The 72,089-nt window shown below is 37.9% G+C and overlaps 2 protein-coding genes and 1 pseudogene across 4 annotated transcripts in view; 1 reads left to right on the top strand and 2 right to left on the bottom strand.

The window, feature by feature from the left end:
- Nucleotides 1–3,039: 3,039 nt before the first annotated feature.
- On the bottom strand, nucleotides 3,040–4,862 carry LOC114045139 (annotated as a pseudogene).
- A 10,172-nt stretch (nucleotides 4,863–15,034) lies between these two features.
- PQLC3 (PQ loop repeat containing 3) lies at nucleotides 15,035–45,642 on the top strand. The gene is made up of 7 exons (XM_027865501.1): nucleotides 15,035–15,302; nucleotides 29,177–29,259; nucleotides 29,550–29,619; nucleotides 36,695–36,752; nucleotides 41,306–41,426; nucleotides 43,508–43,549; nucleotides 44,501–45,642. Exons 1-7 carry the CDS (start codon nucleotides 15,148–15,150, stop codon nucleotides 44,590–44,592), a joined length of 621 nt encoding a protein of 206 aa, XP_027721302.1. The 5' UTR covers nucleotides 15,035–15,147; the 3' UTR covers nucleotides 44,593–45,642.
- A 1,318-nt stretch (nucleotides 45,643–46,960) lies between these two features.
- Nucleotides 46,961–72,089, bottom strand: part of ROCK2 (Rho associated coiled-coil containing protein kinase 2) — a 164,575-nt gene continuing 139,446 nt past the window's right edge. For 2 of the 3 annotated variants that reach the window (XM_027865498.1, XM_027865500.1), the window contains exons 18-32: nucleotides 70,593–70,753; nucleotides 69,807–69,991; nucleotides 68,320–68,389; nucleotides 66,773–66,876; nucleotides 66,407–66,593; nucleotides 65,062–65,155; nucleotides 64,874–64,968; nucleotides 63,746–63,925; nucleotides 63,135–63,309; nucleotides 60,555–60,625; nucleotides 59,137–59,225; nucleotides 58,490–58,568; nucleotides 57,413–57,674; nucleotides 56,266–56,479; nucleotides 46,961–50,742 (exon numbers count right to left, since the gene is read on the bottom strand). In XM_027865498.1, coding sequence (XP_027721299.1) covers nucleotides 50,739–50,742; nucleotides 56,266–56,479; nucleotides 57,413–57,674; nucleotides 58,490–58,568; nucleotides 59,137–59,225; nucleotides 60,555–60,625; nucleotides 63,135–63,309; nucleotides 63,746–63,925; nucleotides 64,874–64,968; nucleotides 65,062–65,155; nucleotides 66,407–66,593; nucleotides 66,773–66,876; nucleotides 68,320–68,389; nucleotides 69,807–69,991; nucleotides 70,593–70,753 — 1,970 coding nt within the window. In that variant the 3' untranslated portion in view covers nucleotides 46,961–50,738. The remainder of the gene's footprint in view (nucleotides 50,743–56,265; nucleotides 56,480–57,412; nucleotides 57,675–58,489; nucleotides 58,569–59,136; nucleotides 59,226–60,554; nucleotides 60,626–63,134; nucleotides 63,310–63,745; nucleotides 63,926–64,873; nucleotides 64,969–65,061; nucleotides 65,156–66,406; nucleotides 66,594–66,772; nucleotides 66,877–68,319; nucleotides 68,390–69,806; nucleotides 69,992–70,592; nucleotides 70,754–72,089) is intronic. The other variant, XM_027865499.1, reaches the window with a different exon arrangement.

Here is a 72,089-nt window from a genome sequence, read left to right as displayed (position 1 = left end):
AAAGGCCACCAAGAGTGTGACCCATCTTTAGTCAGCCAATGCTCAGCTGCCTTCTAATTCCATCAGGGATAACTCATTAAAAAAAAAAAACCTTGATAACATATTAATACCAATTACCTCTGGTAGAGGTAATTACCTCTACTCCTTGAATTCTGAGATTCAGTTGATCTGAGAGGGGAGATTGACTATTTAAAATGAGGGATGTTGGTCAAAAAATATGAATAGGACATCATAGCCACACTAAATGAACAAAGAACAATTACTTTTCAGATTTATGGATAGGAGAAAAGTTCATGATGTAGCAAAGGATAAAAAGAATGACAGAAGATAAAAAGGACAATTTTAATTATATAAAATATAAAAGGTTTATATAAATAAAACTAATGCAGCTAAAATTAGAAGAAAAATAGGTAACTGGGAAAATCTTCGAAGCAAGTTTCTCTGAGAATAGTCTTATTTTCAAGATATATAAGGAACTGATTTAAATTTATAAGAATAAGAATTATTCCCCAATTGATAGGATATGAACAGGCAGTTGACAAAGGATAAAGTATAGGCTATCAACAAACACATGAAAAAATTATCCTGACCACTAATTATTAGAGAAATGCGAGTCAGAAACTCTGAGGTTCTATCTCATACCCATCAGATGGGCAACAAAAGGAAAATATTGGAGAAGGTATGGGAAAATAACTATATAAATGCACGATTGAGTTGTCGATTGGTCTAGCTATTCTAGAAAGGAATTTTGAATTATGGTCAAAAAGCTGAACTGTATACCCCTTTACAAAGCCACACCATTACGAAGACTAAGAAAGAGGAAAAAGACCTATATGCTAATATATATAGTACGTATATATATACACACACATATACATACATATATGCACATATATAAACATGTGTATATATATACATATATATGTATTTATAGAAGCTCTTTTCATGATGTCAAAGAACTGGAAACTAAGGGGGTGCCTATCAGCTAGGGAATGATTGAACAAGTTATAGTATATGTGATGGACTATTGTTGTGCTATAAGAAATGACGAAAGAGATAGTTTCAGAGAAATCTGGGAAAGTGTTTGAACTGATTCAGAGTGAAGAGAGCACAACGTGGGGAACAACTTATACAATAGAAACAACATTGTAAAGACCAACAACTTTGAAAGACTTTAAAACTCTGATAAGTACAATGATTAATTATGATTCCAGAGGGCTGATAATGAACTTTGCTACTCACCTCCTGTCAGAGAGGAGATGAACCCAAGATACAGAATGAGACAGATCTTTTAGACACAAATTATGTAGTTATTTATTTAGCTTGATTATGCATATTATTACAAGGGTTTTGTTTTTGGGTTTTTTCCCCTCAGTGTATATGGGGGGAATTAGGAGGCAGAACAAGATAAATGTTATTTGAAAAAATAAGAAATAAAGTAAAATAGGGTACCTACCAATTGAGGAATTGTTGAGTAAATTATGGTACATGAATGCAATGGAAAACTATTGTGCTGTCAGAAATGACGAATGGGATGGTTTCAATTTCAATTTCTTTACCACCACCACCACCACCACCCCCCCATGGGGGAAGGACGCAAGGAAAAAACATTTATGCTCTTCCAAATTGCTAACACAATACACATCACCAAACCACCAATTACTAACCTGGCAGTCTTCTCACCTGCCTAACCTGAGAAATCTTGAAGGACTTGTATGAACTGATGCTGAGCAAAGTAAGCTGAATTTTTTTTAAGAGAATTGCTTTTATTTTTAAATATTAGTAACAGAGCACAAACAATTTAATGGTACTTATCAAGTGACTGACAGAAGGGCAATGCTAAATCTTAATATTTTACATGTGTAGTACCTAAAATATCCTGCATATGAAGTAAAGAATCAATGTTTATTAAGGTTACAGTTTTCATACTAAGCATAAATACTAAGCCACCCCAGGATTCTAAATTAACCTATCCTCCTTCTCTCCCCTCTCCCCCCACCTCTGATAAAAGGCCCTTAAAACATGATTTTAACAATCATTTCGTACAAGCAGTGGCTACATTTGTATTCTGGCTTCCAAAGCTCAGTATGTAGTTACAGTATATTGACACGCTGCATTTACCAAAGAAAGCTGGGCCTTCAGAAGTGCTAGGTGGAAGCTGCTGGCTTTTTATTTTCATCAGTCACATCAAAGATTTCACAATGACTACATTTTGAAGACACAGAAGAACAAACCAGTGTGACCCAGAGGCCCCGGTGTTAAGAGGGAAAGAGGAATCCATTGTCAAGGAACACACAAGGAATCAAGTTAAGGCAATACAAAGATTCTAGTTGGTGCTCAAAGGGGGACAAAAAAAGGTTAAGGAGCAATAAGGTCATGCAAATGAAATAATTACAGGGAGCTGGAAAGTGATCCTGCCAGATTCCAAAGAAATGATTTTTTTTTTTTAGAATGTTTGCAAACTGAAAGTCAGCTCAGCCTATTCACTCAGGATAGCAGATGTTCCTTTAAACTAGCTTATTCCTTCCCCCTCAGCATGACCCTACATGAGATTAGTCAAAATATCACCGTGAAACTAGGATTATTGGGGCAGAATCCTGTACATTCACTGAAAGGGAATCTAATAAATACAGTAAAATAAAGAAGAGATTCTGCATCACCCTCCCCCCAAAAATAAACAGAATTTTAAAGTAGAATTTGGATGAGATTCTGCATCACACACACCCTAAAAAACCCCAGAATTTTAGAGCAGAATTTGGATGGTTTGGAGAGTTTGGGGGCTAAGGTCATAATGAACGGAAGGAATGAATGATTTCACCTTTGGGGTGATTCATGGGTCACCCAGCAGTACCTATGATAGGACAAAGTCAGAGGCCTAGAAACATCTAGGACCAGGCTTGGTTATGTTCTACTTAAGAGAAAGTACCTTCTTCATCCTTCAATGCCTAGCTCACAGTATTACAGTTTTCTTAAATTATGCCATCTTTAATTATCTTGCTAAGAAGCATATGTTCTACCTCCATTAGGGAAAAAGGGTCACTAAGCAGATCTTTCAAGAGCACATCCCTGCCACCAGTTAGGTTCATTAGGGCTCTGGCTTGCAGGGCTCTGTTGCAGCCGTCTGTATGAGAGGTGCATGGATGAAAAAGTGAGACAGAGGCTTAACAGTAGGACCCAGAGGAAAACCCTCGCTAGACTGGCACTTAGCCCCGTGGGGGAAAGACGCAAGATAAAAATATCTACGCTCTTCCAAATCGCCAACACAACACACATCATCAAACCACCATTCACTAACCGGGCAGTCTTCTCACCTGCCTAACGTGACAACCCCTTATTAAAATGTCCGGAGTCTCACGAGAAACTGTGATAGTGCAATTGGAGTACAATATTAAAACACGAGCTGTCTTCTGCCTAACAATGTGTACAACCAAAACAACACACACACACACACACACACACACACACAGAGGGATGTGTTCCAATGGTATAGGAGCATATGGTGAGAAGGTCCTGGTGCGTCTGACAAGTCTGCTTTCATGGTTCCCTTCGGTCACCTTCTGCTGCTCTCTCCGTTTCTGTTTCTTCCTCTTGCCACCTTCTTTGTGTCCTGCTAAGAATGTGGGGGACACCCAGCTGCTGCTGACCCAAGGTTCGTCCTGCTCCTCCCCCACAGAAATATTTTGAGGCACGGGTTTGGAGGGGGCAGGCCTATTCATCTTCTGAGAACGGCACTGGCCTGGAAAGGCAAGGCTTTCTGTCCTCTGCAGCTGCACTCCTCTGCAAAGGCATCTTCATCTTCTACACCGTTTATTGTTAAAAGGACTTCAGCAGGCCATCTTCTTCAACTTTTACTCTTTCTTGACCGTCCTCAACAGTTCTCTTTGTAGTGATTTTTCTGCCATTTACTATTTTAGTTGTAGTTGATGTGGATCTGAAGTTACCCATCCGACTACCACCAAATGACGTAGAAGAGAATGAAGTAAGGCCTCTGTGCCTCCCTAAACCAAAAGAAATAAATCATGTATTGAATGAAGAAAGTCCACTTCCAAAACCTGGAAATCCACCAAATGCAGAGAAAAAGGGTCCTGCACCTCTGATTCGGTTTCCACGAGTCCCTCTTCAATTTCCAAATGATCCTTAACAGTAGGACCCAGAGGAAGGGTCCTACCGTTAAACCTCTGTCTCACTCTTTTCATCCATGCACCTCTCATACAGACTACTGCAACAGAACCCTGCAAGCCAGAGCCCTAATGAACCTAACTGGTGGCAGGGATGTGCTCTTGAAAGATCTGCTTAGTGATCCTCAAACGGATCTTCAAAGAAGTCAAAGTGGGGCAGCGAGGTGGCGGCAGTGGATAGAGCACCAGCCCTGGATTCAGGAGGACCTGGGTTCAAATCCGATCTCAGACACATAACACTTACTAGTCGTGTGACCCTGGGCAAATCACCTGACCCCATTGCCCTCCCCCCCAAAAAAAGAAGTCAAAGTGAAAATGGGTCATTTCCACCAAAAAATTCCCTGAAGACATCATCTGGGTTCTGGAATGTGAATCCATATTCAAATGGGTTATCAAAATGACTTTCACCTCCTCCACCTACACCATTTGATCCTTCTTTTCCATCTTGGTCATAGATGTCCCATTTTTTTATTTTTTTGGTATCTGATAACACCTCATATGCCTCAGCTACTTGTTTGAATCTCCTTTTTGCTTCTTTATTTTCAGGATTTTTATCCAGGTGACACTTAAGTGCCACTTTACAATATGCCTTTTTAATATCCTCGGGTGAGGCATGTCTCTGCACAGCTAGAACTTCATAGTAATCCATCATGTTTTAATAGTTTGTTGGAACAAATCCTTTACAGCCTTATTATTGCTCCCCTGAACCACCTTCAGTGATCGCTGAAAAACCAAACAGGAGAGAGGCAAACACAATCCCAATTTCCAAAGGGGGTTGGCAGCTGGCAGTGGAGAGGAGGAGGGGCTGAGTGGCAAGGCCCATGGATTCCTCTCTGCTCCAGCGATGCTGGTGGTGGTGGTGGTGGTAGCGGCAGCAGTGACAGAGACTCCCAAAGTAAGTAGAATTAAGAGAACAATTTCAGCAATGATCACAAAAATTTACAGGAAAACAATATTGAAAGATTCAAGAACTTTGATCAGTGCAGTGACCAATCTTGGTTTCATAGGACTCATGGTGAAACATATCTGGCAGAGATGAGGTGGACTACAGTTGTAGAATGAGGTATACATAGTCAGATACGGCTGGTGTATAGTTCTGTTTTGTTTTACTATAACTATTCATTGCCTAGTGAGTAAACTAGGAGGCATAGTGGAAAGAATGAAGGACTTGGAATCAGGAAGATCTGAGTTCCAATCCTGCCCCATATAGTTACTAGCTTTGTGACTCTGGTCAAGTCATTTCAACTCCATGTACCTCTGTTTCCTTATCTGTAAAATGGGGATAAGATACCTCACAGGGTTGTTGTAAGGATCATATGAATTAAGATATATGCAATTATTTGTAATCCTTAAAGTGTTACATAAATTCTAGTTGTTATTACTATTATTATTATCACTATTATTTCTTACAAGGAAAAGTTTTATTGAGGTTGAGGGGTAGGGAAGATGGCATTGGGGAGTAACATATATTCTTTTTAAATTCCATATATGATCTATAGGAAACTAGACCTTACTTCTTGTTCTTTCACTTTCTTCTACCAAGTGTTGTCCTGCTGTTATCTTGGTTCTACCTGGCTAGCTGATGGATTTTAATCTGGCAAGGCTTTATGGGAATGCCTCAGATTTTCAAATCTACTTCCTTAGCCTTCAGCTCTGGGTGCGAGACTCTTCCCCATTCCTTGCCAGTATGAAAAAGACTTTTGCTCAAACGACCTCAACAAATCTCTCTCCCTGGTTTCAGGTTCTGTGATGCCCTTATCCAGCTTGGTGGATCTCAAAGGGGCTACCCCATGAAACTTTCTGTCTGATGGCTCTTATCCTCCACCTGTTCTCTCCATTTCCAGTTGATTTGCCTAAAGAAAATCTCCTCACTGGATTGTCATGTTTTTGTCCTTGGTAGTTAAACTGTCTTCTCTTAAATTGGCTAAGCCCCAAACCATGAGACTATAGTTCCACAATCTCTTCCTAAAGTTGAACTCCCTCAGTGCAGCTCTCAGCAAAAGGTCTCCCAAATGGAGCTTCTGCTTTTTTTCTAATCCTGTGCTCTTCATGGCCTACCCTTATCTCCCTTCTCCTTGGCAAAGCTGAAATGACAAATTCTTCCCAAAGCCAATGAACACCGGATACCTGTCTCTCTTCTCAGATAGCAGCACTAACCATGTCCTGATCTCAGGGTCCCGCACATTCCTCATTTTTATTTCTTCCAACACAACACAATTCAATCATTCAGTAACTATTTTCGTAAATGAAGAAGAAAGAAAAAAGCATTTTCTAAGTATTTCATGCCAGGCCCTTCACTAAGTCATGGGAATAAAAGCACAATCAGAAAAAGGAATGCAGTCCCTGCCATCAAGGAGCTTATATTCTAATGGGGGACATCAATACACCAAAAAGAGCTAGAAAATGTAGGGGATGGGGGAGATGAAGATCCAGGAGCTAAGGGCATGTTTTTGAAATGCAGAAGTCAAGAGCAGAGCTAAAAGAGAAATGAGGACTGCCTATCCAGGGTTCCTAAACAGAATGGAGTTTCCAGAAGAAACTTAATCAATGAAAGAAGGGAGCAGATCTATAGAAGAATATTCCAGGGTGAGATGGTTGTTGGAGTGGTTGGATATCATTCCAGGGCAAGAAGGTCTCAGGCATTGAGGGGAGTTCCAGGATGAGAAAGCAGCAGAATTCAATGAATTCATAACAAATGGCAGAAAAGATGATTTTACTTTCCTCTTCAAAGCAACTTTTTAGAATGGGTAGGAGTTCCTGAATTACCTTCTTTAAGTTAAATTTCAGAAATATTTCTAACTGAACATTTTATATTTATGGTTTAAATTGAAAGATCAAATGATATATGTAGATACTTAAACTGAAAATAAATTCTTAGTGTACTTGGATTGGCAACATGGAGCAGAATCTCTAAAAAATAAAGTAAGCACAACTTCTGACTAACATGACAGCCTTAACAGAGGCAGAACACCCAGCTCCCACACATCTACTCCAACAAAAATCTCGAACTCACATCAGACTGAAAAAAAAAATGTATGATCAATACATTGAATGAAAAGCCACAGTGAATTCTTTTCTATGACAGAGCTGCACAAAACGTCAGCCAAAAGCAGTGTCCAGCACAGAAAAAACACTGAATAAATTCTTGTAACCTGACTGCTAGAAGCCCATAAGCAACAGAAAAAGAGACAGACAATAATGCCAATGCCAACACAGGCAAATAAGCTAACAACTGTCCAGTCATGTATAACTTAAACCCCACCCAAAAGTCTCAGAATCATCAGAATAGTAAAAGACCACCTTGGTGGTCTACTTGGTGGTACAGCTTCTCTGGGGCTTCTGAGGTCAGATAAGTACAGAAGTGATGTGCAGGGGCTCTGAGGTCCCTAGCACTCTATCCTGAATGTCATAGATTGTCCTGAAGATTTATACCCTCAAAGACTGAAGGAGATTTAACCCTGGTCAGTATAAGAACTCAGGGTACCTAGAATGAGACTGTCTAAGAATGGCAAGTAACTGTACCACAAAGTGCAGAAGCAGGTCGAATCTGGCCTTGTCACAAAGCTCCAGTTCAGAAACTAAATCAGGAGAAAGGTGTAAACAAAGGAAGACATCAATCATGAAAAATTATTTTACATCTAGATTTCCACTCAAAGGAAAGAGTTACTCTGTAAGAACTACCAGCAGAAACTCGAAGGAACAAAAAATGGATTTCATACAAGGACAAATCAAGTAAGAGATGAAAATGAAACAAAAAGAGGAAAGAAGGAGGAGAATAATTAGAAAACAAAATGGTAAGCTTTACCCCAGAAATGGACAACCTGAAAACTAGAATAGAACAAATAGAAATCGATGACTATGAGACAGCAAAAAAAAAAAAAAAAAGGAAAAAAAGATTGTAATAACAGGAAAAATGTGATATATCTAATTTAAAAAACAACTGACCTAGAAAACTGATCTGTGGGGGATAATTTAAGAACTACCAGACTCCCTGAAAACCATGGTTACCAAAAGAAAACCTGGACACTATGAATATTCCAAGAAATCATAAATAAAAAACTGCCTAGATCTTTTAAACCAGAGGGCAAAATGAAGAAAGAATTCGTCAATTAATTCTTGAAAGAAACCCCCTAAGGAAAATCCCTATGGAACCTGCATGTCTTCAAAGTGTATTAAAGAAGTTAAATAAGAAAAAAACGGAGGAGCTGGAGGTGGTTGTTTTTATTCTGAGGGGTTTGTAAAAGAGGGAAAGAAAAGGGAGGGTTAAAAAAATGCAAGAAAAAAAATTCAGAAGGAAGCACAGTCAAGTAGGGCTGTTTTGCAAATAATATGTAATTATTATATACTGTTTTTAAAAAAGTAAATGGTATGAAGTAGAAATTCAGAGAGATTCATATCCACTCCTCTTTTGTGTTCTGATATGTATGGAAATGCTGTTTTTGTTGTTGTTTAAATTAAGAAAAAAATTAAATTTTTAAAATTTTTTTTCTAAATGCAAAGAAGAGAATAGAAATTCAGACATTAAGTACAGACAAGCAAGATAGTTTTGCAAGTAACGTATAATTTTTTAATGTGTTTTTAAAATATATGGTATGAAGTGAAGATACAGGGTTTCATCTTCAATTCTTTTCTGTGTTTTGCTGTGTATGTGGAAATATTATTTTCTGGCCTTAAATTCAGAATAAAAAATTAAAATGATATATGTGAACAAGAGCCATTTCTCTAATAGAGAAAAAAGTCAAAGGAAAGGAACAGGCAGTTGCCAAAAGGAAAAAGGCAAGCAATCAAGAGCCACATAAACAAATGCTCCATATCACTAATTATGAGAGAAATGTAAATTGAAATAACTCTCAGATTCCAACTCATGCCTGTTAGATTGTCAAAGAGGACAAAAAGGGAAAATGACAATTGTTGGAGGGACTATTGGAAGGATAGGTACATTAATGAACTATTTGTGGAACTGTGAATGTCCAGACATTCTGGAAAGCTATTTGAAACTATACTCCAAAGTTAATTAAACTGTTCATACCCTTTGAACCAGTGATACCACCTCAAAGCTTATACCCCAAAAAGATCAAAGAGAGAATGGACCCTACATATACAAAAATATTTATACTAGTAATTTTTGTTATAGCAAAGAACTAGAAACAATGTAGTTACCCATCAGTTGGAGGATAGCTAAACAAATCATGGTATGTCAATGTAATGGAATATTATTATGTCATAAAAATATTATTATGTCATAAAACAATGGTTTGAGCTTTAGTCCCCTGGACCAATCAAATCTCAATGTTAGTTTCAATACCTTTTAAGGAAAAATTAGCATGGTCTATGTATGGTAGCTATTGTTCCTACAATATGCCACCAGTTAGTGGCAAGGTCCTTAGAATCCTCCACCACTTAAATAGCGTCAGGGTTGTCACTGGATAACTTTAGAGATGCAAGAAGCCCAGTACTGGCAATATTGGAAGAGGAAAACAAAACAAAACCAAAAACCCCAGCATAATAGCAAGAAAGACAATAAGCAACATAGCATACACCTGAAAGTGATAGAATACGGAGAAGGTTAAACACCAGGAATCCCCAGCTTTACCTCCCCCTTTAGAAGGATAGTCATGGATCTTAACTATTTAGTCCATATGCTAGCTGATGCTAAATTATCGCAGTACACAGTGGCTCTTCCGATGTAAAAAAGGGAAGCAGCACTAAGAACCTCAGGTCACTGAGTAGACAATGACACTTCTGGAATACTCACTAATCCTCATTCCAGATCATTTGTAGTGTTACATTTGAAAATTAATGTAAACTGAGAGACAAAGTCCCAGCAAGATCTATTTATTAGTTAGGCTGACAGTAACCAATAAATTGGATCAATGGCCTCTCTCAATGACTAAAGACTTTGAGTGAGAGCTGACAGGGTCTTTTATGACAATTAGCAAAATGACAGAAACATAGGAGTTTTCTTCTGATCGGCTATAATCAGAATTGAGATTATATCATTTGGACCTATCCTTCTGAAACCCTTTTAATCTCAGTCAACACTGGATTCATGATTGGAGTCACAAGACAAAGGTTCCCAGGCCACAGGAATTTCTACAATAGTTTAAGGTGATGAGATTTGACCTTTTAGGTTAATGAAGTTGTTTTGGAAAGAGGGTGATGGGTGAGGTTACAAAGGTGGAGGTAATTACAAGACAAAAACTTGACCTTTAGGCAAGTTTCTCCAGGATGTGAGTGGTAGGTGAAGTTTACCAGGTAAAGGAATCTCAAGGGAATATTAAATCTAGCTTAAGTATTAGCAAAATAGCATTAAAATCAATTTTTAATTTTATAGTAGTAAGGTAGTTAAGAGGTCATTACCTCCTTGCATGCATTTCATCTCATTGCCAAGATCAATGCCCAGACTTATCCTGTACCATCCCAATTCAGCATCCCTGGCTCATTAGCCAGGATTTACTCTAACTGGAAGCCAGCTGGTGAGGAAGGAGGAAGGAGATCCTGAATCTTTGCCCCATTAGAGGTTTTTGCTGAAGGCCTGCCAGACACTTCCATTTGGGCTAGGTAGACAATTTCATCTCTCCCTTCTGACCAGAAAACAGGGCATCTCCCAAAATTTCCATCCTTCAGTCCTCTAAGCCCTCCATGGCAAGGAATTGTCTATTGACCACTGGGTACCCTACTGGCAGCAATGTGGAAGCACTTTATCAGTTCAAGATTGCCAGCAGTAGAGGATTACCATGGACCCATCTGTGTCAATTCCACTCTGCCACTTCTGGGACCCATACTGATGCCTCTGGGGACCATTTTACTTGTCCTTGCCTCTGGGCCCCACACTGCTACCTGCTTCTACTGGGGTCCACCACTCTGATTAACTGAGAGCCAAGCACTGTCTCCTCAGCCCATGCTAAGCTCACACACTGTCCCACTCTGTTACTGTCAAAAGGGAGAAACAGCTTTCACCCTCACTCTAGAATTGTGAACTGTATGTAACCTTTTCACTGGGACTTCAAGTGAGGAATGAAGAAGGGGCACCAAGGAGTGGGCCCTACTGCTGGTGCCCACTACTGCCCTACTATGGGCTGGCCTCAGACACTGTCTAGCTGTGTGACCCTGGGCAAGACACTTAACTTCTGCCTGACTCAGTTTCTTCATCTGTAAAATGGGGATAACAGCACCTACTTCCCAGGGTTGTTGTGAAGATAAAATGAGATAATATCTTTATAAACCTAAAAACAAAAACTAGTTATTATATTCCAGGTGGCTGAGCTAAAAAAAAAGATGTGATGAAAGAATAAGAAAGAAGGCCTATGGAGATGATCTTATTTTGTGATAATGGAATGTTTTTCATTTTGTAACGAATCATTGTTTTTAAAAATTGGAATAGTAGCATGGAAAAAGTTTCCATAAAACCTAGGATTGAATCTCAGCTTTGTCATTTTCTAGCTGTATCCCCTTGTAACAGTCATGGTTTTTAGAGCTGGAAGAGATTTTTATTTTATTTTATTTTCGCTAGGCAATGGGGTTAAGTGACTTGCCCAGAGTCACACAGCTAGTAAGTGTTATCTGTCTGAGGCTGGATTTGAACTCAGGTCCTCCTGACTCCAGAGCTGGTGCTCTATCCACTGTACCACCTAGCTGCCTCAAAAGATTCTCAAACTAATGCAAACCTTCATTGAGACTCATAGAGAAGAAGTAATCTCAATTCAATTCAGCAAATATTTATTAAACATCTACTATGCGAAAGAGACTGCTAGACATTGGGATATAAAAACAATGAAGAAATAGTCCCTGCCCTCAAGGAGTTCACATTCTATTGGGGGGGATGCAATGTATGTGTGTGTAACACACATATATAAATTATGTATTTTGTATATATGAAGAACAATGAAGAAATAGTCCCTGCCCTCAAGGAGTTCATATTCTATTGGGGGAAGACAATATTCATGTATTTATATATTTGCACAGATGTAATACATATAATAATAAATACATAACAATATAAACCATGCATGTGTTGTATATATACACACACACACATGTAGATGGGCTGCCCATGTTGTTCAAATGCCAAACATTTATTTACCTAACAGACTGTTTTACAGAGAACTCACACAAGGCAAGTACTCATATGGAGGTCAGAAGAAAGGATACAAGGACACTCTCAAGGTCTCTCTGAAGAACTTTGGAATTGATTGTGTGATATGGGAGACACTGGTAAAAGACTGACCAGAACGGTGGGCTCTCATCAAAGAAGGTGCTGCGCTCTATGAGCAAAGCAGAATTGCAGGAGCTCAAGAGAAACGTGAGACATGCAAATTCAGAGACACCTCCACTCCAAATGTTCATGTGGACTATTGGTGCCCAACCTGTGGTGGAACCTTCTGAGCTTATATTAGTTTGATCAGCCACATTCAACACACTGTAACTTGACTCTAAGATAGTGATGTCATTTTGGTCCTCTTTGAGAACAAAAGACAACAACCACACACACGTGTATGCATGTGTGTATATATGTATTTTTGTGTTTGTATGTCTCAATGTATGTATGTGTACACATATTGTGTATGTGTGTGTATGTGTATGTGTATGTGTTCATATATATATATGTATATGTATAAAGTGGGTGGCACAGTGGACAGAGAGCCCGGCCTGCAGAAGGAAAATTCATTCTCCTGAGTTCAAATCTGGCCTCAGACCTTTATTAGCTGTGTGACCATGGGCAAGTCATTTAACTGTGTTTGCCTCACTTTCCTCATATGGAAAATGAGCTGGAGAAGGAAATGGCAAACCACTCCAGTATCTTTGCCAAGAAAACCCCAAATGGGGTCATGAAGAGTTGGACATGAATAACACAACTTAACAACAACACAATATGTATACATATGTACACATGCATATATACACAGAGATATACATAGATAGATAAATATAAAGTATCTACAAAGTAAATATAAATGGAATGTAGGTTGGCAGGCCTAAGAGTTTCCAGGGGTGGGGAAAACTGTGAAATTTGGATTCACAAATTTCACAAATTCTGTGAAGTTTGGATTCAGTCAAAAGGCTGCACTTGAGGACCTACAGGGCCACATGTGGCCTCGAGGCTGCAGGTTCCCCATCCCTGGTTTATACCCTAGGCCCTTGGTATGCAAGTGGCCTGTTGCAGGGATATATTTAAATAGACAAGAAGAGGGTATGGAAAGCCCCATTGGTCCCCACTGTGTAGAGTAAGAGGGTAGCCATGGCTGAGAATCACTCCTCCACTCTCCTAAGTCCAAGAGCGGTTTGGGGCTAGAATGATACTGTTCTCCTACCCATTTGGTGTTTGGAGTGGTATGAGGTTCTTTTGGGGGTTGGGAGCAAAAGCTGCTTTCCCTGGTCACTCTTGGTGGGAAGCAGTCCCACCCTACTCTGAGAGAGTAATACTTAGCTTACTCTTGGCCAGCTTGGCTCCCTCCCACCAAATATTTATTACCCAAAAGACAATTACAGATAGCTAGCAAACACATTTGCTAGCAAGCAGTAAGACCAAAATTAGGTAAATAATACAGATTAAGGTAGATACTAGGAAACCTACAAGGAAATGGTCTCTTCGAGTGGGCTGCAACAGCACTTCCCACTAACTATTACCCTCCCCTCCTGGATCCTTGTTCTCTCTCCCCTCTCTGGGTTGCTGTGATAGTGTCCTCTACCAGTTGTCCTCCTACCCATCTGACCACTCCCTCTCAGTCTCCTCTAGATTGTCATCTGTATCATGTCCCGTAACTGTGGTGTCCCCCAAGACTCTGTCACAGATTCTCTTCTCTCTTTTCCCCCCAAATCTAATGTTCTTTCCACCACCATCTTTCTGAGTCTCAGTTTTCTAATCGATAAAATAGGGACAATAAAACAGTATTTGAACCAGCTATCTCAGGGGTTCTGGCAAAGAAAAGTACTTTGTGAACCTCAAAGGACTAGAAATAATAGTTAATATTTATAAACGTTATAGAAGTCTAATTGAATCAATCAACAAGTATTTATTCAGTGCCTGCTATGTGCTAGGTGCCAGAGATACAAGTACAAAGAATGAAACAGCCCTGATTGGCTTCCTCAGCTCTGGGCATTTCTTGCCTGAACAAGAAGTGAAGGGAACCATATTCGGGAGAGGGGGAGGGGAAGGGAAAGGACCGCTTTCTTCCTCTTCTTTGTTCTGGCTCTCCTTCCCCGGAGAACTTTTTTTTTCTCCTGGACTCTCGCTCTACCCCTCATAGGACTAGCTGGGGAGTGGGGTTAGACAGCGGAAGCAGAAGGTATAGGCAGACAACTGTCCTCCCTTAAAGCAGCATGGCATTGTGGAAATGGCACAGGACTTGGAGTCAGGAAGACCTGAGTTCAAATTCTGTCTCAAATACTTGAACTGTGCAACCCAAGCAAGGCATTTAACCGCTTCAGACCTCAGTTTCCTCAGACAGCGTAGGGTTGACTGGCCTCTAAGGTTCCTTTCAGCTCTAAGTCTCCGCTCTTCCCAACTCAGTACAGCCTTTTTACTGAAGTGTGACCTTCGGCAAATCTTTTCCCCTCTCTAGACCTCAGTTTCCCCACTCACAAAACAAGTGTATGTGGAGGGCTGTACTGGATGATCTCAAAGATCTCTTCCAGCTCCATCTCGTGTAACTCCCTCAGTGAGGACAGCAGGGAAAGGCGGGGAAGGAGCTGACAGGACCAGGCTTAGAGCCGACCCCTCTTAGCAGCATCCCCTCCAGCTAGCTGGGGCTGCGCTAGGCGGGGCACCCCCGCAACCCGAGCTGCACCAGACTTGTTTTGGGCGGTTCCGGATGGGAGGAGTCATAGAGGCGGGGGTTGGAGTCTTAGCGTGACCGCAGCGGGCTCTGAGGAAGGCGGAAGGAGCCCCGGGGGACGAAGCTGCCTTGGTTGAACTGCAGCCTAAGTGTAGAGGGCAGTGTGGGAGTGGAGCCTCGGACCCGGAGCAGCCATGGAGCCCGGTGCCATGGAATTGCTCTTGCAATTCTGCAACTGGAGCACGCTAGTGGTGTGCATGGTCATCAAGTTCCCGCAGATCTTCGCCTTGCTTTCTGCTAAGAGTTCTCGGGGTGTCAGCCTGAAAAGTTTGCTCTTGGAGCTGGCTGGGTAAGGATGGAGACGAGACGGGGACCAGGACCGGACCAGGGGCCAGGGGCCAGCCGGAGGTGTCATCCAGGAGAAAACCCTTTCACGACTAAGAGGGGTTTAAATTCTTCCTGCTTTGCCCCCACTAGCAGTAATGAGTAGCAGATTTGGGCTCTGTTTAAGGGGGAAAACCCTAACAGAACTGCCCAAGAATGGAATGTGCTGTCCCAAGTGGTAGTGAGTCTTTGGTCACTGGAGGTATTCAAGGGGAGACTACCTGGATGGTCTCTGAGATCCCATCGCACTTTGAGATTCAAGGATCACCGACATTCCTTCCCCCTTGCACTGAGCCCAAGGAGCGAAGGGGACGGGTCGGGGGTCCAAGAAGGAGAGAGCTTCCAGGCAAAGAGCATGGGAGTAAGCCCTCTCTTTTGTGGGATGTTCCTAGGGGCTAAGGCGAAACGGGGCTAAGGCGAAACAGGGCTAAGGCAGGCTCAGGGTGTGGCCTGAGCTAGGTGCATGAGCTGTCTGCTCATTTAAATGTTTCTCCCGCGCTTGGCTTGCTGACTTGGTACATACACGAGATGTTGTGGGTACATGTGACAACTTAGGAGAAATGTAGACCTGGTGAGGTTAGTTATAACTTTGGGAACACTACTAGTCATTTTACTTTTAAGAACCTCAGTTTAGACATCCACCACATTATAGTATCTATAGTAATTAATGCACTTAAGTGCTTGGCACATAGTAGGAGCTTAATAAGTATCTACTTGTTTTTTTTGTTGATGGATAGGGATACAAAGACAAAACCCTCTCTGCTTACAAGGATCTTACCTTCTATTCGGGGGCTATAACACACAGAAGCCTTGAGCAACTCTCTTGATATCTCTAGGTCTGTGTTTCCTCATTTGTAAAATGAGGTTAGACTAGGTCAGGGTTCTTCACCAGGAGTCTGTAGGCTTGAATTTTGTTTCTTTCAATATTTTGGCCATTGTGTTCAATATTACTGACTTCTTTTTATTTGGAAAAGGGGTCCATCTGGCTTCATCAGATTGAAGAAGGGTGCCATGGTCCTAAAGAAAAGCTTAGAATTTTTGGATTAAGTGGTCTCTGAAGTCTTTTGTTTTTGATCTGTGATCCAAGTAAATTCAAGCTAATTTGTAAATACAAGAAACTTTGGGAGAAGAGAAGAAAGATGGTTTTTAAACTAAGTCTTGAAAGAAGAGCGTTCTGGGAGATGTGGGCAAGTGCTACTTCTGGGAATTCATGGAGGTGAGTGCTAGACCATCCAGTTAGGTGAAGGCCATTAACCCATCTTGATGGGAACACAGAGTCTGAGAAGAGGAGTAATCAATCAATAAATAAACATTTATTAGGTTCCTCTGTGCCAGGCACTGTGCTAAATGCTGGGGATGCAAAAAAAAAAAAAAAAAAAAAAAAAAGGCAAAAGACTGCCCCTGCCCCCAGGAGGCTTACAGTCTAACGGAGTAGTCCATGAAATAAGGCTGGAAAGTTAGGTTGGAGCCATGTTAGGGAATACCTTAAATGCTAGGGTTGGGGGTTGTATTTAGAGAACCCTAAAGGGGAGTATTTGAGTAGAATAGTAACATGGCCAAAGTTATGTCTTAAGAGGTTTTTTGCAGGTGTGGCCCTCTGTAATCTGTTTTCAGTTAATTTTGCCATATTTCATGTTCCCTTCACCTACTCCGTTTTGCTAGCCAAATTGGACCACTTCTCCCAGCTCCACATTTATTTCCCTGCCTTTATGCATTTGTACAAGCTGTCTCTCACCTTGGAATATACACCCTCCTCGACCCTGCCTTTCAGAATCATTCTCCTTTAAGGATCTGCTCAGATGCCACCACATCTTTCTTGGAAATCTTCCACAAGTAGTTGGGATTTTCTTCCTCTTAAAAATTTCCTAGACCATATTTAATCTCCTTCTTGGCCCCTTCACCCATCAGCTCCCATAGATTCAATTATCATCTGTCTGCTGATGGTTTTGATATATACTTATCCAGCCTTAACATCTCTACTGACTTCCAATTATGCATATCCAAATGCTTTTTGGATATCTTGTACTGGATGTCTCATAGACATCTTAAACTCAACATATCCCCAGCTAGACTCAGTATGCAAAACTCTTTCATCTTCCAGACTTCCCTCTTATTGTTGATGGTACCGCTGTCCTCTCACCTGCTAAGACGCACAACCTGGGAGTCACACTTGAATCCTCATTGTTTCTTATCCTCCGTAACCAATCTGTTGCCAAAGCCTGTTGATTTTACCTTTGGAACATCTTTCCAATATGTCCCCTTCTCTCCTCTTACTGCCACTACCCTGGTGAAAGCCCTTGTCACTTCATGCTTGGACTATTGCAGTGGCCTTCTGGCTGATAAACCTGGCTCAAGTCTCTAATCCTGGTTCTTTCCTTTCTTTCCAGTTTTCTTACACCTTCTTAGGCCTCATGCACACTTTGATACAGTGACATTGGCCTCCTTGTCTGGAATACCCTTCCTCCATACCTTCGCCTTCTGGCTCCCCTGGCTTCTTTCTAGACTCAGCTCAATCCTACCTTCTACAAGGGACTTTCTCCTCTTCCCCCCCACTCCATTGCTAATGCCTTCCCACATAAATTCCTGCCAGTTTACTTTGTGTTTATCTTGAATGTACATAGTTGTAGCCCTTGTTAGAATAGGAAGGGCAAGGACTGTTTTTGCCTTTGTAGTATCTCCAGGGCTTAGCTGGGTGCCTGGTACATGGTAAGTGTATTAATTAAATTAATTAAAATTAATAAATTGGTGTTTATTCATTCTGAGGTCAAAGGCTATTTAATTTTTGTTCACTGTGCCTTGCAAATAGTAGGTGCTTGATACATATTTCTTGTATGGAACTGAACTAGAAGTATTAAAGGGGCCTAAGTCTGGAGCTGAAAAGGGCCTCAGACCATGTGATCCATGTGATTCCTCTTTTTACTGGTGAAGAAACTGAGGCTCAGGGAAGTTAATGACTTGTCCAAGATCACACAGATAGTAAAAATCACAGGAATGATTTGAACCCAGGTCTTTTGACCCCAGAGTCCCTACTCTTTCCACCATACCAGGAAGCATAGGTCATCAAGGCCATCTTTTTGATCATATTCTCAAGAGGAAACTGAAATCAAGGGAGACAAAGTACCCCATTTCACTGCATAATCGTTGCACCCTGTTTTTTTGTTGCTGTTTTTATATTTAGTCCAAAGTGTAATCATCGCATAGTATGATTCTTTTGTCACTCTCGCTTAAAAGGTAAACAGAGCAGCAATGTATTCACCAGTGGCATATGGATATGCATTTATCTCTGTTTATCTCTCTGGCATTGTGAGCCCTGGGCCTAGAATTCTCAGCACAGGGGCATTGTCAGTATATTTCTGAAAGCCCGACTTGCGGGATTTGTTTAGAATGCCGTGTTGTCACTCAACCCAATGAAGAGCTGTAGGCACTAGGTGCAAGGGGAGCAGGGCAGGCAGGCAAAGCTACCATGAGCAAGTCACATGATATGGTAAGACACATCTTCCTGCGCTAGCTAAACCATGCAGTTCATCTGCCAGCCATACCAGTTAGTAATAAATGATTTTTAAAGTAAAACTGACACTCTTTTTAAAGCTTCACATAATGGTCGCACCCCACTTTTTGCAAAAAAATTTACCATAAAACTGGTAGCAGTTATGTGGTGAAATACGGTAACTTGCCCCAAGGTCTCTTCAGTGACAGAACCTGGGCTGACACTCAGGCATCCTGGCCAGTGCTCTTTTCACTGTAACATCCATTCCCCCAGTCAATACGTACACATAATATCCAGTGTCTATTAATGGTAGGTATCATAGGAGGTGCAGGAAATATTTAATGGTGTCCTGCCCTTGAGAAGCTGATGGTTTGATCTGGGGGACAAAAAACACAAACATGAAATGCATCAGAGAATAATCCAATGCAAAGAAATCTGTCATCAATTCCTACTTTCTGTGATACTGTTTTCTTTTATGCACTATTCTAGAGGAGCATCCTAGGTGAGGCAGGATGTTGGTAGCAGGAAGAGACCTGGGTTTGAGGTCGGCCTCAGTTGCTTACCTGTTCTGTGGGCAAATTATTAATGGTATCTTTGCTTCATTTTGTGTCAATAGATCTCTGATGACTCACACAGTACCTGACTGATAGTTGGTACTTAATATATTCGAGTTATATTGAATTGATTTGAACATTTGTACCTCTCCTGTATCATCAGCAAAATGGGGGCAGAGAGACTTTTGTCCTGCCTTCCTCAGTTGTTATGAGATTTCATTGAGATAATGGATCTGAGAGTTCTTTATAGACTAAAGTGCCTTACAAATGTAAAGGGTTTTTTTTAAATTAATAATAAATAACATAATGTTGTTTGGATCTGTGATCTCACCAATTTAAATGCCCACTGGTAGATTGCTTTCTCTTCCCTTCTTCTGTATTACTTCTCTGAGTTGTTTGCTTCTTTCAATTTGGAATGCCTCCTTCCTCCCTCTCCTGCTTTTAAGATCACTATCACTGGGAAGGTGGGGGTGGGGGAGAGGGTCATTCCTTAAGCCTATCCATTTCCTGTAAGCACTTTCCCCAAATGCCTAGAAGGGAGAATAGACTTCTTAACTATAATAGCTCAGTCTTAGGGAATGAGTGAGTGGGATAAAAGAGAAAGACATTAGAAGATAAGGTTCTCAGCTAGAAGGAATCTTACTAATCACTTAGTCCCAGTGCTTTATAAAACTTTCACCTAAGGAGTATAAAAATTTTTATCCCCATTTTATGGATGAGGAAACTGAGGCAAACAAAGTTAAGTGACTTGCCCTGGGTCACATAGTATCTGAGGCAGGATTCTAACTTGTAGCTTCTTGACTCCAAATCTGAAGCATCCATAGCACCAATTAGATGCCTCGTACCACCCTGGAAAGTGCCAGATTCAGATCCACAGTACAGGGCAGGAGTGGAGGGGGATTTTAGAGGAGGATTGGCCTCCACCAGAGAGAAATTTGCAGGTAGAGTTGTGCAGCAAGTCAAGTATTGATTGAACTGTGTGTCAAACAGGGATAGGAAAATTGAGAAGTGGCACAATGTGCAAAGAAGTCGAAGAGACGATTTCCTACCTCAAAGGGCTTGTAATGGAGTCAGGGAGACAAGACAGGAAAGATCACTATAGTTTACTTTCTTCTCATAGCAGTTAGTCTTCCCTAACTATATTCATTTCAATAAGTATTTATTGAAAACACCTACATCACAGACTTGTGAGAACTGAATGAGATAACCCTTGTAAAGCACTTTGCAAACCTTAAAGTACTATAGAAATGCTATTATTACTCCTTTTACTTCTACGACCACTACCTTCCTTCATTCCTTCCTTCTTTCTTTTTTCTTCTGTTCTTCCTTTTCTTCCTCCTCTTCCTCCTTCTCCTCCTTTGCCTTAATTTCCTCATGTAAAATGAGCAAACTGGGACAAATCCCTAAAAGCCCATGTAGCTTTAAGTCCTGTGATCCTGCAAGCTGTTCAGCCCTATTACCTGAACCATCCTCCATAATAAACACATTTGGGGAGGTAAGAAGGGAGATGGGATGAGACTGGGAAGTTTGTACTTTTGTCTTAAAAATGTTTCAAATGGAAAGTGTAGGTCCCCTCATTCTTTAAATGTTCGTCTTGGGCATGGCTTTGCACAAATTGCTCAGAAAATTGCAGTTGTAAATCCAGCCATGTCCTAATCATTGTCCGGGAATGAGAGTGACTGAGAGGGCTTTCATTTTTTTTTTTTTTTTGGTGAGGCAGTCGGGGTTAAGTGACTTACCCAGGGTCACACAGCTAGTAAGTGTCATGTGTCTGAGACTGGATTTGAACTCATGTCCTCCTGACTCCAAGGCCAGAGCTCTATCCACTGCACCACCTAGCTGCCCCTTCTTTTTTTTTTTTTTAAGAGATAATTTTGTCTTGTCAAAAGTGTAAGTGGGGGATGGAATGCCATACTCCAAGCCTTGCAAACTTTTTGCTTCTTCTAAGAACCTAGCAGCCAACTTCTCCTTTGTTCTGATGCGCTTCCTATTCCCAGTGTAAGAGGCAGCCAAGAAAAATGGCATCAATGGAAGAAATATCAGCTTCCCATCATCCATCCCCATCCCTAAGCCCAGTTTCTTGTTTTGTTTTTTTTTTAAAATAAGGCAAGCTGGGTTAAGTGACTTGCCTGGAGTCCCACAACTAGTATCTGAGACCAGATTTGAACTCAGGTCCTCCTTACTGCAGGGCTTGTGCTCTATCCACTGTACCACCTACCTGTGCTTTCCTTTCCTTTCTTCACTGGGAATGCCATTACACTTGGCCCTTAATCTGTATTCACCCCCCAGGCTACTTAAGTACAGCCTGGGTATTCCCATAGAGAGCCCCCAAGGACATAGTTTCTGACCCTTGAAAGAGTATATAATTCAAGACAAACACTGATGAGTGTGGGGGTAAAAGGTACAAACATTCCTTAGACATTAGAATAATAAAGTTATTTCGAATAGACCAAAGGTTTTGCTAAGATTGTTCCTCTAATAATGATAGCTCACTTTTATATAGCACTTTATTATCTGCAGCACACTTTATCTAACACCTGTGAGGTAGGTGCTATTATTACCCCCATTTTACAGATGGGGAAACTGAGGAAGATGGGCAAAATGACCCACCTAGGGTCACAAAGCTAGGAAGTGAGGAGGCAGAATTTGAACTCAGGTCTTTTTCCCAACACCAGGTCTAACTTTCAAGAGCCACCTCTCCCCGATGAAGGCATTGTGTCAAGGCAACTGGTGGGTTCCCTTCACAGATAAAGATGAGACCTGTTATTGAGCCTGTCTGTACAGCTTTGATAGGGAAAACCTCAATTACATTGCAACGGAGGATAGAACTGGGGATTCTGTGGATGGTGACAAGGCTTTATGAATTCCTAGGGAGCTAGAGAGAAATTCTAACAGAAATTCTTCTAATTTTGGTAGTAAAGCCTCTGGAGGAGAATGTGGTACTTGGAGTCAAGAATACGTGGGTTCAAATTCTCATGCCTGACACTCACTATGTGACCGTGAGAGAGTCATATCACCTGTGCTAATACCTGTAGTAAAGTAGCTATTTCAGGTCTGGTTATGAGACTCAAGTAGGGGTAATGTTTAAGGCAGCCAGACATGGTGGACAAAGCTCTGGGCTTGTGGTCAGGAAGACATGGGTTCAGAATGCACTGGCACTTAGTAGCTATGTAACCAAATCATTCCATTTTTATGAGCCTCAGTTTCCTCATCTATAAAATGGGGAGAATAATACCTATGGCACTGACTTCACAGGGTTGTTCTGATGCTCAAGTGAGATGTCTATAAAGCAGACATTTAAAACTTTAAATCATTATATAAATGCCAGTTGTTACATTAATAATAACAATAATAAACAATGCTGGGCAGGGAGTCTGCAGACCTGGGTTGTCTTACAGCTATTCCCAAAGTTTTCACTAACTTTTTCTCTCTGGGCCTCATTTCCTTTGTCTGTAAAGGGAGGGGTTTAAGACCCTTTCCAGGACCTAATTTTTGTGATTTATCATACTGTGAAATCCCAATAATAAAAAGCATGCTGAAATTCCTGCCAATGCTGATGAAATTGTATGTTAAGGGCAAAAAACATGAATGGCTTTTGTGGTTAAAAGTCACAGAATGTTCTAACTGGAAGTCAGCTGGAGGGAGGGGATGCAGTGGGAGGGTGGGCCTTATGAAGACCAGAGGAGAAAATAGTGGAAGAAAATGAGAAGGCTGCCCTGGACTTCTCTGTTCATAGAGGATCAGGAAGAAGCTTTCCTCATAATGGCCTAGCAAGGGGTACAATATTGCTGTACCCATTATACAGAGGAACCTGAAAGAGCTAGGAAGGAAGGTGAAGTGATTTTCCCACAGGACAACCAAAGCCCAAGTGTTTGGGTCCCCACTTGAATCCCGGTCTTCTGTCTCCAGAACCAATTGCTTTTTCTAGCACAATGGGCAAAACAAAATGCTCAAACCCAGCTGGTGAGTTAGTGAGTTAATATGTGAAGAAACTTCATAAATAAAAATAGAAATCTGGCTATGCACACTCTCTCTCTTTCCTTTTTTTTTTTTTTTTATTGGCTAGGCAATGGGGTTAAGTGACTTTTCCAGGGTCACACAGTTAGTAAGTGTTATGTGTCTCAGGTCCTCCTGAATCCGGGGCCAGTGCTCTATCCACTGCACTACCTAGCTGCCCCTCTCTCTTTCTTCCCCACCTCCCCTCGTCCCCCTGGATTCAGTTTCTAAGTTATGCGTATAAAGTATCTACCATTGTGAGTTATGTTTTCTTGAGCAGTGGTAGTCAGTCTTTGCTGAAGCCTGTTTTTCCAGCTTGAATGACCAGGTTGGGCTAAAGGATTGGGTCCTTGCCTTAGATCTGGCATGGTGAAGTCATTTAATTCCTCTCTACTCAGGTTTCAGAGCTACTCTGCCCCCACCTTTTCATGAGCATATTGGCAGAAATGATGCAAAGAAACATTCTTGGTCCCACCTAGGCAGGGTCAGTGAATCAGCAACTGAAGTAAACACCTGCTTATGTATCCATCCCCACCTGCCCAGGACTAGGTGTCCTGAAAGATGCCTGAGAGACAGGCTACGGGCAGAGAAGTGTCAGGAGTGTCAGGAGACCTGGGGTCTAGATCTGATTCACTAATATCTATAAGGGTACAGTAGAAAGAGCAATGACTTTGGAGTCAGGGGACCTGGCCTCAAATCTCCCTCTGGCAGTTGCTACCTGTGTGATGATGAGCCAGTCATTTGATCTCCTTGGCCTTAGTTTCCTCACCTATAAAATAAGAATACTTTGGATTGGATTGATTGGTTTGGATTACTACTACTCCTACTACTGCTACTACTACTAGTTAGTATGCTGCTACTACTACAACTACTACCATAGCACCACCACCACTACTACACTACAGCTTTTACTACTGCTGCTACTACTACTGCTGCTACTACTATACTACTTACACAACTACTACGCTATTACTGCTACTACACTACTATTATTACCACTATACTACCACTTGTGCACCACCACTACCACATCACCATTACCACTACTACTACTACCACCTATAATTTCCAAAGTGACTTTGCAATTCTTAAAGTGCTCCAATCCAACCAATCCAATCCAAAGAATTCCAAATTCATTCATGCCTAACTGTCCTTTTTGAATACTTAGCATAAATACTTACCTGTGTATTTTGTATCTTGTGTGTGTGTGTGTGTGTGTGTGTGTTCACCCCACCCCTACCCCAGTAGGATGAATACTCCCAAGGAACAAGATGAGCTTCATTTTTTGTCTTTTTTTTTATTCTCAGTATTTAGTAAACAAGGAACTTTATGAATGCTTGCTGAATTCGATGGAATTGGACCAGATGACCTCTAAGATCCCTCTAAACCTAGAACCTTTAACCTACCCTACCTACTTAACTAGGAAGTAGAGTGTAGTTGAAGAGATGAAGTTATCTAAAGCATCTGGAAATCCTATTAAGGAGTCGTCCACAAATAAGCAAAAGGCTGGAGAACAGTCTGGATGGCCACTGCCACCCCACCCCCACTCCTTTAGTATTTTGAAGAAGTCAGTCAGGTTCAAGTATTTTCTTTCTTTCAGAAGAAAAACAGTAGGGATTGTTCTCTATGTTTGCACCTGTAGAAAGGTTTTTCCTTTCATTTAAGATTTATAGACAATCAGACAGATAATGGACTGACTGCCCACTGGTTATCACACGTATAGGGTATCCCCCAAAATCTTAATGAAGCTTAAACTTTTGAAACTTAATACTTTTGGAACACCCTTTATATATTTACACATTACACATGTTTAGTGTGCCACTGTTAACTATGCTTATGTGTGTATATGTGTATGTTATGTGTGTATAAGCTTTAAAAGCTTAAAAGTGTACTAAGATTTTTGGAATATCCTGTAAAGATGATGAGGTCTTCACACACACACACACACACACACACACACACACACACACACACATTCTGTTCCTCTAATTACACCATCAGGAACATAGAATTCTACAGTGTTAGAGCTGGGAGGGATTTGAAGAGATTATCTACTTCAGCCTCTTCATTGTACAGATGGAGGAAAATGAAACCCAGATGAGAGAAACGATTTGCCTACAAATAAAACAGCTGGACTCAGAGAGAACTAGAAGGAATCTTAGCAGCCATCCAGTACAGGAAGATTTGAGTTCCATTTCTGTCTCAGACACTTATCTGTGTGCCCCTGGGCAAGTCATTAATCTTTTTATCTGTAAAATTGGAATAATAGCACCTACCACACTCAGGTCTTCCTGAATCTAGGGCCATTTAAGTCTCTTCCTACTCAGTTCATCCTCCACTTAGCTGCTAAGGTGACTTTCCTAAAGCATAGGTTTGCCTGTGTCAGTCCTCTATTCAAAACAAAAAACAAAGCTTTGGTGATTTCCTGTTAACTTCAGAATCAAATATAAAGTTATGTCATTCAAAAAGCTCTTCAAAGTTGACCACTTCCTGAAATTGCAGCCTTCTTATACTTTCCTTCCTCTTTCTACTCTACAATCCAGTCACATTAGCCTATTTGCAGTTCCTTGAACATGTTTCTTAATCTCCCATCTCCATGCATTTGCACTGGCTATCTCCCATGCTGGACTGTCCTCCTTCTTCATCTCTGCCCCTTAGTATCCCTGATGCCAGCTCACATCCTATGTTTTGTAGGCGCGAGGCCTTCTCCTATCAGGTTATCTTTCATCTACTCTTTAAAAAATTTCTTCCCATGTTGTTTCCCCTACTAAAACATATATTCCTTGAGAATAGCTACTCATTTCGCTTTTCTTTCTATCTCCAGCATGTAATGTAGCTCATGGCATGCAGAAAATACTTAATAATAATAATGACAGATTGTTACTGTTTATATAGCACTTTAAGGTAGTTACATAGTACAGTGGCCTGAATTCAGATATGGCTTCAGACACTTTCTAGCTGTATGACTCTGGATGAGTCACTTAACCTCTGTCTGCCTCAGTGTCCTCAACTGCAACATGAGAATAATACCTTTAAGGTTTGTTATGAGCATCAAATGAAATAATATTTATAAAGTGCTGAGCACAGTGTCTGGCACATAGTAGATGCTACATAAATGCTACCTTTTATTATTGTTGTTGTTTTCCAAAGTTCTTTACATGTTATTTATTTGTTCCTTAAAACAATTCTGTGAGGTAGTTGCTATTATTTTTTAGTAATAGTATTTTATTTTTCTCCCAATTACATGTTAAAACAAATTTTAAAACTTTTTAAGTTTTGAGCTCCAAATTCTATTCCTCCCTTGTAGTTGCTATTATTAGCTTCTTTTTACAGGTATAAAAAACTGAGACTGAAAAGGAAATTAAGAAACTTGCCCAGGGTGAAATAGCTAAAAGTATTTGAGGCAGGGTTTGAACTCTGGTCCTTCTGATTGTGAGTCTTAACATTCTGGTGCCTGATTAACAGTGATTGATTTCCATTTCTGAACTCTTCCCAGTATACCCTAGGATGTCCAATCCAGAACCTATCTATAGTCCCTTTCCTGGTTTCCTTGCAGAAAGCTAGTGTGGGAGTTGGGAGATGAGAATTGTGGCCAGGAGGAAATTCTCTCCTTGGCAAGCTTGAAACCCTCCCTATAAAGCAGCAGCTAGCTTCTGGACTGCCAGGCCTCAACTGAGCCCAGCCTTCAGCCTAGCCCTAGCCAGAAACAAGACACAACTTAATAAGATTTATTTGTTTTCTTTTTATAAGTTCATGTTTCCTTATTGCCTTTTTATAGTTTGGAAAACTACAGATGGTTATTATAAAAGTAACGAGTTGTATGCTCTGAATTACTTAGGGACGAATGTCAGGGAAATTTTTGAGTTTGATTTTTGTAAGAGCCAGTGGTTCAGCGAAGCTCTGAGGCAGGTGGTGCCTGCAGTACTATGGAAAGAGCCCTCGATCTGGAGTCGGAGGACCTGGGCTCAAATCCTGGCTCTGCCACTCAGAGATAACAAGTCACTTTGGGCTGGTAGGTGCACGTGTGCATTATTGTCTCTGTTAATGCACACATATCATCCTGAATTCCCGTTTTCTTAGTTCTGCCACCTAAGAAAATGGGAATTCAGGTTTCCTCTGTAAAATGAGGAGGTTAGACTAGATGATTTCAAAGGTCCCTTCCAATTCCAAATCTATGATCTCCAATTTGTAATCTAGGAACAACTAGGTAGTCCAGTAGATAGAGTGCCAGGCCTGGAGTCAGGAAGACTCGTCATCCTGAGTTCAAATCTGACCTCAGACCACTTACTAGCTGTGTGCCTCTGGGCAAGTCATTTAACCCTGTTTGCCTCAGTTTCCTCATCTGTAAAATGAGCTGGAGAAGGAAATGGCAAACCACTACTGTATCTTTGCCAAGAAAACCACCAAATGGGGTCATGAAAAGTCAGACACGACTGAAATGACTGAACAACAACAAAAACTTGTAACCAGAAACAAAGCATCAATGAGAGATGAACTGGAATCTGAGAGGCAGCGTGGTTGAGAGCAACAGCTCTCAAAATTTTTGGTCTCAGGATCCCTTTATACTCTTAAAAATTATTGGGATTAAGATGAGCGAAAGTCTTATCTCAAAAGCTCAGTCTTTTCCCTTGAACCGCAGGGCCTCCTTGGCTGCATTTATGTAAGTGGTCAGCACTTGGGCAGAAAATGTAAGCTAGGGGGCTGGAAGCATTTTTATTTTTGTTTTTGTGTCTCCAGAGCTTAGCACAGAGTCTGGTACCTTGTTGTTTTTTAGTTGTTTCTGATTCTTCATGACTCCATTTGGGGTTTTCTTGGCCAAGACACTGGAGTGGTTTGCCATTTCCTTCTCCAGAGCATTTTACAGATAAGGAAACTGAGGCAAACAGGGTTGTGACTTGACCAGGGTCACATAGCTAGTAAATGTCTGAGGCTGGATTTGAACTCAGGAAGATGAGTCTTATTTGCAGTGTATCCACTGAGCCACCTAGCTGTTCTAGTCTGGCACCTCAGAAGTGCTTAATAAATGTGAATTGAGAGGCAGCTAGGTGGCACAGAAGATAGACCACTGGACCTGGCGTCAGGAGGACCTGAGTTCAAATCTGGCCTCAGACACTTGACACTTACTAGTTGTGTGACCCTGTGCTAGTCACTTAACCCCAACGACCTTGCCCCGCCCCCCCAAAAAAGCCAAATAAATGTAAATTGAATTGTATAAGCCTGGGACATGTAGCACTCATCTAAAGTCCCTGTTTCAGGGAAGGCTGCGGCTAGTGATTCACTGGAGTTCCAAGCTTTGGTAGTGCTAAATCAGGCACGAATATGATGAGCCCCTGGGATCAGGGGACCACACCAGGCTGCCTAAGGAAGGACAAACTGGCCCATGTTGGAAATAGAGCAGGTCAAAGCTTCTGCACCTACCAGCAGTGGGGTTGAACCTGTGAGTGGCCACTGCACTTCCAGCCTGGGTGAAGTAGAGACTGGATCTTTAAAAGGACAAGAGAAAATTGCATTATTCATGTGTTACTTTCCCCTGGTGATTGCTTATACAAACACCTATACAAAGTATCCCAAAAGTAGCTTAAAACTTCACTGAAACTTTTGGAATTCTCTGTGTATCCATATGATAAAAACAAAACAAACTCTGGGCCTTGCGTATAGTAGTCACTTAAAAACTGTTAGATGATTACATTTCTTCTTAGCCTCAGTCTTCTCAGAGGCTGATCCTACTAATGATTTTTATCTTTGCCATTCAGTTCTAAAAAAGTCCTTTCTGAGCAGAATTCATTTTTTTTTCCCATCCAGATTCCTTGTATTTTTACGGTACCAGAGTTATTACAGCTATCCTCTACTGACCTACCTGGAGTACCCAATCCTCATTGCACAAGGTAATCATTACCTTTGGGGGGTTTTTTGGACCAGTCCTAGGATTGCATTGGTAAAAGGAATTCCCTGGGAGGAAACATTCTCTAAAAAGTTCAGAATGGCCCTTGCTCTACGAACTGGAGTCTTAAAGAATTCCTGGGAATACTGGAGTCTTAAGTGTCTTACCCTGGGTCACAAGCTATTGCGCGTTAGAGGTGAGACTCCATCCCAGGTCTCCAGAGTCTGTTTGTTATGTTCTATTTTAAATATTTCTTTATCTCCTCTCTCACTTCTGTCTACTTTTCTCTTTCAGATATCATCCTCTTGCTATGTGTTTTTCATTATAATGGAAGCATGAAGCAGGCTATCCCATATATTGCCATGTATCCTTTTGGTATCTTTAAGAAGCCGAAATCCCAGTGGTATTTGTTATTCATTAATAGCATGTGAATTGTTGTTTGGAGTTTGCTTGGTTTTCTTAGGTGGCAGAACTAAGAAAATGGGAATTCAGGATGAGATGTGTGCGTTAACGAAGACAATAATGCACACGTGCAGTGCTTTAGTTCACTGATTTCATACCATAAAAGTGGGTCTTTCTTCCTCCAGCATAGATGGCAACCTCTTATGCCTTAATTACCAAATGATTTCACGAGTTGCTTGTCTTGCATTGAGGGTCTGTTTCTGCACAAATTCTAGTGAAAGATCACCCATTACTAAAAATAATGGTTTGCAACTTTATTAGTTTCAGTCAGGCATTCTTATTCTTGGTGTGTCATGGAACCTCTTGGGTAGACTAATGAAATCTATGGACCTCTGTTTCAGAATAATGTTTTTAAATAAGTAAAATAAGTACTTAGGATTACAAAGGAAGTCAAGTATATTGAAATATAGTTATCAAAGGGGGCAGCTAGGTGGCATAGTGGAGAGAGTGTTGGACCTGGAGTCGGAAGACCTGAGTTGAATCCAACCTCAGACACTTGCTAGCTGTGTGACCATGGACAAGTTATTTAATCCTATTTGCCTTAGTTTCCTCATCTATAAAATGATAGAAGGAAATGGCAAACCACTCCATTATCTTGTCCAAGAAAATCCCAGATGGGATCGTGAAGAGTCAGAAACGACTGAAAAACAACTGAAGAAAAGACTTATCAGAAAGTTTGTGGAGCCCAGGTTAAGGTCTCTCCCTGGTTTAAACTGTTTCATGGGTTGCATGGAAAAACAGTATAAAAGTTGTCACTGGATGTAGGACGGGAAAAGTCCAAACAATGAGATGGTCTGAGTACCCTGCCCTGGTCAGATTAAATCAGGAATATCAGGTGATGCATTTTAGGAAGGACATTTATAAGCTAAGACGTGTTCAGAGGGGAGGTAGCTAGAATGTTGACAGGCCTCAGGTCTGTGCCACAGGAGAATTCATTGAAAGAATTGAGATATTTAGCCTGGAAAAGAGATTTTAGCTGTCTTAAGGATTTGCAAGGTGAGCATGTGTATTATACATCCTTTTATTAAGGAGATTTGTTCTGTGAAGTTTGGATTCAGTCAAAGGGCCACACCTGAGGACCTAGAGGGCCACATGTGTCCTCAAGGCTTCAGGTTCCCCACCCCTGATAGACTTATTCTTCTTGGCTCCAGGGGGAAGAACCTGGGGCAGGAAGTTGTAAAGAGACAAGTAACCCCAGTGTAAGGAAAATCTTCCTTTTTTTTAGGCAGTTGGGGTTAAGTGACTTGTCCAAGATCACACAGTTAGTAAGTGTCAAGTGTTTGGTCTGAGGCCATATTTGAACTCAGGTCCTCCTGACTTCAGGGCCAGTACTCTATCCACTGCACCACCTAGCTGCCCCAAAAATCTTCCTAACAATGACAGCTATCCCAAAAAGACAAACCTCTGTGTGTTGCCTGGTATTTTCAGTTTTTCTGCAGCCCTTCTCACAGCCCTTGGGACCAGGCAATTCTCAAAAATTATAGAATTGGATACCTTAGATTTGAAAAGGACCTTAGCATTTACCTAGTTCATTACAAACCTGGTTAAGGCTCTCCTGAAAAGAGGACATCCAGTCTTAGCCTCAAATATTCTTTGAACTTAATTGCTGAATTACTTGAGTACCTTCGTGAATGGGGAACTCACTTCCTCACAGTGTAGCCTGTTGTACTTTTGTAGCATTCTAATTGTCAGGAAGCTTTTCTTCAGATTGAGCAGAATTTTGCCTTCCTATAATCCATACCCATTGCTCCTTGTTTGCACGTCTGTGTGACCATGGGCAAGTTATTAACTGAGATTCTTCAGATATTTGAATATATCATGCCCCCTATGCCTCTTCTTCCTCCCCTTGCACCCCCCAACAAGTCTTCCCTTCTCCAGGCTAAACATCTTCAGTTCCTTCAGCTGATTCATGTAAGGCATGATCTGCCCTCGGACCATCCTGGTTACCCACTTCTGGACATGATTTAGTTTGTCTGTGTCCTTCATAAATATGGTAACCTTCTGGTGAGAGGAGGAGGAGGAGGAAGAGGAGGGTCAGAATGTAAGTGACATAGTATGGAAATGGCCAGGAGAGTGAAAGTTCACCAATCAGAGGCCGTGTAGCAAGGGCAGAGTCTCAGTTCTGGTGGGAGGAGGTGGAGGACCAGAGTGCAGATAGCATGATTTAGAAATGGCTACAAAGTTGTAAACTGTAAAATTTTCGCATGAACAAAATTAACAGAGCTAATAAGTGTCTTGAGGCCTGATTTTGACTTAGTAAGATGAGTCTTCCTGACACCTGACTCTATCCACTGCACTACCTCACTGCCCCCAGATACACTGATACAACAATATTTATTACTGGTAAACATTGGTGGAGATATGAATTGGTTCTGCCATTCTGGAAAACAGTTTGGAGCTATACTAGAAAAGTCATTAAATTATATATCTCTCTGGCCCAGCAGTACCATTTCAAGGCTTATTCTCCGGAGAGATCAAAGATAGCGGGAAAAATGTCATACATAGAAATATATTGTAGAACTTTTTTATGGTAGCAAAAACCTAAAGTAAGTGTCTATCAACTTAGGAATAGGTGAATGTAATATAATATTATGGTACCATTAAGAAATGGTAAGAATTTTTAGAAGTTGGTAAGATTATATGAACTGGTGTATAGCAAAGTGAGCAGAACTAATAGTATATTTTGCACAATAACTACAACAACAAAGAAAAGTAACAAAAAAGACATGAGAATTCTGATCAGTGTATTGGCCAATTGATTTTAGAGGGCTTAATGTGAAATTCAGGTGCTGGGCTATGGGTATAGAATAAGGCATATACTGTATTGGTTTGTTTTGCTTTACTGTCTTTGCTTGTTACAAGGAATGTCTGCATTGGTATGTAAGAATGGTAGATAAGTAAAGCATCAATAAAACATGTATTTGGAAAAAAAAATTCTTAAATGTGGTGCCCAGAAGTTAACATAGTACTTTAGATGTGATCATTATACTTTCATTCATGTGAATAATAATATTATACCTTCTTTACTTGACCTGAAAATTAGCTTCAGGTCTTAAGCTTCTTGGAAAATAGTTAAAGTATTTTGAAGTTAAAAAAAATATATAATATAATAAGCCCCACACTTATCTTTGTGTAAATGGCAAGGCTGCAATTTCAATAGAAAATTCATGCTCTGATAGTCACGGAAACTTGTCCACACAACTGTGTGGGTGCTGAGAGCACCTTCAGTTGTGATGAGGATCAGGCATTCCATGTAGAGCTGGAAAGAGACCTTGAGGGTCATGATCCAGTCCCACTTTTATATTTTACAAATGAGGAAAGTGAGGCACAGCGAGAGACCTTTTAAAGATCCTTTTTTTTTAAAGGAAGCTGTTCCCAACTTCTCTTAATTCTACTACCTTCTTTTTGCTAATTATTTACTATTTATCTTGTACATAGTTTGCCTTGTATGTATTATGTTTGCATGTTGTCTTCACCATTAGACTGTAAGTTCCTTGAGGACTATCTTTTGCATCTTTTTGTATCTTCAGCACTTAGCACAATGCCTGGCACATAGTAGATTCTTAATAAATATTTATTGTTTAATTTGCCCAAGGTCACATAGTGTATTGATATCAGTAGGGAGTAGAATCCGAGATTACTGACTTCTAGTATTAGGATCTACTATTATTACAACTTGAAGATGTACCTGTTCATAGCACTGCCAGATATGATGTTTGGAGATTTATGCCACTTTGGGTAGTGGGCAGGCGGTCTGGATCTGACTGGGTGCTTTGCACATCCATAGTAGGTCCTTTAGTATCCCACATAGTATCCCATTTATTGGGATGCCTCTATATTCATCAAAATTTACTGAACACAGCTACTTTTTTACGTTGTTCGGGGTGGGGAGGAGGGGGAAATAGAATGCTTAATTGCTGCTGTGAGATTGCCTTTAAAATAGGTATAATGTCTCTTTAATTCAGGAATCACTAAGTCATAATAACATTTGCAAAGCACTTAGCACAGTAACTGCCACATAGTAGGCACTTAATAAACTCTTACCCCTTTATTTCCACTTCCCCTCTTCATTCCAGTTCTCCTAATAATGTACTTAGCAGCAGAAAATTGTTGCATACGTTAAAGGTTCTTGTTTCCATCCTATTGAGTGCTGAGTAGATGTTTACTAAAATCATCCTTTGTCTTTTCTAAAGGAGAAAAGCTAAATAAATGTCTTCCCAAATGCAGCATAATACGAAGACACAACTGGAGATAATGGAGAGAAAACTCAGTTGGGAGTGAGGAAGAGTTTAGTGAGGGTTCTGTTACTAACTCTGTGCAACCCTGGGCAAATTCCTCCATCTCTCTGGGCACCTGAGGGGAGTAGTAGTAGGCATTTTATTTGCTAAATTGTTTCATTGATTCATCCCAAAACATTTGTTATGCACTTGCCTTGCTAGGTAGTGGAAAAATTGCAAAGTGTTGGTAAGACATTGTTATCAAATCACAGATTTCGGGCTGAAGAGACCTCAGAAGCCATCATTTGACAAATAAAGAAAGAGACTCAGAGTTGTTAAGTAAGTCTCCCCAAGACTTCACAGGTTGTTAGCATCAGAGGTGGAATTGAAACCCAGGTTCTCTGACTCCAGAGATGGCGCTCTTTTTAAAAAAAAAAATTTTTTATTGATATCATTTATTTTGATATCACTTAAATTTCCCACTGTATCTCTCCCTCTTCCCCCTCCCAGAGAAACATTCCTTATAATAAAAAGTTTGAGTAAGGCAGAAAAAACTTAACATCAAAAAAATCTGATGTAGCCCTTCATGCTTGAGTACGCAGACATGTGCAAATGGGAGGGGAAGAGTGTCTCCTCATAGCACTTCTTTGGGGCAAAGCTTGCCCTTATAATTTCACAGCACTTAGTTTCAGTTGTTTTGGTGGTGTTCTTTCCATCCACCTCTTTGTAGCCATTGTATATGTTATTTTTCCTGCTAGTTGTGGTGGGACACATCTTAACCTAATCCTTGCTTCTGGGAGAGGATAAGGCTGGAAGAATCATTTGAGTTCTGTATTTCTGACCTGCGGTAGGGCTAACTCCAGTGGGGTGTCCACATTAAGTCTGGCACCAATATAACAAGTGTCTCTGGGGAGGGCCACCAGGTAGGAGGGGCAAACCAGCCCAGATCAGGAAAATGAATCCTGTTAACTTTTCTGTGCCTAAGGGCAGTTAGATGGCACAAGTGAACAGAGTGCTGGGCCTGGGGTCAGGAAGACGTGAGTTCAAATATGGCATCTAATACTTCCCAGCTATATGGCCCTAGGCAAGTCATTTAACCTGTTTGCCTCAGTTTCCTTATCTGCAAAATGGGATAATAATAGCACCTATCCTAGGGTTGTTGTGAGGATCAAATGAGATAATAATTGTACAGTGCTTAGCATAGTGCCTGCGTATAGTTGGCACTATTCAAATGTTATCTATTAGCCGTTATTATTATTGCTCAGCAGTGGGTTTGGGCCTGAATGACTGCTGCACTTCCAGCCTGAGCAAGATAGGGAAGACCTAGTCTTGATAAAATGTGTAGTTTTCCTGGTTCTGCTTATTCTCTTTGTAGTTGTACATTTTAAGTCTTTTTCCATGTTTCTCTATATTAATGTTTCTTGTAACACAGTAATATTCCATCACATTCATGTATAATAGCTTGGTCATCTACTTTGTTTCCAGTTCTTTACTACTACCAAAAGAACTGCAATAAATATTTTAGTGTTATATGGGACCTTTTTGTCATTGACTTCCATGGAGTATATGCTTAACAGTGGAATGTCAGGGTCAAAGGATATGGACATACTAATTACTTTCTTTGGCATAGTTAAGAATTTGCCAGAATGGCTATACCAACCCACGGCTCCACCAACGATACATTAGTATGCCTATCTTCCCAACAACTTCCCCACCCCAGCATCAACTATTCTCATTTTACTATCTTTGCCAATTTTCTGGGTTTGATGTAAAACCTCAGAGTTATGATTTTTTGTTTCTGTGTTTTTGAAATGTTCTTTCATGCGGCTTTTATGTTTGTAATTCTTTTGAGAACTGTTTGTCATATCCTTTGACCATTTATCTTATTGGAGAATGAGCTAGCACTCTTTGCACTCCATGAGGCTATTTTACTTCCCCACATAGAGTTTATAATCTAGCTAAGGATCATAGGATTATAACACTGGAGCTGTAAGGCACCTCAGAGACCATTAGTTCACTGTTATTCCCCATTTTCCAGTTGAGAAACCTGAGGCTCAAGAAGGTTGCCTTACTTGCCCAAGTAAGAGTTCACAGGTGGTGATAACCAGAGGCGGGATTCGAGCCAAAGACCTCTGACTCCAGAGCAGATGCTCTTTCCAGTGTCGCATACTGCTTTCCTGGTCCCCATATGGAGTCTCTATTCCAGAAGAAGATTAAAAACAGATAACCATAATATACAATTTGTGCTTTGAAAGGCAAACATTTTGTATTGGAGGATCTGGGTTGGTTTATTAAGTACTTATCATGTACCAGGCACAGTACTAAGCCCCAGGAATACAAGTCAAAGCTTAATACTATTAAGGGGGAGCACATAAGAGGTATGGACAGGACCGATACAAAGTAGATACAAGGTAATCTCAAAGGAGAAAGGAATCATCTGGGGATACAAATACAAAAGTCCCTTAGCAGTGCTTGAAAAATAGTAGGTGCTTAATAAATGTGTTTTCCCCCCATTTATTTATTTATTCACTTAAGGAGTTGACATTCTAATGGGCATAGAATACATATTGGGAAGTAATAGCCTAGAAAAAATGGGAGCTTTGTCAAGGCAGTCACAGAGATTGTATACAGAGCCATCGGGCAGTAGGTTGTCATGGCCTTTCCGGCAGCAATGTGTGATTCGATTACTGCTGATTGAGCAGTTGTCGTGATTCTGTCACAAACCATATGCTGCTGTTGTGTGATTTAACACTCTGCCAGATTTCTGGGTGGATGGTACCTCTTGACTCTTCAAAAGTGGATAATAGACTTGGCAATGGTAAGTTTTTCATCTCAGTGAAAATGTTTGTGTATCTCAAACTTTCATTGTCATAATCAACATTTCATTCTTTCATTGTTTGTGTATCTCAAATTTTCATTGTCATAATCAACATTTATACTATAAAGTGAAAATCCTTTGAAAAATATCAAGTTCTATATAGATGCCGTGAATTATTATTCTTGTCATTTAAATCTTTTTGCAAAATGCTCCCATTTCCTTTTTTTTTTTTTTAACATGGTGCTTTCTAAGCATTACAGAATTCATTTTTTACTAGAAACAATGTCATCAGAACTTATTATGGGCCAAACTATGTTTTTATGGATTACTCTAGGAACCTACTCACCACTTCAAAACATTTTTCTCGGATACTTCATTTTACATTTCACAGATTCTCAGAATAGTTTATTCAAAATAGAAATGGATTGAACAGTGTCATCATAATAGGTCTTATGGTACTGACCTCGAGTGGATTCTGGTCTTTGAAGCCTTAGTGTTTATTGGTAAGAGATTAAATTATATAGGGAATATGTAATGGGGCCAGTAAATAGCTTCACACCTCTTTTTATGGGTCAGAGGTTTGTAGGTTTTTAGCAACAGTTCCAAAATGTGAACTGCAAAAATTAATTTTAAAAAATTATACTTAAGATCTGTCAGTGAACACAAATACCAAAATATACAAACAAGAGCAAAAGAAAACATAAATAAGACTGTAAATCATTTTATGTGATATTGAAAATTTTATTTTCTTTATATATTATGTAAATTTTTTCAGTTTCTTTAAAAATGTATATAAATTAGTAATAAAATCCTTATAGAGTTCTTTTCAGTGTATTTAGCTGAGCTTTGCTGTCCTTCCTATATTTGTAAGTGGTGTGGATATTGTTTGGATTGTGCTTTCTTCACTTGACATCATCTCATACAAGTCTTCCCCCCACCTTTTGGTTTAAACCTGTGATTTCATCAGTATTAGCAACTTGACTGTGAGTCTTATGAGAATTGCCAGAGGGCAGGAGCAGTTAATCAATCAGCATTTATTAAGCACCTATGATGTACCAGTGGAAGGTTCTAGGGAATAACAGGACAATAATCAAACAGTCCCTTCTGAGCTTTCTTTCTGTGTAGGATAACAATATATGCAGATATGTATATGTGTACACATATATACACATATGTACATACATACACACATACACACGGCAATTGTTTTGAGGGGAGGCACTGTCAGCTAGTGGGGATCAGGACAGGCCTTATATAGGGGGCAGCTGAAGGAAACTGTTCTCAAAGTAATTACAGTGCAGGCATGGTCACAGTTAGTGTATGTGCAAAGCAGGACTTGAAGCCAAGTCTTTCAGACTCCAAGGCTGGGACTTTATCTCTTATAGTTATCTCTTCCACATCACAACTTTCCGCATCGTGGTTTCAATATATCATAGGTTGCATAAGAAATTAAATGGGGATTTTTGGGGAATTTTGTGGAAGCTACAGACAACACGCAAAAGCCAGCAGATGATGCAGAAAAAGTTTAGAAACTCAGAAATGCATAAAATACATGTATAGTATTTCATAATATCAACATGTTTTATCTTTTAATACCATAATAATTCAGACTTCTCTGGTAAAAAGGGAGGGCCCAAACATTTACATGGATTTTCCAGATCACAGGGGCGCCACACCCCTAACCCACACAATGTGATAGGGATAACTGTATACGTCACTGTACCTCTCAAGTCTTCTCCCATTTCTTATGATGTAATAATATCCCATTACATTTATTTACTACAATTTGTTCCATGGTTCCCCAACCAGCAAACACGTGGTTTGTCTCCAGTTTTTTGGCCGTTACAAATAATTTCGTCTTTATAAATTTAAGATTACCAAGTTGTTTTCCTCACAACTTTGTGAGTTGGTAGTACAAATATTATTATCCCTATTGAACAGATAAGGCAACTGGGGCTCTGTGACTTGCTGAGAGTCGTAAAACTAGAAAGTGTCTGAGCAGATCACTAACCCATGTCTTCCAGTTCTGAACCTAGTATTCTATGCACTGGACCAGGCTATATTTCATATATAGCACAGATAGGTTAACAAAGAACAGCAAAATTTTCTTTCCTTGGGATGGTCTGGCAATTTACTCTTGGCAAAAGGGAGTAGTATGACTTTACTGATAGTTAGGAAAACTGTCCTTAAACACTTTGACCCAACCCTAAAAGAAAAGGGACACTGAATTGATAAGATACTCCCATCCCCTGCTCACCATACCCAAGACTCTTGGGCTGTTTGTTGGCAGTTTATTTGCCCATTATTGGGTAGACCCAGACTTTGGAATCCCTTGAAAAGTGAGCTTTGTTCTTTTCTATTTCTGCCTTCTCATTTCTCTTTTGATTTTCATTATGCAGGATTTTGATTGGCTAATCTTAAAAGTCCCACCCTTTTCTAACATTCCATGATAAATTTCAGAAAATGTCAGTTATTTCAACTAAGTGATTTGGGAATTAATGATGCGCTTGAGCATTTTATTTTCTCTTTTTGCCTTTTTTTTGCCCTTTTTTTTCTTTTTTTCTTTTTTTTTTTTTTTGGTGAGCAATCGGGGTTAAGTGACTTGCCCAGGGTCACACAGCTAGTAAGTGTCAAGTGTTTGAGGTCAGATTTGAACTCAGGTCCTCCTGACTCCAAGGCTGGAGCTGTATCTACTGCGCCACCTAGATGCTCCAGCACCTTTTTTCTTAACCTTATTTGGCTCAGTGGCACTTGAGGCAGTATGGAAAAAACCACTAGACTTGGAGTTAGGAGACCTGGTTTCCAGACCTTGCTCTGTCATTTGTTGGATCACCTTGGCCAAGTCACTCTCCTCATAGGCAATGGCATTTCATTTCCCATTCCAACCTTTGCACTGGCTCTCCTCCTTGGTTGGAAAACAACCGTTCCTCACCTCCACCTTTGTGAAACTTTAGACTTCAAGATTCAGTTCAATTGTCACCTTCCACTGGATGCCTTTCCTCAAGGCTGCTAGTGCCTTCCCTTCCCCCTAAATTACTTTGTATTATTTTGATTACAGTACATCTATTTAGGTCCATGCTGTCATCCCCACTGAAGGCAGAAACTTGTGTCTTTGTATCCCAAGTGCCTAGCCCTGTGTTTGGCACAAAATTGGTGTTAGCTGATTGAATAGTAAGGATGTAATTGGCTTGTTGGGAGAATCTTATGAGGTAATATATGAAATTTAAGAAGTACTGTGTAAATATGAGCTATTGCTACAGTTTTAAGTGCTTCTGTAATTACTACAGGGGTGTTGCTACTTCTTCCATAACACCACTGCAGGTGGTAGTAGACCAGCCCTATGAGTTGTTGTCCCTGACCCCCCAACCCCCACCAAAGACCCTCTGCTGGCCAATGTTCTTTCTGGTAATGAACCTCTCCAAGCCTTGCTAGGCTGCTAGGTTTTGCACAGTCTGTACCTGAAGCTCTTCCAGTTGGCTAAGACCTGCCACACTTGAGTTTTGCTGGCATGACCTTTGAGAACCCAGGTTCACTTCCATGCTACAATGGGGCATCAATAGAAGTTATTTTAAGTGCTTCACATCAATAATATTAATTATCAGAGCTGTGATTGGTAATTTTGGCACCAGGAGAGCAGTATGCCTGGGATAAGCAACGTGAAAATGCCCTTAGATTAACTTTATAATTCATGATGTGAAAATAATACCAAATGTAATTAAGATATTCAGTTGAGCAAGAGGGAGAATTCATTATTAGAGTAACTATGCCTTGTGCTTTCTAAATTTTCATGTCCTGCTTAAAAAAAGACCCAGTTGCCTTGGCTGGTTAGGTGTATAGATAGGACAATCTCAACAATGCTTATCACTTATTTCCAATGGTAGGAGACCTAGGTTACTTTCATTCTGGATTCTGCCATGTGAATATAGGTGAGTCCAGTACTCTGGGCCTCACTGGCCTCTGTACAGTGAAGTATTTGGGGAAGGGAATTGTGTAAGTTGAAGGGCATTGGATTTAGAGCTAGGGCAGAGGGGCTAACATTGAGGCTATTTCTTTCTCATTTCTAACATTAAGAGATCTTTTCTTTCTCCTTTTCCACATTAAAAAAAGAAAAAAGAAAGTGAGGTGGAGCGTAATGGGTAAAAGGACTTGTCCAGGGTTATCCAGGGAACAGATAGAGCTGAGATTCAAACCTAAGTCACCTGATTCCAGAGTGCCTGGGTTTAAAAAGTTGACCCTGACCACCTCTTGATTTCCATAGTTCAGGTCCCACTCAGCAACTAAATTTTAAAAGGTATCCATTTAATCATTCAGTCTCAAGCATTTATTAAGTGCCTACCATGGGCCAGACCCTGTACTTGACATTGGGGAAATAAGTACAAAGACTGAAACACTCTCTGTTCTGAAGGAGTTTTTATTTCCCAATATTTGGTAGATTTTCTGACCTCACACAGGTTGCCTGTCATTAGAAAAGAAACTTAGGCTCTCATGCTTGGTTAGCTGTTGGCAACAAACTAGATCTTGACTTTGACTCGTTCCCCTTTTCTCTGCAACAGAATTTGTGCACCTTTATTAGCGCTGCCAGCAAGTTTGCCCAGCTCCAGTACTTGTGGGAGGCAAGGGATTCTGGTGCAGTGAGTGCCCTGACCTGGACCATGTCTTCGTATACTTGTGCAAGTAAGGAAGCGGGGCAGGGGCCGAGGTGGGAATAACAATGTGCTGCTGAGTTGGGTAGTCTTAGGAATAATAAAATGCACTATTAATATCATAGTAATGTAACATATAATATGTATATTATTATTATATATTTGTATATTATTATTATATAAAATATACATTATATATTGATAAAACACTGTAAGATTTGTAAAGTGCTTTATAGAACTTATCTTATTCAATCCTCATAACAACCCTGGGAAGTAGTTGCCATTATTACTCATTTTGTAGATTAGAAAAACTGAGACTCAGAAAACTGAGAAGGGTTAAGTGACTTGTCCAGGGACATACAGCTAATAAATAGTAGGGAAGGGACCATATTTTAGACTTTCTGTATCCTCAGCAGCACAGTGCTGGGTACACTATGATGATAGCTTACATTTTTGTGGGACCTTAAGAGTTTACAAAGCAATTTCATGACTTTACTCCTGTGAAGAAGCCAAGGCAAATATCATCCCCATTTTATAGAAGAAACTGAAATTTTAAGACTTCTTGTTTAAGTTGTTAAGGAGCTGTCAAGGAGTGGAACCAGGTCTCATGTTCTTTTTGCCACTTTAGACTTCCTCTCATTAGTGAGTGATTAGTAATTAGTTGTTCAATGTGGGATGTTGAATTGGAGATAAAATTGGAGACTAAACTTAGAATTTGAAGATGAGCCATAGTATAATGGAAAAAGTGCTAGCTTTGGTATCAGAAGACTCTGGTTCTAGCCTATGGAACTGTGGGGGACTTTGTATAACTCATTCCCCCACCCCTACCCCTCTTTGAACCTCAGTTTCTTCCATCTTTAAAATGGTTTAAAGTACTTCATAAAGCATTATACAAATTACACCACACAACCATTATTACTTTTCTAGTTGTAATGGATTAGGCTTTCTTTAATGATTATCAGGATTGAGAAACAGAAAATTTCCAGTATAATTATGCCAAAGAGTAAGCAAATGTAAAAATTTGTTGGTATTACTCTATTCAGTTCATTGGAACTATATGCAGCCTTGTCTGGGTTCCATATTCTGGTTCTGAGAGGAAGTAAAAATTCTACAGCTGGGGGAGAGAATTACCCCAACTGGAAAGTGACCAGCAAATTGAGATGGGTTTTGAATCCTTCAGTCAATATTTTGCCAGTCATCTTCCCTATGCAATGAACATTAAGGTATTGGGTTGGATATGGAGTGAAAGGCTTCATTTCTGTCTTTGAGGAGATATAATTTAAATATTCTTCAAGAGTTTGTGATTTCATTGGTGTGGAAGGGCTCCTTCCACTGATGTCCCGTTTCTCTGACTTAGTTGATAGTTTTTAAGTTGCTGTGGCCCCCTGTGACTAGTCTTCTGGTGAAGCTAAACTCTCAAAGGGTGGCTCTTGGATACTAGAAATGGTCCATCAGTGGGCCAGAACTTCGTCTCTGCACCAGAGAGACACCAGAGAATTAAACAGAGTTAGTACAAGAGAGCATATAATTGCAAAAGTTAGTGGCTCCTGAAAGATTAAGTGGAAGATTTCATTTCAAATGTTAGGTGATTCTTTTCTGTGCCTGTGGGTATTTAAGGAAAGCTGCTTCCCAATTTGGCTTAGAACATCTTGCAGTAAAGAACTTGTGTGGAGTATGGGAGTGGGAATCAGGAAGTCCTATATTCAAATCTCATTTCTGCCACTTTTTAGCTCTGTGACTGGGCAAATCACTTAACTCGTCTGAACTTCAGTATCCTCATGTGTAAAACAGGGATAGTACTATGTTCTTACATTAACTCTCCAGACCATCGTGAGTCTTAAATGAGCTTTGCCGGCTCCCAAGAGCTATATCAATGTCAGCTGTTGTTAAAACTTTAACCTCAGTTTTATCTTCTGAAAAATTGGCAGAAGTGAGGGGGGTGGGGAAACAGTTCAGACTACATGATCTCTAAGGTCCTTTCCAGATTTAACATTCTATGATGGTGAATTACGAATTTTAAACAAGTTGTTCTCAGTATATTAACATAATTTGCATGTATTATAAAAATATTGCAAAGATGGAATAGTAACTCTGATTACTTTTAACTCATAGCAAGAGTAATAACAACTTTAATAACCACACAGGATCTTATGGGTAAGTAAACTTATGGGTAAGCATTCTCTCCTCTTGCCTTTCCCTAATACACACTTACCTTAATTTCGTAAGATAATTACATATACTCTTTTACTGTAATCCAGATATAAGGGGGGCAGTGGTATTTGTTAGCTCAGGTGAGTCTGTTGTAGACTAGAAATTAGTGAACAGGAACAGCTTCTCCTTGGTCTTAAGCAGTTGATGCTGGTACTGTGAAATTTGACCAGTTCATGGATTAAAAGGCAAGACTAAAAACGGTGTGCCTCCAGCTATAGACTTCCCTATAAACTTCTTGCCATACTTTTTCATTTGTAAAATGAAAGGATTTCCTAGATTATCTCCAAGGTCCCTTCCAGCTCTAAATCCGGTGAATCTCACAAGGTATCCTCCCCCTCTTCCTCAGGGAAGTGCACACTTTGCAGAAAGAAGTGAATGAAAGCTTGGTGGGTCATCCAGTCTCTTCCTCCTCCTCCTCCTCACACTGGGTTTGGGGAATGTGTGTTCTCTAGCATGTAGGGAAGAATCAGCAGCATGGTGATGTGCTGGCTTTAAGATCAGAGAACCTACATGTGAATCTAGATCTCTGTTCTTTACTTTAACCTTGGACAAGTTAACTTCTAGGTCTGTTTTCTCATGTGAAATCCCTTTACCTGAGATGAAGCTTTTAAACGTACCTGTGTCCCCTAAAGAATAATAAAAAAAGAGTAACTGGATTCTCCTTAAGCTTCCACATTTGAAAACAAAAAACTTTTCAACTTAAAGTATTGCCATATTTGTTTTGAAAATTTGTGCCTGATTTTGCTCAACTATCACAGCATGACTTCATTTCCCTGAGTATGTGCAAGTTTGGTTTAATAAGTGATTTTGTCTTCCATTTAAAAGAGAACTGTTCATATTTAACATTTTTGTATTTAAGTTCTATTAATATTTAACATTATTTTTGTATTTCAGTTCTTGTCCGTTTCCTGATCATGCTGGCTCTGAACATATGGGTAACAACTACAGTACTTCACTATAGGAAAACAGCTACAAAGGATGAATAACAGAGCATCCCCAGAATGAAATATAGCTCAAACTGGACCAAAAGAGAATTAATTTATTTTTTCCAGCATGAGTGAAGCAAGGTCATTTGGATATTAAAATCAGTATGATAATGGAAGTGTGGCAGCCTTACTATCTAAACACCTTTTTCTACCTTTCAGCTTGAAGTTAGAATATATGTGCTGTTCCCATTTTTCCTGTGGGACAACAGATTTGAACAGGGCAAGCTGGAGCTGTATCCCAAAGATTTCAGATTGTTAAGAACCAGAAGGGATCTTATTGGTTATCTAGTCCAAATCTGTCTTTTTACAGAGAAACTGTAGAGAGGGGAAAAAAAAGTCACTTAAGATAGTGACTTGACTCCTTGGCCAGTGTTCTTTCCACTTTAACCTCAAATTGTTTGTCATTAAAAATCTCACTGTGCCTTGGTCATTTCCTAAAGGTGATGAGATTATACTTGCAGTTACACATGGCAATTCCATTAATGTGCCTGGTTTCACATAAGGCCTCTATTATTGGAAGGGACACTTACACAATTATCTTCACTGGATTTTGAAACTAATATAGCTGGGCAAGACCAGTTTTTGTTTTTTTGAAAACAAATACATGCACTATGGGCTCATAAAATTTAGGTGGAAGGGACCTTTCATTGTACAACCTAGAAAAGGGCATTGATTTAACCAAAGATAAAGAACTAATAAGGAATTTGTTGATCCCCTAGTTTCAGTGAAGATATGAAGCCCAGGGGAAGATAAATGACTGGCCCAAGGGGTAGAATGAGTATTAGAATACAGGCCATACTAAATCACAGGGTGTTAATGACTGGTTCAAGTATTTGAACATGACCTTTCTAATATATCCACTGCTGCCATTTTGGCATAATTCCCATATATTATACCTTTCCTTCTTATTTGACCCTATCATTAAGTAAAATATGTGGAAGTGAAGTGTGAACTTTTCTCTTTGCTTTTGACTGCTTGTCTGCATACAAATCGGTTTTAAAAAAAGGTTTAAATTTAATTAGCATGTAAAATAAACATTCATACTTTGAACATTGGCTGGTTTAAAACTTTCATGAATTTCTGGGGGTCATGATATACATTTCAAGAATCTATGGGTACTATCGCTTTAATTTAATGGATGTTAAGAGATTTTGGGACAAAAATCTTTGGGAGCTCAAGTCATGGTGAAGCACTTCAGGAAGACTTGAGTGGAATTATATAGCTGGTAGCTTTTAAACTGCTTAAATAGTTGTCAGCCCTTTCAGAATAGAATGATGGGGCTAAAAAGAGAAAACACTCTATATTATGATATTATTACTAGTATGAAAAACCACCTCTCCCATGCAGGCAAATTGTAAACATTTTGTAATTACAAAGTAGTAAATGAGTGAATTCTTCTTTCTAGTGGGATTTCCATTGTACAAGTCAAGGGTTACAGCCAGCAAAAGGAATAAAGAGTTAGTCTACTGTGATAAAATGATGGGGTGGGGATTCAAGGAGAAGCTTTGGCAACTATCAAAACAAAATTCAACAGAGACATATCCAAAACCCCAAACACCTACCAGAAATGGACAAGGAGAAAAAACACTGAAAATTATGGAATCATAGATCTAGAACTTGAAAGATCTCAAAATTCCTTCATTTTACAGTTGAAGAAACTGAGATCCACAGAAGCTCAGGGCCACATGGGAAAAGTGTCAGAGGCAGAACCCAGGTCCTCTTAGCTTCAAAGACAGTACCTTTCCAGCATACTATGGTGCACACTATGCACCTGAATAAGTGATACTAAAATAAGAGTGTTCCAAAAGTCTCAGTGCATTTTTAAGCTATTAAGGTTTGCAAAGCAAGTTAGTCCTTTCATCAAAATCACCCTGTGAATTCTGTGGTCTAAGTGAGGAACCCAGGGTCCATAGGTGAAATGATTGCTTGTGGTCACACAATTGGAAAGAGGCATAGTTAGGATACAGGCCTACATTTGGTAACTACAGAATTGATGCCTGTGGGGATTTGTCATTGCTGCCTTTATAATTTTAAGAACCACCTGAATCCAAATTAAGAAATTAGTGGGACCCCTGTATTAGTTTCTGACCAAGCTCCCTTTCCCCATGCCCATAAATTTCATGTATGAACTATTTCTAGTAACTTAAATATATCAGAGAAGACAAGACAAAAACCCCACCCAAAATGCTTGGTCATGAAGAGAGGCTCTTAACTGAAATTCTGATTTATATTTTTCCATGACTCCCAGGCACACTCCCAGGCACAATCCCAAGTTTGATTACCTAAGTCAGAAGCATGTCTGCTACACCCATCTTTCACTGAAGGAAAATTCCTGTGGTAAGCTTTAAGAAGTTGAAGCATTCCAGAATTGTATTTTCACAGGAAAAGTATGAACATGCATACTTCTCAATTCCTTTTATTTAATTTTCTTTTCAAAAGCAGGCATAGGATACAATCACAATGCTACAAAGATGATGCGACAAAAGTTTCCAAAAGTTAAATCCGGGGGCTATGATTCTTTTTTTTTTTTTTTTTTGGTTTGGTGTTTAAAAGGAAAAAAAAAAGATATCTGATAAAATATCTGTATAATGATTATGTAAGCTGTGCATTTCATAATTCATTCAAAACCATTCCCAATAAAATTTATAGATGAGGGGCAGATAGAAGACAAGACTAAACCCCCTGGCATAACATCTCAGTGCTTCTTCAAAGTGCTTTACAAAATGTTCTACAGTATCCTCACAACACAGTTGGGGATTTAGGGAGGCCCAAAAACTTTGCAGACATTCCAAGGCAAGAGTAAAGAGCCAAATGCTAGACCAAACTAATTTATAAATTCAGATGTGCCTGGCTCTGCTCTGATCACTGGAACCTCGGACATGAGAAATCTCTATAAAATCTAATGTTTAAGCAAGTATCAGTAAGTCAATGCATTGTTTATAATTATCTCCATTTTCCTACAAAGGATAGCAGAAGGCTTGATCATCAACAGCAGCATTCTTTCCTAAAATGTAATTTGGCTACTCATTTTATGTATTGTTAAGAATTTTTAGTTAGGTATAAGGTCATAAAAATTGAGTCACTGAAGATTACTATGGCTCAGCTTTATATATAGGCTACCCTTTATTTTATTTTTATTGGTGTACCCATATATTCATCAGTTGACCCCAGACCCCTTTACTTTCTGATGGATAAAAGAAATGTTTATTTGGTGTGTACTTTAAATTTGCAGTAAAATCACTGACACTACAGATAAAGATGATAATTGTATGATTCCTCTTCCACGTGGCATTTCTTTACTCCTACTTCCATAGGAAATATTTGTGTCTGTAATAGAGGTCTTGCCTGACGAAATGCACCAGGCTTTATGGATGAGCTGTTTTTGAACTTAAAAATATTTTAATCTGAATAGTGTAAAGAGAAATAATCCATAGAATGTTTAATTTGGGGACTTGCAGGACGGTAGAAAAATGGAGATTGGCACAATTAGGTATCCATGCCAAGGGAATGTAATATGCTGAAGAGATTATATTTGAATAGGGACATGTATGCATAGAGTATGATTTAAGGTTAGAAAGGGGGAAATGGCGAATTCTTACCTGAAGCGGGAATAAGAATTAAGAAAAAAATTATTGTTTGAAATGGGAAACCAACCTCATAAACCTTGATTATGTCAATAAAATGAAATGTAGAAAATCTCCATGGGAGAGAATTTTTTTTTCTTAGCAAATTATCCAATTTGAGAAACTTCACATTTTTCCCCATATAGAAGAGATGCCATGATTCTTCATACTCTCAATTATTTACATCTTCCAAAGTTTACTTTTAACATCCACTTTTGCCTTCTATATTCAAATATTTCAATTACCATGTGTAAACTTAAAACTATTTCACCTTAAAACAGTTTATTTAAAAATATATATATTTATATATTCTCTCCAATTCAGAATAATAGGATAGAACTTCCCACAATGTAACAAAATCTTTATATAAAATATTTATGCATTCAGTCTCATTTAAACAAGTCTAATGAATGGAAATATTTACTCTATATAAATTTTATATATTTTTTTCACACTTTAAAAAACATGCTGTGCTTTAAAACTAGATTGTAACAAACCAATATTTGAAAATGAAATGGCATGCACATTCTAGTTTTAAGGGTCCACAGCCAACATGAAAGAGTGCAGATTCAATAAATCAATTCTGTTAAAGGTGAGAGAAAAGGGGCAGGAGAAGAGAAGAGAGAGAATTTAGTTTTCATACAGTGATAGGCCAAAGGCCACTCTTCAGCTTCCCATGATAGTGTTTTATAATTGTGGTCCTAATTTTCCAAACATTTCTATGTTGTCCCTAGAGAAAGGAACAATGAAATGTCTACTTCCTTCATTGAAATGTTAGGTGATATATTTTAATTATCACACGCTCTCTCTATAGATGTAGATAGATATAGATATAATATACAATCTATATATATCTATAGATATAGAGACCGACCAGTTAGAAGCTACATAATTTCTTTACTCTAAATATCTTTAACATTGTAGCATACTGTAGTTGTATACAACATGCAATTTTCTGGGATGGTGATGAATACAAAATAAATGAGCCCACAAAATTCTATTTTTGTACAAGATTGAATTTAAAAAATAAATTCAATTTAGTTTTTAGGCCCCTTCTTCCCAAGTATCAGTTCTCATTAGTACACAACTGAAATAATACATACAGCCATGTCCTTGAAAACAGTATAGAAAAATTTAAGATATATCTACAGTATGTTTTAGTTTTTTTCAAAGTTTGTGATAACTCTTGAATACTTGTATTATGTATGAAAATGTAAAAGATAGAGATGACCCCCCCCTCCCCCCACAAAAACAAAATAGAACAAAACTGAGCCAGGATACAAACAAGGCAAAACAAAGCTTCATAGCACTTAATGAGAGTAATACCAAGTCACTGAATAATACTGAGGTTTGTAAAAAGGGCTGGATGAAAAATTACCAGTACACATTGAAGTTATCTTAGTTCTCATACTATCAATTACTGTTCCTGGTAACCAACCTTTCCTGCCAAAAAAACAAAACCCATTCACTATACATTCAAAATAGGCTGACATTGCTATAACTATTATGTGTAAAAATAGTGCTCTATTTTTCTTCCACAAAGCAAATTTGTATTCTAAGAGCTGGTAAACATTTGTTTTCCTTTATCATTTTAAATATATAGAGTGGGCTGAGACTCGGGGGGGGGATAGGGGAAGAGAGGTGGAAGTAAAGGACTTAAATTAAGGCATTCAAATGGCAAAGTAGGGTTGTCCATCATGAAGCAATATTAAATTGATATGATTAACTTCAAAGTTTTCATTACATTAACTGCTCAAACACATTGACATGCAGCTTTTTTGGATATATATATGTATATATATGAATGAATAATATTAACTTCAACATTATGGCTTTATACAAGTGCATAGTTGCAACTGCAATAAGTAATGGTATCTGATCAATGTGTATAAAAAATAAAGTGGAAAGTCTTAAAAATCCTCTTGAAGTATTACAGTACTATATATATAGATACACACACAGTATAATGGTCACTTCTTAAGGATTCAGTCTATATATACCACTATGGTAGAATCTTTCCCAATCCCGAATTCTTCTGGTAACCTTAATATGCTGGTGAAATCTCTCCAGTGAAGCTGAATGATAATCGCTTTTATTTCAACTCTTCTCAGTCCTCTTGTGAAATGTAGTGTCGTCCAACAGAGTTTTGCAGAACAAGACTTTGGAGGGAGGTATCCCTACAGTATCTTTATTCTGTTGCCAATGACTCTTGGTTTAATCAGTCACCTTAAAAGATCTGAGGAAACCTCTCTAAGATTACTGATTTATATTGCAGTCCCCCAAAAAAGTAAACCACTGATTTATACATATACACACATATATATATGTGTGTGTGTATGTATGTATATGTGTGTATGTGTGTGTATATATATATATACATATATATATATATATATATCAATCTCTCAGGAAAATATAGCTTCTTTCTTTCATTTAATAAATTTGGGGATATCACATTCCAGTCTTGTTCATAACAGGCAGAAAATGATCACCATGGATAGTGACTGCATTCACAGAAGGCAGTTAGCTGAGGAGGAAAAAAAAAAGATTTGTCACTGTCAGGAGTTGCCTTGTCAAACTATAGTTATCTCCAAATTCCTTCTAAGCCCACCTAATTTAAAAGATATTCTGACACATCACTATATGTATACCTTCTTCAAAAAAAATTATACCTTACCATCAGTGGGCATAGTTATTAAGCCCTTAGTGGGACTAATTTTCACAAACCCCACTTAATACTAATATTACAAGTTAAATAGTAGAGTACTGTCATGATTGATGTGGTGGCAACAATTTGAGGGTTTGCAAAATTAAATCTATTATGGCAACACAAGCTGTATTAATGTTAACTAATAAATATAAAAATATACATCAAAATGAACAAGAAAATATCCCAATTTTACCCAGTATAATTTTAATTACGTGCTACGGTGAAATATGCTCTAATTCTTCCAAACTAGGTTGGAGCTGAAAAGATAAATGTTAAGATTATTATCTCTTAGACAAACATAGCAATGATTATTTGAATTACTTTATTTTTACATGACAGCAATGGGGACAATCAGCGTTACTGCTTGAATTATTCTCCAAGTACAGAATTATAAGACAAGCCAGCAAACACTTCACACCACTACAAAAAAGCCAAGTCAGAAAAGGGTATTTCACAGCACTGTCAAGAAATGGAAAGCTCTTGCAGTTTCAACCTTGCAAGTCTGAAGAAAAGGGGACAGGGAGAACATGCTATTTTCACAGATGAATTCAACAGCAAATAGAAGAAAACAATTTTACTTTCCCCTTCAAAACAACTTCGAATGGGCAGTAGTTATTGAATTACCTTTTATTATAATTTTTTTAAAGAGATTCTACTCCAAGTTGCCATTCCAAGTACATTAAAATATATCAAATGCACCTGTATGTTATTTGACTTTTTAAAAGTTTAGTTGAAACATTTTCTGAAATTTAACTTTTAAAAACTAACTTTTCAATAATATTTTAAAATATGTGGGGGGGGGGGGGGGGAAGACTAGGGAACATAAAAGCCCAAATCCAAACCACATGCTCTAGGCAGAAAGGAAAGCATCCATTTCTCATTTGAATTACCCCATTCATTTCTTCAGAAATCAAAAACACCGTCATCATCATCACCATCATCATCAATATCATCAAATGACCAATCCCAGTCCTTAAATGCCAAATCAAGCAGTCTGTAATAGGAGGTTTACATATTGACACTTGGCTATACTCTGCATTTGAACGACCCCATTATAAAATCGTCATATATGATAGTCATGTAAGCATTTTCTTTAACACTTCACTTCCTTATCAATCACAATTTAAAATATGCATATAATTCATACAGATATTAGGTAGAAATCTGTGGTTATTAAAAAATCTGCAACTTTCCAAGAGACAGTCTTTATGTTCAATTCTGGGCCCAATTCGTTGTTCATTTGCAGTATCTTTCCAAGGTACAGATAGATATTCTGATGGACAGGCTCTATGGTTTGTCCATTCAATTGCATGCCATATTCCATCCTCCTTACACTCTTCTTAAGCTCTTACAATCTGGTTTCCAACCTTATCAGTCCACCAAAGTTATCATTGATCTCTTGTCAAATACAATGGCCTTTTCTCAAACCTCATTCTTCTTAACCTCTTTGCAGCCTTTGACACTGTTGATTACTCTCTACGTTTTCAGACTTCTCCTGGTTTTCCTTCTATCAAATGGTTCCTCTTCATTCTTCTCATCCAGATCATGCAATCTCCCTCTTTACTACTTCATTTGGTAATCTCATCAGCAATCACAGATTTAATTATCAAATCTATGTTGACAATTCTCAAATCAACCGATAGTGCCCTAACCTCTCTGCTGACTTGATCTTGAATCTCCAGCTGCCTTTCAGACATCTCGAACTGGATTTCCAGTAGATATTTCAAACTCAACACATCCAGAACTGAGCTCATTACCTTTCTCTTTAACTTCCCTATTACTATAGATGGAAACACAATCCTCCCAGTCCCTCAGTCTCTAAACTAGGTGTCATCCTCAACTTTTCACTATCCTTCACCCTCCAATATTTAATCTGTTGCCAAGATCTGCAGTAGATTTTACCTTTGCAACATCTCTCAAATACAACCCCTTCTCTCCTCTGACATTGCTAATACTCTGGTGCAAGCCCTCACTACCTCACACCTGCAATAGCCTGCTGGTGGGTCTGCCTTACTCAAGTGTCTCTCCTCATTTTTTTTTTGGTGAGACAATGGGGTGAAGTGACTTGCCCAGGGTCACACAGCTAGTAAGGGTCAAGTGTTTGAGGCCAGATTTGAATTCAGGTCTTCCTGAATCCAGGGCCGGTGCTCTATCCACTGTACCATCTAGCTGCCCCTTAGCGTCTCCTCATTCTCATCTGTCTTCCATTCGGCCACTAAAGTGATTTTACTAAAGCACAGGTCTGACCTGGAGGACACTCCAGTGGCTATTGCCTCCAAAATCAAATACAAAATCCTCTGTTTAGTATTCAAAGCCCTTTATAACCTAGACCTCTGCCAACCTTATTTCCTGCCCCATGCTCTTCAATTCAGTCACATTGGTCTCTTGGCTATTCCACAAAGAAGACACTCTGTTTCTTGGCTCCGATTATTTTCTCTGGTTATCCCCTATGCCTGAAATACTTTCCCTCCTCATCTGCTGACTGGTTTCCCTGGCTTCCTTTAAGTCCTAAAATTCCATTTTCTTTGTTTTTTTTTTTTGTTTGTTTTGTTTTGTTTTGGGTTTTTGCTAGGCAATGGGGTTAAGTGACTTGCCCAAGGTCACACAGCTAATAAGTGTCAAGTGTCTGGTCTGAGACCGGATTAGGTCCTCCTGACTCCAGGGCTGGTGCTCTATCCACTGCGCCACCTAGCTGCCCCTAAAATCCCATTTTCTACAAGAAGCCGTAATGTCTCTTAATTCTAGTGCCTTCTCTCTTTTAATTAATTGTCTGTACATATTGCTTGTTGACTCCTCCATTAGATTTTGACAAACTTAGTGACAGGTAATGTCTTTTGTCTCTTTTTGTATCCAGTAGGCACTTAATAAATGTTTACTGACCAAATGATATTTTGGATAGTAGCCACTACTAATCAAATCAAATGACAACATATGTAAATCTGTGAAAACCTTAAAGCACTATATAAATACTATTGTTTTTTTCCCCACTTGTGTGCCAAACTCTTCAGAATGATTATAGGTTTCACTTTAGAGATAATGCAATATTCTGGGAGTTGATACAATCAGCACAACGTCAATCACAAACAGGAACATCCTGACTTTTTCATCCAAAGGAATTCCTCTTCCACTTGGCATCTGCTCGGGATATCATTCTTGACAATGGTGAGCACCTCTGGTGAATATATTTTTTAATAAGATTATCTCTGTTCTTATGTATCTTTCAAGGAATCTTACATAATTTTGGCATATACATGGAAGACACCTTGTTTGAAGTGAGATTTAACTCCCAAGGAATCAAATGCTCTTTTATAGTCAAAAACAACAAGTACAGTTGATTCTTACATTCTCTATATCTTTCCATCAACTGTGTGACGGAAAGAAAAAGTCTATTAATAGACTATTGAGTATGAAAGTCTGCTTCTTCCCTCCTAATGCTTAAATTCAAGAACATCCTTAATGTGTGTATACATTATTCTCAATGTTATATAGCCATATAGGTCAACAGTTACTTTTGTTTCCTTTGTTGTTTCTTTTTGTGCTGTGCTCAGATTTTTTTCCCCATATCTTTTTAATTTTTCCTGTTTTTAAATACCTTGAGACTTGATCACTAAATACCCTCAAAACTATGTCAATGTCAGCATGCATCTCTTCTGTGGATAGTTTGCTTAGTCTAACTGCTTTTCCCATTTTCATTTTCTTCAGCACTATTTCCAGTTCCTCTGTAAGCACATCTGGGAATGTAATATTAGGGTCTAAACATGATAGTTCATCATACTTGATAGTAAAAAGTTTGTTACAAAAATTTCTCCTAACATTTTCCACGTATTTTTCTGTTATCCTACTTCCTAAGTTAAATACTTTTGACAATACTTTGCTTAGTTGAATCTCCACCAAACTTTCTTTAAACTGATTTCCCCTACCCTGAACTGCTTCTTGTTGTTTCATTAGGAAATATCATTCATAACTTTGCACCATTTTTCTTCATAATATCTTGACAGATGAATTTATATTCTAAACCACTATTGACTCTGGATGCCATCTCTGTCCACTTCACAAGTAAGCCAAGAGTTTGATGCCTAAGATAACTTGTCTCTTTGTTATGACAACTGCTTCTACTGATTCTAATAAATTAATCCTTTTACTTAGACATATCGGAGTGAGATTACCTACAAATATAACTGTGAATTAAAGTGATAAAGACTCAGATGTTATAAAGAATAAAAACAATAGTACATAAATTTTATAAAATTCAAAATAACTTTTTTTAAAGAATTAAAGAATTTTAAATGAAAGATCTTTATATTTTGAGAAATTTTCACCAGCTTTCTATTACTTTTATGGGTGAGTTTTGATGGTTAGTTTTAATCTACATGCAGCATTTTATAAAAAGATCCCTATTACTTACTGTTAGGACAAAATGTACAAAAAAAAGTCAATGAAGAATAATTCGAAGGGGAGGGCCAGAACTAAAAAAAAAAAAAATTAATAAAAATTTAAAATATTACATAGCTTCTGCAGGTTTTTTCTTCCAAAGAAGCATTCATAAATTAATGAACCCCAAAAGAGTACTATATAGCAAGAAAAAAAGCACAGTTCATGTTGACACAATGATTCAATTCTAAACGCTGCTGCCACTGGAAACTCTGTTGAGACAAAACTTCTCACTGTCCTCAAAAGTTACATGTAATATCAGGTTATTCTTGTGTACTATTGTTTATTTGGTAGCCTCAACACATTAATCCACATAATAAAGATCTATGTTCTATTATATTTAAATCAGGAACTCTGTTGTGTAATCTGTATATGAACATGACATCAGATTGATGAACTGGTTCCTTTGCTCCAGATAGTTCCTCTATTTATGATAAATAGGAAGAACACTCTAGCTTACTCAGTGATAACAGCTGATACTTATGTAGTACTTTAGAGTTTACAAAGTATTTTTATATACATGATCTAAGTTGATCATTATGTCACTGAATATTAAGTGGATCCTGTTTTCTAAGAACAGTCAACAGTATTTATAAATTCTGTCTTCAACAATTTTAACGTCACATTATAAGAATTGAATGGAAAACCCCACTTGTGTTCACATTTTCTACCATACAAATATATTTAAATACATGACTGCAATTTGTTAAATAAGCATGTTCATACAAGTCAATGTATGTGATGTAAGGCTGACAAGTTTCTAGGATTTGACATTCAAGGTTTCACAGAATTCTGAACACAAGAAGAAAAATGGGATGTGATAGGATAATTTTAATAATGGTATTGTATAAAATTCCATTAAGTCATTTGAGAAAGTTAGTTTGGATGTGGTTGGGTTTTTTAATTTACCTTGGTTTGCTTGGAGGAAGCTGCCGACTTGGCCGTCTTATAGACTGGTTGGGCTGCACCTTCATAGAAGTTCTAGGAGATGAACGAGCGAAAGGATCTGGAGCTGGGGGCTTTTTGGGTATTTTTTTTACCAACCGACTGACCCACTTCTGCTGGTCCTCTGTAGAATTAGCTAATAACAGCAGATTCTTTGCCGACGAAATGTCGTAGTATACTAAAATGAAATATTTCAAACAATATTTGAGTATTTTTAATCGTGAATGGTACATGCCTCTTCCACATCCCTAGATTTATTCTAACAATCTAATGGGTGGCTTCTCTACTGTCTTCTTCTTAAAGTATGTTTCGTACTACTGCCATGAAAGTCTTTTTAATGCATAAGTCTGATCATGTTATTCCATTAACTAAAAAACTATTAACCTCCCACCCCCCCTTTTGTTTTAACCAACTGCTGGGCACAGCTAAAGTTCCTTTCCTTGGTATTTAAGGCCCCTCCTCCCTCTACCCCCCCACCCCACCCCCTCATCCCCTTACATGATAGGCAGTACAATACCTTTTCATTACTTACCCTCTTCTTTGTACCGCTCCCCCACAACCCAATCCCTGCCCCCAGCCATGTTCTTTATGCTCTAGTCAAACTCATTTTCTGCATTCCCCTCTCCTTAAATGCACTATGAGCTCCAGTCTTCATGACTTTCTTTCTTTGTGCTAGTGCCTATCTCTGGAAACTTTCCTTCTACTTCCTGCTGAATTTCTAACAGTGTAACTATAAACTTGAATGGCACAACCTTTGGGAAGCCTTCCCTGATTCTCTTGGTTAGCAATAGCTTTCACTCTGGGGGTCACATAACACTGTTGTGTAGCTCTCTAATACACTTTGCATGCAATATAGTGTAGTACTGTTATTTTGAATGTCTCATCACCTTACTAGTCTCTAAGCTCTAGGAGGGAGTACCTAACTTTTTATCTCCCTCAAAGCCTAAAATACCATTCTAAAGATTCACTATAATAAATATTCAGTGAATGGATGTTTCTGTTTTTCCACATTCTCATTAAAAACCTATCAATGAGATATATCTAATTTCTATAGAACACAATTTGTTCCTTAGAGATAGCTAGTGCAAGCACATTTAGTTTCACTATTTACCTTTGCAAGGTGCTATGATTTCCTCCTTTTTGTCCATGTGGTCTTTATGGCACTTGATATGGCAGCGGCGGCACTCAAGAGCAGGGGGAGGTTTAAACATGTGCCAAAGTGGCTTCATACACGCCTCACAGTTAGTTGGGAAATGATAAAGAGTGGGAATAAATTCATGTCCTTTGTGGCAAATGCAGTTTGACTTCTCCCCAACTGGTTCCACGGGAAATTCTTGTTCTTTTTTGCTTTCGCCTTCATTAGCATACAGGATCTAGATATATTGAAAGAGAACCACATATCATTTCCAGATAAAAGCTACCCATTTGATAAAAAAGCCACATTTGGACAAGCCAAGTAAAAATTATATCAACATAAAGTATGGAATAAGAAATTACAATTTGAAGTCAAAACATGTAATTTTGTCACATCACAATAAATATTACTTGGAGGAAAGATCATTAGATTTTTATCAATCTTCATTTGGTTCAAACCTCAATAAAAGAAAATCAAAGTCTTGATACTTCAGCAGCTCCCTGTTTTTCCCTTGTCTTTCTTTTGGGATTTTTAAAAAAACTATGTTTTAGAAATTTCAACAGAAGATGAGAGAATAGAGGTATATTTCAAGCAAAGCCTCTAAATAGCTCACTATTCCACTTACAAAAATTTTTAAGTTTTGGGGAAATGATGATCAATAAACATTTACTGGTGCTACTTGTTTCATTCTTAAAAGTTACTGTAATTATGCTCTTACTTGGGTTTACAAATGGAAATGTTAGGTAAAAATAAATCTAATGATAAAAAAACCTGACAACTGAACAAGTAATATTCTTAAAAGAGGTAAGAAACACTAAGTTCACAGCAAAGAGTATGTCTTGAAATTCCAAACTCTCATTAGAAATGAAGAAGAAAAAATAATTTTAAAATCTGTTGTCAATGAGTAACAGATTCTAGTATGTCTGAAGGACCTGAAAACATCTCTGAAGACTGCTCACAAATTCTCTAAGTAGGAAGCAAAAAAAAGCAAAGACAGTGAAAAGTTTGATTACAGGCATCACATCTTACATGGCAAAAAAGGTCACATGTTACCTGGAAAATCCTTGGAATCTCTTTGGAATCAGCTCTATAAACATCTGTCTGTGTGACTGGCCGGACATGGAACAACTTGCTGTAAGAGATGTTAAGTAAAGGAATAAAATATCAGAAAAGGATAAAATTATGTCAGTTATTATTTCAAGAGACATATTACATTAACTTCATACACAATACAAGACTAGAATACATAGTACTTCACATAATTTAAACACCACTGATTGAGACTTTTATAAATTCTTCTTCCAGATTCTAAATTTCTACACTTTACTTGGTAATTCACAGTTTAGCTCCAAATACAATACATTCTTTAAAAGCTCAAAATAAAGATGAATCTTAAAATAAACAATTAAAAAAACACAACTAAATAAAGCCTAATAGATTAATAAATGAAATAAGTTAAATACATGAATAAAACCTTATACCATATACTATCACTTGTTTAAATAATGTCCCCAAGGTATACAAAAAAACAACAATGGTTACATTCTACAGTGTATAATACCACATTCCCAAATGTGATGCTGGCATCAGTTTGTTCAATGAATAGGAAAATATATATCAACTACTCAAAAAAACCCCATCTTAATTTAATATGTAAAGAAAATTTATATTTACTAACCATCCTGTGTTAAAATACTTACTCTATATCTAACACCATGTAAGGATTAGACTGTTCTTTATCTTGTTCACTATCATAGAAAAGAATCTTCTTGCTGCTTACAATCACATACTGTTAAGGGAAAAATAGCTGAATATTAAGGTTCATGTTATTAAAGCCTTTGTTTCAATTACTCTTTTTTTGCAAGCATATAAAATTCTTGTACAGCAATAAAAATCAATGCTAGCACACAAAATAAAATGGAATTAACAGGATGTACTGAGGGGACTTTAGTAAAAATGTTATTATTTAAAGCAATAGTTGATGATTTTTACTTGAAATGCTTTTCAAAAGGACATCATCTCATAGTATGATAGAGATCCTTCTAAAATAAGATGGGGTTCTAAAGTAGAATATACTGAAACTAGCATAAGAATAAAGGGAATGCTTGATAATCCTCAGATACGCTTTCTTTAAATGAATCTTAAAATAAATCGACTAAACAGCACTGCGTGTTTTTGTTTTTTTTGCTTTTTGGTGAGGCAATTGGAGTTAAGTGATTTGCCCAGGGTCACACAGCTAGTAAGTATCAAGTGTCTGAAGCCAAATTTGAACTCAGGTTCTCCTGACTTCAAGGCCGGAGCTCTATCTACTGTGCCACCTAGCTGCTCCCTAATAGCACTGTTTCTTGAGCACTAAAGTTAATTCAAGGCTATCGAATTTATCAATGATATTACATAATCAAATAATCAGAACCTATAAACATGTCATAATCAAATCTAGTAGTGGTAAATAATAGGATGGGGAAGAAATAATCTAAACTTAACCTTTTGCTAACATTTTATTTCCTCGTTCTTCCAAAAAAATAATAAATAAAACAAAATTGAAATTCAAACTCTCATTAGACATGAAAAAGACAAAACAGTTTTAAAATCTGTTGCCAATGAGTAACAGATTCTAGTATGTCTGAAGACCTAAGAACATCTCTGAAGATGGCTCACAAACTCTCTAAGTAGGAAGCAGAAAAAGCAAAGACAGTGAAAAGTTTGATCACAGGCATGGTATGTCCTGAGGAGGATGTGGCAAAAAAGGCCACGTTTTCAAGTAAAAGACCATCTAAGTGTCATACGGAAGATTTTGTTCAATGATCTAATCTAAAAGGATTTAAGCTAATTTGGCATGCTCAATGACTGTGGTCCCTTTCTCAGACACTGTACAATCCCATTTGCTACAACCCTGTTTTGCAATCAACACAAATATTTTTTTCTGATTAGCAGCTAATATATGAAGTTTCTTACACATCTATATAAGTACTATGGACCAGATTTCTCACTTCCAAGATCTGGACCAAAAACCCATAGCTAAAGCAAAATCCAAAGATTATGTAAAATGTGCAATAGTCCAATAAACTATTTCTGGGAAAATAATGCTACAGCTTCTAACCATATAGTACTAAATTACCTTTTTAACCCATCCAAACTTCTTAGTGTTGTTTCGTACAGGCAACGAAAGCCATCCCTCTAATCTTGATTCTGCAAACAAGTAAAGGAATTATAATTGAAATAACAAATATTTTCTCAGTTTTGTTGGTACATGATCTTCATCTAGATATTATGGAGCAATACTAATCTGTTCCTCAATGTTTATCATTACAGTTATCTAAGTCCACAAATCCTATAGTTCTTTTACTCAGGCAAAATGCCCCATTGATAGGACTTGTATAAAACACACATTTATGATCTTGAAAAGGCAGTAGCAAACTAGTAACTCTAGTTGTATTTCGATAGCACATCTCCTTAAGAAATACCTATCATGTTGGAAATATTTCACTTTAATTGTAATAGAAATTTCCTTTAAAGACAATGCACTTTTAAAAATAGAAACATTTATGAGCAAAAAGGTACAAACATTGTACTTTTAGAAAGTTTACATGAAAATTAAAAAAGGAAGTTACAAATTACAAATCAAATGCTGCTATAACATAGGACAAAAATCTCACTATAAATCAAGTTGATAAACTTATTTTAAGTAATACTTAATAACTAACAAAATTCCAGTTCAATAGCAGAACTTAGATAATTTCTTGTAATTTACTGGATTTGGTCTGTATTTCCAAAAGTGCCATTCATAATCTTTTTTTCTTAAATGGGAAATGACAATAGTATAGAGATTTCATAGAATATGCCGCCAGATGCAGTTCTAAAAGGAAATACTATCATAAAAATCAAGATATAGTTTTAATTCTCTGATATTATTTAGACTTGGTCACTTAATGAGACAAAGAGGTTGCCTCACCAGATAACCTTATGATTCCAGAATTTAATGTAAGATTAATAATATCTCACTTTAAATCAAAGCTGGTACCTTAAAATGACATTTTCTTATGTTTTACCCTGATTATCTTAATTAGGGAAGAGGACCTAAAAATACACAACCTATTATGAGAAAATGAAAGAATAAATATGTTTCACTGCAGCTATTTCACTTTATAGTCTTCATTTAAAATGACCAAAAATTGAACTCTCACAGCTATGACTACTATATAGTTTTGTACTCAATCACACACTGCCGCCTTGGATTAAAAAAAAAAAATATATATATATATATATATACACACACATACATACACATATATGTATGTATATTTATTATGTGTTTATGCAATCCTCCACTCAAGTCCTGCTTCAATGTCTTACTTACCTTGTGGAGATTCTAGGTTCATGAAGATTATAACACTAAAGTATGAACTTCAGGGGTATGAGCTTCAGAAGTCCTACCTAGCAATCTGGAAAGGTTTCTAGTACAGCCTAGTGATGGAATGTGTGTCTTTTATCTAAAGACTCATACATCTATGTTGAGAAAGGCTGATGACCAGAGGATTAAAGTCATTAGGTGAGAAATGTTTTTCTTTAGCAGAGCAACTCATAAAACTACCTACCAAGGCACATGATCCGTATGTGTGGATAGAATATACCTTTAACTATGGAACCTTAAAATACTAAAATGTTGATCTCCCCACTGAGATTGTAAGCTCTTTTAGGACACAGATTACATATTAATTCTTTCATATTCTTCATAGTATCCAGTCCCACTATGCTGAGGGTGTAAGTACTGAATATACTTATTATGTGCTTTTGTTGTTTTATATCTTTAAATCATGATCAAACTTTAACATTCACATTCATTTGCCTGAAAATAGCTCACAGCAGAGAAATCCTAGGAGCTTTGAAGCCATGCCAGTTTCCCACTTCTCTTGCATAATTAATATAATCCAGTTTCCGCACTATAATAAGTTTGCAAACTAATTGAGTTTTAAAATCTATTATATAATCAATGGGTTAGAAAAATATTTAGATAACAATTCTCTGTCCATGTGGCATTTTCACTAGGTCTAATGAAAGTCATAAGAGTTAGTGGATATAGCAATAAAATGTTAGGAAAACTTTTCAAAAGGAATGATGTTAGAAGAGGGAGGAAAACAATCCATGAGTGAAATGGTTTTCAGGATGTCACCTGCACTATCAGGTTCCGAAGAAATGGGTGTACAAGATAAGGATTCTTCCTCTGAGTCAGAATCAGAGTCGAGAAGCATGTGAGAACTGGAAGGCTTAGTAGCAATATTGAGAGAGGTAGAAGAACGTTGATAGGTGAAAGACATGGACTCCATAGTACGTGACTGAGTGATATGGACTAAATACCCAACATAAAAGAATGGAAAAGTGGAAAAAAAAAAAGTTAACAGAAAAATTAGACATAGAACGGCTTTTAAAAATTAGTTATTACATTATATGATGAGCTACTAAAACAAATGTGAAAGTAAATTAGTTTTCTTTTTTAAAGCATTATGAGAAGTAAAAAAAAATTAAAAGATGAAGAATGTTAAAACCAAGATACATGTTTTCCCACATATACATATTTACTGGCATTTACACCTATATGAAAGAAAAAATCTGTCATAGGCCTTGAGATAATCAATTACACGATTTTGATTCTGGGCCAGAAACCTTTTTATAAAAATAATTAAAAGTGCTGAAAACAAACCTGTACCTGGGAACCCATCATCTGCCTCAGCTTCCCCTGGTCCACTGCCTATACTGGAACTATCCAGACCAATGTGTAAGGCCTGGAGCTGTGATCGAAGCTGTTCAATGTCACTATCTTTACTGTCCAGAGTCATTTGCAGTTCAATTCGAATTTGGCTTTCTTCAGCTATTTGCTGTAAAATAAAAAATATTTTTTGCTTAAAGTTAAACTTAGTAGATGGTGGCTCCACAGGAGATGAGGCTGGCGACTCTGCACAGCTCTCCTTCACTTAAATCCAAATCGCATGCATGTCAGGCATCTCCTCCCTGATGTCATGGTTCTCTTTGAGAACAATGGACAAACAACAAGATAATGCCTGCAGCACACAGGTTAAGTGACTTGGCCAGTGTCTTAGAGTAAACGGAGAGGGGGAAAGGAATATTTGAACTTAGTATTCTATTCACTATGATTCACTGCCTCTAGGTGTATATATGTAACTCATCAAATTAGTCTACTTATTCTTCAAGTAACATTTTTCTGAAACAAGCTAGTAATGAAAAATAAAATACATAAAAATTTCTAAAGTGCCATTCAAGCACCAAAAAAGTTTACAAAAAAAGGATTCTTACAGCTTGCATTTCATTCAATTCTTTTTGATATTTGATCATCTGTTGAGTTAACTTTTCACGTTCTGATTTAAGTTCCATATGTAGTTTTCTGTTCTCTTTCTCTTTCCTCCTCACATCTGTGTCAGCACCACGCCGGAGAGGTTCTTTTCGATTCATAATCTCAGCCAATTTATTCACAGCCTAGAAGAAACAAAAAATAAAACTGTTTACTGCCTGTTGTTTTCCCTACATCCCATCATTTGCCATGTTGCAAATACCTGTAACCACATAATAGACCACAAAATACTATCTACAGCTTTTTAATAGATGCCCCTGTTCTTCGGTCACTTTAAGTACAGGAACTTGTAAGTATCAATCACATTCATTAATTCTCCATTACCTCCCAACCAAAACCCTATTGCTGTCCCTTAGAGTTTTCTAAGAGTTCTAGAGTTTACTGTTTGAAGACAGGACTGGTTCCATTTGCCTTCTTGCCTCTTTCAATTCTTACATCTCAAATAGTTCTACAACAGAAAAATCTCCATTTTCCTTCATGAAAGAGGAAGTTTTGTTGGAAACTCATTAGCACTATCAACTTGAGAGCATGTAGAATGGCCAATAACCTAAGTGAGCTAAGTTTGACTACGTAAACTGAGTCATTCAACAACTGAACTGCCCTGAAGCAAGTCACTTGATGTCTCAAGACTGGTTTTCTCCACTATGAAATGAAGATGAAGATTGAGATGATCTCTAAAGTTCCAGTTTTAAATCTTCTGTGAAAAACACTTTCTTTGAAATACAAAGACAATTCCCCCACGCCGGCTAAAGTCATTATAGAAAAAGTTAAATCTGAGTTTGCAATAAAAAACTTAGATATGGGGAAGAGGATAGCAACAAATTAAATACAGCTATGTCATAAACAGCATATTGGAAATAACCTCTACACCAAACTGAGCCTTTATTAATTAAAAACTTATAAAAATAAAAATTAGGAATAGAACCTTCATCTCCCACAAAAAAAAATTTTCAGAACTTTATGCTTGAATGAAGCCAATTTATAATGGACCTATAATGCAGAATATAAATATAAAAAATTAACATAAAATGGACAAACACCCAGAATATATTTATATTTTCTATTACACTTACCTGAGTTTTTAGTGTTCTCTCATTTAATAGTTGTTTCTCAAATTGTGTTTTAATAACTGATATATTTGTTTCTTCATCTTTCAACTTTGCCATTTCTGTAATTTAAAAAAAAATGCAGTTTGCTTATAAAAATAAAACAAACCCTTAAGCAGATTAAAATATATCTTTTATTTTTAGTCAATACATACGCTCTTGGACTTCCTTGACTTTATTATTCAGTTCTTCTTTCTCATTTGCCAGATTAGCCACATCACTAGTTAGTGTCCTATTAGCCTCCTCAAGCTAGGAAATGAAAAGAAAAATAAAGCAAAATTCCTTAAGCTCTGGTTAACTGTTTAAAAACTTTTAGTTTGTCACTTCCCTCCTTTCCTGCCTTTGGTGTTACCTTCTGGAAATGCATTTTCAGCCCTCATTGGTCTGTTTCCACTGAAAATGCTACTACCCAAATGATTTCTTTTTCTTATTAATATGCATGTTACAAGCTAAAGAAGATTCACCCAGATCTAAGAATTATACAGGTTTTGGAAATGAAATCATGTGACTTCTGACTTCAAGTAAGCTTCTTGGAGGGGGGGGAAGACAGCAGCCACATGAGTTAGATCATTTTCTCAGATCTCAGAAGCACTTTGAAAAAAATATAAGTATTGAGAACCATAATCCTCAACCTCGTGGGTACCAAATAAAAATTCTGACTTTATCTTTTAAGTCTAGCACTATTCAGATTGTATGTATAAAATTTCTCCTGCTTGTAATTATTCGCTTTTTTTCATACATTTTCTTAAAATATTTTATGGGGTCACAAAAAATTAGACACAACTGAAAGTGACTAAAGAAACAACAAAAATGTTTTACTCCTTAATCTTCTATTCTCCATCTATGCTTCTTCCTTATATCTTTAATAAATATGAGATATCAAAGCCCCTCTCTTTTATGAAATTCAATGTCAAATACATTGTCAATGATAACGTGACTTAGCAACAATAACATTAAAAAAACAAATTGGCGTATATATGGAAATGTTTCCACTTTGTAGCAAGTAGTGCAAGGGCAATAAATGAACATTATTCAGAAGAATTTGATAGATTAGGTTCTAAACTTCACTGAACATTAACAAAAATAGCTACTTTGCTTTAATAAAATAATTTATTTTTATTTTCATTCTGGTAATACCAAAGCCCTAAGAAAGGATGAAGGAAAAAAAAAATTTTGATTTACCTATAAGGTGGTTCAGTTTTACTTGGTTTTTTCTAACATTCTCACCTTAGTACAGCTAGCTTAAGGGTTCTTTTCAAAAGGTGCTTAAAAAAAAATAAACATAGAAATCTCTCTACTTCATAAGGATAATATGCCTCACTTACATAGTACTTTGTGATTTACACAGTGCTTCCCTCCATGTTTTTACTAAGAGTTAAATAAGTTCAAGATTTTAATACTAGTATTTGCTTAGAATAGTAAAATTTCTCTGGAAAAGATTTATCATAGAATAATACAAATTTTACTGAATTAAAATTGTAAAAGAGATAATTTACTTACAGATGCTATTGTAGCATCTTTTTCTGCAAGTTCTTGTTTGTGTCGAGCCATCATCTCTTTAATTTCCAGTTCTTTCATGATCTTCTCTTTTTCCAAATCAGAGTACTGTTCTTCAGCAATAGAACGGGCTAGCTGCTCTGAATCAGCTTTTGTCAAGGTGATCTCAAGTTGTGCAGCCAGGGAGTCCCTGTATTTTTACAGATAAAGCAATTTAGTACAAACATTTCTGTTGCTTCTGACTAGCACAGTGCCTGGCACATAGTAGGTGTGTATTAAATGCTCGCTAAGTGACTGTGAATTCAGCTTTGGCTTAGTTTTCTTTTGTGCTGCAACTTGTCTTGTTGGAAAACAGAATTTAATCCTCACCTCTCATCCTGTAATTCCTGGCTCTTCTGCTGCATTTCTTTGCAAAGCTTGGTCTTCTCTTGACATTCTTCTTTAAGCTCTCGAACTTGTGTTTTATAGAGAGTCTGAATTTCAAAATATAAGAACAAAATGTAAAAAACCATCATTACTGTCACAAAGAATGGGACTTAGACTACTGGTTTTAGGATGACTCAAGATGTCCTTGTTCTCCTTGTGGCAAAAAAAAAAAAATAAAAAAAATAAAAAGGCTAACAGTATCCTTTCTAGGGACCTAGAAATGGTCTACAGAGCCATGATTTAGCAAATTGTCCCTCAGGAGATACCTATGTCACATAGGCCAAAGATCATAGCAAAAAACTTTTCATGGATAAAAAGACCATTTTATATTTATTTTATGTTTATATTTCTGGGTACTTGACTGAGAATGGAAGGTGATCAGTGAATGTAGTTAGATGGGTCTTGTCTAATGGAGATATTCTGAAGTACTAAAAAGTAGAATTAGTAACAATGGGTGAAAGTTGCAGGGGCAGATTGTGGCTTCAGATTAGGAAAAATTTTGTAACATTAAAACTGTCTAAAAGTAAAATAGGTAGACTCTGGAATCACTGGGTTCCCTATAACTTGAAAGTCTTGAAGTGAAGACTAGATGACTACTTGTTATAAAGGAATTCTTGTTCAAGTATGGGTTGGATTGACTTTTGAATTTCTTTCCAACTGTAAAATACTATGTTTTTATGATTTCTGAATTAAATACTTATTCAAATAAAAAGTCAATGTACATATAAAGCATTTCATTGATCTTTATTTCCTAAAGAAGTAACTTCAAACAATGAATAGTTACAAGGTCTTAAAAACTGGGAGATGCTTTTAAACTTACCTAGTCCTATATGAAATTTTCATTAGTTTTATCCCCTTACTAAAGATCAATTGTTTGATTTTATTACGATTCACTAAGCTTGAGATGTGACTACATCTGAATGTCTCAGGGAAGTTTCAAAGAGGTCTCTACTAGAGAGACAAGTATGTTAGGGAAGGTCATACCATGAAGAGGAAAGACCAAGAATTTTGCTAGTTAGTGGTATATTTGTACCACAGATACTTTTATTTATAATACAAAAACAGATAGAAAAATTACATACCACCAATTAACTTTTCTTGTTAAATATCCATTCCCTCATTATAAAAACAAACTTTTCATACTCTACAAAAATATCATTACTGGCCCATTATTAATAGGATATGTGCCTACAGCTCTTCAATACCTTTCTACCAAGTAACTGATATTATAAACTTTTTCATAAAAAAAAAACAACTTTCAATAACTACATTACTCCTATGTTAATGATAGTGATTTCCCCACCTTAACTTGTAGGATAATAAGCTACATAAAATAAAATTTTGGTCTGGTAAAAAAGTTTTTAACTTAAATCTACGGGAATGACTTATTCTATAGGTATCAACTGTATCCTCTAGTTTCATAGAAAAGAATAAAAAGTCCTACCAACCAAAAATGAGATAGCTTTGCAATGAAAGTATTTGGTACCTACTGAGAAATATTGTTCTGCTTCGAGCTGATCTTGGAGCTCTTTCATTTGTCCATCTGCATCTTGTCGTTCTCTATTAGAACATTAATTCATAAATTCAGGTTATCTATATTCAATAACACTTATACCCACAACACATAGCAATACGGTCACAGGAGAGATTATCTAATTCAGCTCTCTCATTTTAGAAGGAAAACAGATCTAGAGAGGTGAAATGAATTGACTTAGGCCCCATAATTAATTCGTGGTAGTATCTCATAGGAGGCCAATAATGCAAAAGATAAATTACAATCTAATAATTTAGTTTTAACCATCTAAATGAGAAGCTAGAAGAAAATGATGCAGTCATTCATCAACTCTCATTCTGACGAATTAGTGGGGAGCCTAACATTATACAGAGTTCCAGTTCTGCTACTCAATAGCCAGGTGACTTTAGAGAAGCCTTAGTTCAGCTTGTCCCTCCACAGCCTGGCAATTCTACCTTCAGAGGCAGTGTGAGGTGGTAGACGACTAGCAAGCTGTTGGTTAGGAGATATATGTTCAAGTCCTACTTTGAGGCCATGTTTAACCACTCGCTTCTTAGTGCCTCAGGTAACTTTTTAAGATTCTAAGTTGCAGAGAAGGTGCATATTTGCATTGGCAAAAGACATTCCTAACCAAAAACTTACTACACTGATAAAATCCAAAGTCTATTAAAAAACACACCATAATACTTGTACTACATATACCTGAAAGGGTCGTAAGTAATAAAACTTCATAAATCTTAAAGCACTAAATTAATGAAAAGCAATGACACCTCCTAAGTGTAATTTAGATGAACATGCACTGATTTTTTCTCTATTATATTTTAAAATGTTATGTGTGCTTTTGCATTACTTTTTGGTGGGGGGGGGGGGGATGGAGACTTGCCCAAGGTCACACAGCTGGGAAATGTCAAGTCTCAGACCGGATTTGAACTCAGGTCCTGCTGAATCCAATGCCAGTGCTCTATCCACTGTACCCCTAGTTGCCCCTTTTTGTATTACTTTTAAAACCTAAAGAAATAGACTGATTGAACTATTGCCAATGACTAGAGGAAAAAAATCACTAATTTCTTTCAAATGAAACTGACAAACTACCTTAATTGTTCTGTTATTTTAGTAAAAATTACTGAAAAAATACTTATCTTTATTTTGAAAATAAAAATCTACTAGAGCTGGCCAATCACTGTTGAGTCAAATGGAGTTAAACTGGTTATATTATCCCCAATTATAGTACACAGAAAATTCTTAGGAAACTAGGTTCTAAATTTCTATTCATTTCTGTGAAACCTATATAAAATAGGATTTTCAAACTTGTTCCATTTAAATTCTCTGTATAAAGTATTCTACAATCATGAAAATCCTCCTTCTCACTTGCTCTACTGGTGCAAGAATATCCTGTATTTTAAGGATAATCCATGAATGGAAAATTGAGCACTGGTTACTTAAGGGGTGCCAAAATTTACTTACTTCCGAAGTTCGATATTTTGCTTTTCCAGACTCATTTTGATTTCCATGAGATGATTATTTTCTTGTTTCATTTGTTTTTCAGACATTTTCAGTGTGTTGACTTGTTGTGTCTGCATCTTCAGGTCATTTTGTGTGAGGCAGCGCTTTTGAGTTTCTTGCTCTATTTTTAAGGTCAAGTTCCTGACCTAAAAAACACATTTTTCCCACCTTGGTATATTAGATAAATATAAATTAAGTTCCTTGCTAAATAAAGATGACACATGACAAAGAACAGAGATTTTCCTCTTAGATAGTTTTTAACTAGATATTTAATGTTAAAATTATTTTTATATTTCTGAGAATTCTGGGGAAAAAAGTTTTTCTCCCAAAATGAAAGATCTTACAGTCAATTATTGATTTAAAAGGAAACTGGAAACGATAATGACTAGCAGATAAGCAACATTTAAAGAGACCTTCAAGGCTTATAACACACTTTCTTTATAGTAATCCCATTAGGTAAGTAGCATATTATCTTATTGACTCTGCAAACAGGAAACAAGCCAGGAAAAGAAAAGTGACTTGCTTGAAGCCAGAGAACTACTAAGTGACAGAGGCAAGACGTAAACCTAGGTCTTCTGACCCACTTGCTTTCCATTCTACCATGTAGCTTCTCAACATACAGAAGCATTTAAGATGTACAGTATTATACCACAATATACTATCAATTTATAAAGCATATACAATCAGAGGGATTATTTCAAATCTATAAATAAATTTAACACTGATCTTTATAAAATTCCTTCTTACATCCTCATTTAGTTTGTCCTTCTGTTTCAAGAGTTCGTTGACTTTCTGTTGGGACTGTTTGAGGTCGCAGTCTAACATTGAACATCTTTTTTCAGCTTCCAACAGAAGGTTTTCCACCTTTTGTTTTAAAGTTCTTTCCTCTACGAGTTTCTTCTCCATTTCTATCGGAGTATGGGAAGGGAGAGGAATGGAAAAAAATTGTTACAATACTGAATTAATGTGAGCAAAATGGAAGGATGTCAAATAGAATCTAAAAGAAAAAAAGGCTAAACCTCCCTAATTCACTTAGGCTTGCACTGCAGGGGGCTGTTGACAGGCCTGAGCTCTCATCTGTTCTGTTTCTGACTGGAGTTGGTTCTCCTCTCTCTAGCCAACCCTGCTCCTGATGGCCACTATCAAGTGCAGACTCCCGAATGCCTTATTAGATCATTGTAGTTCAGAACTCTCAGATTTCAGAAATCTGCCAGTTTGATCCTCCTTGTAGCACAGATCACACACATGTAGCACCATACTCAGCAGAGAGATTTTACTTTAATTTTACACAAAATTTTACATAAAGGCAATAGTCTAAAAACTATTAATTTCCACTTTTCAAAAGGTATTCTTATCTGGCTATTCAATTTCCAAATATTTAAAATTTTCCTTGACTTTCTAGTTCATACAATCAGAAATCATAAAAGTTTTGGTTTATTCTAATAATCATTCAATTCTGTAGGAACAAGCAACTAAGAATTCTGTTTGTCTAAGGCTACAGTTTTATAAGATGATTTAAACAACTCTTTAAACACAGGTTTCCAACATTCTAACATCCCTAATTGCTAGAAAAAAAGAATAGGTTATTTGTTGGTAGCTCCCAACTCCCCCCCCTTTTGGTCTTAAAGCACCCCTATGCTTGTTATACAATTTCTATTACCTACTTTTACAGAGAGCTCTTTCCTACTACTCAAAAAATATTTTAACATAAAAATCTTTTATGGCTTGCACAGAAGTCAGAAGCAACATAAATGAGGTCATATTTTGATGTTTATTTTTTTTTGGTGAGGAAATTGGTGTTCAGTGACTTGCCCAGTCACACAGCTAGTGAGTGTTATGTGTCTGAGGTCACATTTGAACACAAGTCCTTCTGACTCCAGGGCCGGTGCTTTATCCACTGCACCACCTAGCTGCCCCCTCTTGAGGTTTATCTTGACTATAACTTGTCTGCCCTCATAACCACATTGATCCTTTATGTATGATATAACATGAAACATGAGATTGCTGGAAGACTACCTTAAACAAGATAGTTCCTACTTAGTAAAATTACATGTAGTATTAGAGGAAGGAACTGTATTCATCTGATTCATGATTCAAGCCAAAATGAAGGCAGATTAAGTTGTGTTTCTCTAGACTGAGCTTCATTCTACTCTAGATATGTACATAGAAATCCACACCTATCACTTGCATTATTCTTGAGAAAACTTCATCTTCATCTAAACATGACAATGCAGAAGTTTGCTT

Source organism: Vombatus ursinus, unplaced genomic scaffold, assembly GCF_900497805.2.
Source record: "Vombatus ursinus unplaced genomic scaffold, bare-nosed wombat genome assembly UNPS02014778.1, whole genome shotgun sequence".
NCBI classification, from domain to species: Eukaryota; Metazoa; Chordata; class Mammalia; order Diprotodontia; family Vombatidae; genus Vombatus; species Vombatus ursinus.
The sequence above is the reverse complement of the archived record's forward strand: the minus strand, read 5'-3'. Positions and strand labels throughout refer to the sequence as shown.

Excerpts from the sequence above, each read along its gene's own strand:
- PQLC3 (XM_027865501.1), top strand. The coding sequence starts at position 15,148 with ATGGAGCCCGGTGCCATGGAATTGCTCTTGCAATTCTGCAACTGGAGC. Across the intron at positions 15,303-29,176 it reads TTGCTCTTGGAGCTGGCTGG|ATTCCTTGTATTTTTACGGT; the intron begins GTAAGGATGGAG and ends TTTCCCATCCAG. Across the intron at positions 41,427-43,507 it reads GTCTTCGTATACTTGTGCAA|CAAGAGTAATAACAACTTTA; the intron begins GTAAGGAAGCGG and ends TTTAACTCATAG.